General features: G+C 47.6%; 1 protein-coding gene and 1 non-coding gene across 2 annotated transcripts; both read right to left on the bottom strand.

Annotated features, from left to right (window-relative positions):
• Positions 1-27,550: 27,550 nt before the first annotated feature.
• Positions 27,551-29,026, bottom strand: LOC119400562 (uncharacterized). The gene has a single exon (XM_037667623.1). It carries the CDS (start codon positions 29,024-29,026, stop codon positions 27,551-27,553), a length of 1,476 nt encoding a protein of 491 aa, XP_037523551.1.
• A 16,965-nt stretch (positions 29,027-45,991) lies between these two features.
• Positions 45,992-55,092, bottom strand: LOC119400561 (uncharacterized). Its single transcript, XR_007416859.1, has 3 exons — positions 54,709-55,092; positions 53,713-54,450; positions 45,992-46,001 (listed from the first exon to the last, which is right to left on the bottom strand). It is a non-coding gene; the product is annotated as an uncharacterized LOC119400561 (transcript).
• Positions 55,093-72,089: the final 16,997 nt, after the last annotated feature.

Genomic DNA, 72,089 nt, shown 5'->3' with positions numbered 1-72,089 from the left:
TTTGTATTTTGAGTTCATCATCTAACACTCATGACACGTCTTGACATAACTGGCAACATCTGCTTTCATGTTGTTCCATGTAAATCTCTGGGTGAGCTTGTGGTAGGTCTTTGAGAATCCATCGTGATCTCCTGAATGTGGACTGCTGCGATATAACTTCAGGACTTGGGGCACTTTTCTTTCTGGGACGTACAAATTTCCATTTGGCAATTCCATTTCTTGGATACCCTCCCAAAGCTTCATCAAGTTAATGCTTTCTTCAGGAATTTCTTGCGGCACGGGGAGACGTGATAGTGCGTCAGCGTCCTGGCGCTTCTGACCTGTTCTACGCATTATATCGAAACTAAATTGCTGAACTTCGCTCACCTATCGAGCTATTCTGCCTTTTGGCTGTGTAAGTTGCAATAGGTACGTGAATGCCTGGTTATCAGTGAATAGGTTGAAATGTTTACCTGCCAGGTAACTCCTGACGTACCTGAGTGATATTATGACGGCTAAAGCTTACTTTTCTGTCGTCGTGTAGTTTTCCTGCGTTTTCGTGAACATACAGGAAGAGTAGCCGATGACATTAAGCTCTCTCCCAGGTTGCTCGTTTTCGTCCCGTAGATAAACGATGGCACCTGCGCATAGTCAGATGCGTCGGTGTATAGTTCGAAGGGTAAATCAAAGTCAGGCAGCGTCAATAGAGGGTCGCATGAGATGACTCTGACAAGTTCCAGGTAGCTCTTCACACATTCGTCGGACCAGTCGAATGGAGTTCCTTTCTGGGTCACTTTGGCCAAATATTTTTTCCTTGCATAGTGTTCTATGAACGCGCGGTAGTGACCTGCGAGTCCAAGAAACACTCCTTAAGAATGTATGTCATGGGGCTTTGTCAGCTTCATGATACGCTGCACGCTTTCCTCTTTTGTACCCTTCGTTCGGCCGTCGAACGTTCTTCCCAGAAAGACTACTTTCCCGCTAGAGAACTCTTTCTTCTTTAGGTTGATTTTTAATCTAGCAGCGCTAAATACCCAAAGGACTTTCTCTAGGTGTTCTCCGTGATCTTCCCGTGTTCTTGAGTATGCGATGATATTATCCACATACACATTACATAATATACCAACGAAGTTCTTGGGTACTCCATTCATCATCTTCTGAAACCGTGCTCCAGAGTTATTCCATCCGAAGGGCAGTCTGTTGTACTCATAGATATCGAAAGGAGTGACAAATGCAGTAAACTTTTTCGTATCTTCTTTTAGTGGCACCTGCCAATACCCTTTACACAAGTCAATGCGGGAAAACCAGTGAAATCCCCCAGTCTCGCCAATGATGTCATCAATCCTTGGCATTGGATAGGAGAAAAGATCAGCTTGTTTATTTATTAGTCTGTAATCCGTGCATAGACGAAATGACTCATCTTCTTTTGGGACAGTTGTAATGGGCGAAGTAAAGGTGAAGTTCAAGGTCTGATGATTCCCGCTTCCAGCATCCCTTGGAGTTTGTGCTTCAACCACACTTTCTTGTCGTGACTGAGGCTATATGGCTTTCTCTTGACGATAGTGCTGTCACGTAATAAGAAGGGTACCTCAATGACCGTCGTGGCTTCCGGGTGGGAACCAATGCACAGAAGCTCTACAAACATCAATGGTACATCTTCTCCGGAAGATGGCTTACGATCAGCAATATGGATTCTCACCAACTAGCCAGCCAACGCATTCTGTTGCAATTAGGATCAGCCCTTTCAGCGATATCAAGTTTACCTCACTCTGTTCTTATCGTCACCACATCGTTCCAGAGGATATTAACCTTCATCCGTGTCATATCAGGCCTTGATAAGATAAAGTCAAAGTTGACTTTGGGAACTACCATAGCTTACATCTTTAATTTCTCGCCTTCATTCTCTAAGTAAACTTCTGACCATCTAAAATATTATCTAGAAGAACCGTCGTAGCCGCACACACGAATAGACTTTCAATACACAATTTTGCTGGCATTGACTATGCTCTCGTTGATTAAACTGACAGAAGCGCAAGTATCAATCAAAACTGATAGAATTCGGCCATTGGCTAACATCGGGACACTCAATAGTCCAGTCTTCGGGAGAAATACTGTTTCTCCAATAGTGCATCTTTCTCGAGCTAAGTCTTGACACCGTTCAAGTAATTCCATACTGGAATGCTGGCTACATTGAGCGACGTTATCAGCTGCCTCCCATGACGATGTGTTCTTGCCACGGTAATCGGCTCTGCTGATATTTGTCGCCTTATCAGGTGTAGGGCTGTTGTACACTCCACGTTTAAAAAATGCACATATATACCCCATAAAGTGGACGGGGGGATAGCCACCGCGGTAGCTCAGTTGGTAGAGCATCGGACGCGTTATTCGAAGGTCGCAGGTTCGGTCCCTGCCCGCGGCAAGTTATCTTTTCTTTCACTTTTCTTTTTTCACTTTTACATTGCAGTTACTACTAATAACATCCCCTATACTGTCCCTGGCAATATTGTCTGTTAGTTCTCATTAATATTGCCAAGATTAGCTAGTCCATAGGGGCGATCCACCTTGCTTGCATCTGACCATAAAACGGCAGGAAGGAGAAGATGGAAGCTTAACAATCTGTGAACAGGGGGTGGGTGCTCGAGCTGACGTTTAGGCAAATGGACTTGTCTTCTTCCAGGGTGGAACTGATTTCGTTGGCGCCATCATCGCTAACGAAATCAGTTCCAGCTTTGAAGAAGACAAGTCCACTTGTCGAAACGTCGGCTCGAGCACCCACCCCCTGTTTACGGATTTTTACACCTTGTCATACCACGCATGACAAGAGCAACGATTGGCGAGTCCGCCTATGTTGGGTCAGCTATACGAAGTGAGTGCCACTTTTCTAAAACATACTCCCTCATATTAGTGCATCTCTGTCTGTAGATAAGTGCACTATTCCAAACCTCTACAGGTTTCGTCTCGAAAGCCCTCGCAGATCTTTTCCTCCATGCTGCCCAAGAAGTGCTTGCATGAGATGTTATTCGCAAGTAAAACCATTTCCGTGCGTTTCTGCAGAGAAAAAACCTCATCCTGAGTATGCGGTCTTCATCGCTTGTCCACTGGTTTTTAGTACACGCATATTCGTAAAACTCCAGCGATACAGTGGCGCTTGACCAATTGCCGTCTAACATGTCTGGTCTGACATAAACGTCCTCCTTATCTCCCGTATTTGCAGCTTCAACAAGAAGTCCTAAAAGCTGCTCCTGCTGTGTCATACATAGCTTCTGCATTTCTAGTAATGCGTTAGATGACACCTGAAGTGTTGCAATTAGTGCCACTTTTGGCCTTCGTATTTGATACGCCGGCGGAGCATTTAACAAGTGGATGATTCCACGAGAGATCGAACATGCCTCTCCGGTCGATAGTTTTGTTTTGCTTGGGTTTTTTATACGTTATGTGGGCACAATTAAAGTGCGCGGAACCGAAAATGTTATTTCCATGAAGCGCTCCCAGCACGCCAAGATCACATTAAAAGGTGGACTTGTGGGCATACTGTTTTAGCTCGCTGCAATATTTTCGGCATTCACGGCCGAATCTAACGTGAACTATAAACGTTGTGTCCAAAATTTGCTTTGCTGGTTTTAACACGCATCACTGTCAAATACATACAAGCTTTTTTATGCGCCTTAAAAAGGAAACAAATGCGAAAAAAATGGCAAACACGGCCAAAATAAAGTTTCCCACGTTTGAGGCGCCTTGGCGCCTTTCCTATTTCACACGGAAACGTCAAAACAGTGTCAAATATACAAAGGTGTCTGCGCAACATTTCTGCGGATGTTCCTTTTTCTACAGGCTGTACAAAAGAAGAAAAAAGATGGTTGATCCCTCTGTCATAGGAATCAGTATAACACGAAATGGAAACGTGTCGTCAAAGAAGTTGATTGCTTTAGTGCATTGGTCTATCAGAGCTTGTATGATGTCTATTGTTGTTTGGCAGATGTAGCACAGCCTGATGTGGACGCACTCACGTTGACGGCTAGCGGCACATCTCCGCACTGACGACTAACGCCCACGATCATGATTTAACCCTTGCGGTAGCTGAAGTTCTTAACATATACGTGGACACCACATATGGTGAATCCAGCGCAAATATGGCACCTACAAGCCCATAATACACATTGTTACTCGATATGCACTCCTCGAAAGCGTCGTGTGACGCGAAGAGAAACGCTACGCGCGTTGTACCTTCCCTATAGCTTGGCAGTTAATTCTCACAGAGCGAGCGGGGAACGCGGTGCGACAGCCAGGCGAGCGTCGGAGAGCTGTTTTTCGATATGGATGGACGCTATGAGCGAGGCTATAGGGCTGAAGCCACCACCTCGCGGTGTGTTAAATAAAATTACACTTCTACTGGAAACGCGCCGAATGGGACGGTCGCAGCAACGGCGCGTTTTTTTTTTTCGTTTTGTTTTTCGAGCCTGGTGGTACACATGTCACCACCCCGTTATAAAGAGCACGCTCATAGCATCCATCTATCCATCCATGGCAGAGCATTGCGAGAGGACGGTGCGAAAGATAAAAGGCGCGTTCATCTAGCCTGTGTTATGTGTTTGGCGTAGCTCAGTGGGCTCACGCCAGCCAGCCATCGTCGCGGACCGAGAGGTGATGGGTTCGACTCCTGTCAACGGAACTTTTTCTTATAGTTTCTTTTTTCTTTGCCATTTGATGGCATTAATTTTGCTGACGTATTTTCGTGACGGAAATACGTCATGAAAATCTTGGTGGACCCCGGCATAAAACATTTTCGTGTTAAAATAGTTGAAGCGAGGTTTTTCAAAACTGCTCATTTTCAAGATATAAAACTAAAAAAAAATTTCCGATCTCAATTCTGGCGACAATTTTTTATCGAACAGCACTTATGTCAGTGAAAACACGGCCTTAATATCTTATGTCCTCATTTGCTTTGTTCACGAGATATAACGAGCCAAAATGACCCAACCCTTGCTGTGTGTGCTCACTTCAGTGCGGTTGATGGTTATCATCTTGCATTGTGCCTAATCTACAGTTTTAATTATTTTGCTGCAGCAAAACTTTGCTCTAGTGTCTTGCAGTCAAGCCAAATGTATTCTCAGGTTTTATTTGTGTCTAGCGTGTGCGAAAGTGGGGTGCTGGCGCCCTCTAAAGGGCTAACGTGTACACATTCTGCAGCCTACAACCTCGCCTGCAAGCATCAGGGGAAAGGTGGGCGCACCTGTTCAACATATCAATCGCTTCTTCTTCCTGAAGAAATGTCTTGTCTACCTCATCGCCGTTCTCGTAGATGTAAACAGGTTTTCCCTAATTCGCGTAAAGCAATGCTAGCAGACTTCGCAGGTGTCGCGAAGATCCTCAGCCTGTGACAGCAGCTTCTGGAGGTAGGCAACAACAGAAAAGAGCAGGGAAAACAAATTGACGCAACGGAAATATTTTTTCGGCAATCTTCTTTCAACGGCGAAGCTGTTTAGCAAATCATTCCTTGTCCGACGAATAAAAAAAAAGCTATCATCGTCACAACGGGTATGTGCAACAGAAATTGGGTAAATCCCACTATTCACCACGGGTCCACTAAAAATGAAGAAGGCAACAGTTAACCCAACAACAAATGGCTGAGAAGGGACGGCAGCGGTCCGAAGACGCCGAGTACGTACAACGAGAGAATACTAGGTAACTGGGAAAAGGCAACGGCGGCTGCGAGAAGACCCCGAAGCGATGGAAGACCTACGCCAAAAGATGACATGCCCGTAGATCTATGAGAGGTACGAACGCTTACTTTCAGCGCGAGCTTGTCTCTGGAGTTCGGACATTCATGTCGTGTCTGTGACTTTCTTTTGTTTACCTCGAACTTCAGTGCGCTGAGAATCAACGTATAAGCTACCTAGCATCACCTAGCTAAAGCCTAGCAACGCCTTAAAAGCTACCTAGAAACAACCTGCATCACCTAGCTAAGGCCTATAAACAACGCAGAAGCAGCCAGATTAGTATTCGAGTTCGTCCAGTTTCGCTCTTTCAAGCCTTGCGCTGCTTAGTGCAATCTTCGCCATTTTTGTGGGAACGCTTAAATAATGGGCGCAGAATTCTCGGACCTAGCCATGGGCCGCGCGCATCGCGCGTAGTAAACAGCTAGACGAAGTGCAAGCGTTTATACTGAACAGCACCGCGCACATTTTCTCACTTCCGCGCGGCTGTCATGAATGAGTTTCCAGAACTGCCCACGGTTTCACATTTTCACGCGCGCGTCGCAGAGCTATTTTTGGCTTGATTAGCGTGATGCTATGAGCGAGGCCGACGCTTTTACGACGCTTGGGTTAAGGTCGCCACCTCGCAGTGTTAAGGCATTGACAAAATTGCACTTCTATTGAAAACTCGCCCAATGGGACGAACGTGTAACGCGTTAAAGGTACTAATCGCGGAGGTCACAGTAATGATGAAAAACATTATTGTGCCGCTCCCAGAGGGCAACACCACCCCGCCGACCGGGAGAGTGGTAGATATAAAAGGAGCGTTTGTAACGCCTCTAGAGTCTGTGACCGTGGCGCAGTGGATTGCGCGCCCGGCATCTGTCGTGGCGGAACGAGCGGGCGTGGGTTCGATGCCCGTTGGCAGAACTTCTTTTCTTTGCTATCTGATTCTGACGTTTTTTCGGCGTCATTTCCGTGACGGAAATACGTCGCTGAAGTCTTGGTGGACCCCGGCATAAAACACTTTCGTGTTACAAAAAACCCGCGCCACAAAACAACACGCACAAGAGTGCGCTACACGGAGACTCAACGAAGAAGACGAGGGACTGGACCTACGTCCACCCTGCTATTCGTCAGACAGTCATGTTATGCCATACCAAATTTGGTATATGATAGAATAAAAGCAGGACACCGACCATGAAATAAAATGCGGAAAAAGACGTTTCGGCTCCCCTGACGGGAGCCTTGTTCACAATGAAAGCGACGACGAGTGAAGCGATGCTTATGAGGGCTTTAAAATATGAAGTAAGCAGCGGCTGTAGATAAGAGGGAGCGTTCCGTCATTTCGGTTCAAAGTATGATCCGTCGTTTGAATCACGATGGATTCTAAATGGTGTCTTGCGGACAGTTTTTTCTCCTTTTCCAAGATCGTGGCGTTATCGAAATCAATGTGGTGGCTCAAGTTTTCAACGTGCTCGGCCAAGGCATTCGAAGAAACTTTTTTTTTTTGACGTCATTGGCATGCTGTTTGATCCGCTGTTCAAAATTTCCTGTCTCGCCGATATATACACTGTCACAGTCCTTACATGGGATCCGATAAACTACGCCAGGAAACTTTTCTTTTTGAAGCTTGTCTTTCACATTCACCAGCCGATGACGCAATTTCTGTGTAGGAACATGGGCTACTTGGACGTCGTAATGGCGTAGAACGCGGGCGAGACCCTCGCTCACACCAGGCACGTAAGGTATAGCGGCGCGTTTTTTTGGCAACACACACCGTGTGTTGCCAAAAAAAAAGAAAAAAAAACGGAAACGTCTTTTTCCGCATTTTATTTCATGGTCGGTGTCCTGCTTTTATTCTATCATGTTACTTCCCGACCAGACGGGTTTCCGTCAAAACCTCGACTTCAAATTTGGTATACATCCCATTAACGAAACGGCCAGGAGAGCACACAGTCGTGGGCGGCTAGATAGATAGATAGATAGATAGATAGATAGATAGATAGATAGATAGATAGATAGATAGATAGATAGATAGATAGATAGATAGATAGATAGATAGATAGATAGATAGATAGATAGATAGATAGATAGATACTACGGTCTAACTCACAGAAGCTCGCTGAGAAATGCTTCGCATTTAATAAATGCCGACAGCCGAGCCAGCGCCTCCTCTATTTTTCAGTGCCTGGGCGAACGCTCTCCTCGGGCTGTCGAGCGCCCACTCCGCGTCCGCTCGCCGCTGCCGCGTGGTGGCGCTGTGCAAGTAGACTACGGAAAGCTGGCGCTGAACGGCCGCGCGTATCACGAAGCTCGCGAATTCGCGTATGCATACGAGTTTAATTGCATTTGTGTTTCTTGCGGGCTTTCGCAGGTACAGGGGGATGGAAAGAAACGCGAACATAGCGGCGCGCTCTTTTCATCGCGCTTTAACCGTGGTGGCAATGAAAAGATGCTAGATGGTCTTTTATTGTGTCATGGATGACGTCGGGTTCTCATCAATCCCACAGGCTATACTACCTGAAAATAGATGCGAAACAGCAATGAATGCAGATGCCGCATGTTCGCGTGTCTTTCCATCCCCGCTGTAAGTATTCCGCAGGCAGACTGTCAGGCCGTGCTGCCGGTTCGATACTTGCACTCGAGTTTGATAGTATTCGCGTTTTATTTTCTATGTCAGTCTATTGCAACCACCCCAATTCCTCAGTATGGCATACTGCTGTGTTCCACTCTGCAAATGGAACTGAAAGAAATCACGATTGTCCTTTTTTATTTCCCTTTATTGATAAATAAAAAAAATCTCACAGGGTCCCTTATGCATTCATCTAAGACGACTGAAAGGCGAAAGCCATCTTCTTTTCTTCCAGTCAATGTATTGAACATTCCCTGCCTCCCTCCAAGATATTTCTGCGCCTAACGTGGTTCTCTTACAGCCTCAAGGATCGGAGGCAGTGCAAGCTTTCTGCACATCAGCGGAGGCATGCACTGCCTCCGTGATCGGCCCATTTTGACCAAGCGAAGATGTAATATGACGACGTCACGTTATGTGACGTCACGACGATGTCACAAAATTTTACGATCTGTGACGCTATATGACGACGTCATCACGTAATTATTTTTTGCATCACTCGTGCTGACGCCATCGACGGTCAATTTTCGCGTTTGATAAGGCATCTAAGGCTTTCGCCTTAATGTGAAACATGTGAAACTACATTAGACTTGTTCTTGACTAACTTTGATGTGTCTTCTGTAAAACCTGGTGTTTTAGTACGCGCAATTAGTGACCACTTACCTGTGTTTATATTCATTGCTACCGCAGTTGAAAAACAAAAACAAGTACATCAAGCGTTCTCTTATCGGCTCGTAAATACTAACACCTTGAATGCATTCCGAGAGCGTCTCGCAAGTGCCACATGGGATGATGTGTATAGAGAAAAAAATGCAGATGCAGCTTGTGATAAGTTTATGCAATTATTTATGGAAATATACTACGCATGTTTCCCGGTAAAAACTTTAAAGCAGACAAAGAAATGTCGCAAACCGTGGATAGGTAAGCACCTGCTTAAGCTTATAAATAAGAGAGACAGGTTGTACGGCTCATTTATAGAAACTAAATCACCGGAAGCATTAAAAGCATTTAAAGAATATAGGAACTACGTCACAAAAGAATTAAGGGTTGCTAAGAAGCACTATTACTTTAATATCTTCAACTCACCTGCAGGACGCCCTGATAAAATTTGGAGGACACTAGCTTCAATAACTGGGACTGCGCTTGAAAAAACTACCACAGTCATAAAAGACGGCAATGAACTAAAAGGGGTTGATCTTGCTAATGCTTTTAACGATTTTTTTTGTCCCTTGGTCAGGCATGTGATAGTATCGACCTTTCATAGATGAATTCACCTCATAAGCAGTCATTATTCCTAAGGGGTGTTACAACGCAAGAAGTTATTTCTTCGTTCTTGTCACTACGTAACAGCAGAGCCACTGATGCATTTGGTATTCAAACAGCGCCGGTAAAATTCGTCATAGACATAATTGCATCTTGCCTAGAGTATATTTTTAATCTGTGTTTGTGAACAGGCGTTTTTCCTCGTAGCATGCAGACGGCAAAGGTGACAGTAATATTTAAAAAAGGCGACAAGAATAATCTTTCAAATTACCGCCCTGTATCAGTGTTGCCTGTTTTTTCGAAAGGTTTAGAGAAGGTGATTTTAGCGCGGTTTTGTTCGTTGACTGACCACTTCGGTATCGTAAGTCCTGCACAGTTCGGTTTTCGTAAAAACAGTTCAACTGAATTAGCCCTAATGACCCAAAATGAGTTTGTATTGCAAAAATTTGAGGAAAAGAAAATGGTGCTTGGAATTTTTCTCGGTTTTTCTAAGGCCTTTGACCTTATCAGTCATGATGTTTTGCTTAAAAAACTTGATCGCTACGGTATTCGCGGCCTAGCTCATTCTCTTATTACGTCGTACCTTCAGCACAGATCACAGTTCGTAGCTATAGCCGGGGACCAATCGGAGTTGAAATCTGTAAGAACAGGCGTCCCACAGGGGAGCATATTGGGTCCGTATCTCTTCATATTGTACATCAATGACATAGTCAATGTTGATCCATCTGCTAAGTGCGTAATTTACGCAGACAATACAAGTCTGTTTTTTGATGGTGACTTAGGTTCTGAAATGTCAAATCGAGCCAATAAGACGCTTGCAAGTATACAAAAGTGGGCGACAAGTAATTGTCTTAAGATTAATGTAGAAAAAACAAAGGCGGTGATGTTTCATCCACGTAACAAACAATTTCAACTAACCCCCATTAAATTAAATAATACTGAAATAGAAATACTATCGTCTTTCAAATCGCTTGGCGTATATTTCTCGGAAACTATGTCGTGGGATTGCCAAGTGAATCACTTAGTTAGTAAATTATCTAGAGCAATAGGTACTATGCGTCGCCATTGTAACTATCTTCCTACATCCATTAATATGATGTTATATAATTCAATGTTTCTTTCCCTAGTTCAATACGGAATTCTAGTCTGGGGGACGACTTCAGCTGAGAACATTCACAAGCTGATGGTATTACAAAAAAGAGCAATACGCCTTGTCTCCAGGGTGCCATATCTTTGGCATACTGCTCCTTTGTTTACAAGGCTTAGAATTATAAAAAATTGAATCTTTGTACACATATAGGCTTTGCCGCATGTATAGAATGGAAAAAGTAAGAATGATAACGCTTTAACAAAATTGGCATCCTTACAGCAACATAATTCTTTTTATAAATTTCGTCATTTAGAACCTTGGATCGTTAACAGAAACAGAACTAAATACGGTGACCAAATGCTACAGTTTTGTTTACCTACTGTTCTAAATCAATTATGCAAAGAGAATGGTGTCAGTGTATCAACTCTGTCGTTAAAAAGGCTACGCGATGTATTTATGTGATTGCTTGTGCTGCCATTGGTCCATTTGTTTGTCTTTTTATATGTCTTTAACACTTCGCCTAATTTCTTCCCCTTGTTTTCATATGTTTCCACAATAACCCTGTTTATTTATTCCGACCGTGGATGTTTACTGTTTTCTTGTTTTTTTTAGTTAGTCCATTCATTATGTATATCGTGTGTTCGACCGCTGTGAACCGCCCAGTGTATGAGGTGGCCAGGTTCCCCTCAAGCTGCTCAATGCAGCTTTTTTTGCCTGGTCATCCTCGCAACCTTGTTGTGAATAAACACAATTCAATTCAATTCAATACACTGTTCGGCTGTCGTTCCATGAAATTCCAGTTGCCGTTGGTGTTCGGTAGAGGCGGCTTGCAGTAATTAGGCGGGATAATTGGTCTCCTAATACATCTTCAAACTAAACTAGAATATGCAGCCGTCGCACACGACGCGAAGATTTCATAGAATATAAGAAGCGGCGGCTTACGAAGGATGCAGTAGCGTCACTCTTTGCAGACTACCCTTCACGTTTGCAACGCAAGGTAACAACTGAACCAAGCATGACAAGTATCCCTAAACGTCACCGTGTTGCGTCCGAACAGTCAATGAATGCATGTAGTACCAGTATAGCAAGGCTGCCTCGCGATCGCCGCCATGTGCATGCCGCGCTGACATTAGGTCCCGAAGCTGAAGAATTGGAGCCCATGGACACTACATGCGCTACCGGCGAAACAACCGACAATCATTATGTACATTGTCACTGGAAGCAGTTTAGTGACATTTCATGCTATTTAGCGCATGAACTCATGGCTTGCGTATAGTGTGCTACAGCGCATGAACTCATGGCTTACGTATAGTGTGCTACAAGACGGTAGCACGCATCGGGGAACTTTAAGTGCCCAATCTTTCAGTATTAGCTCTTGGCAAATGCTGCTTTCGAAAATCGACTTTCAGACAGTCAATAACCGACTCTCAGTCAAGCGAACGTAACGGTGACAAAACAATTTTCCGCGCATCACTGGCATGCGCTCTCTGGAATCGGGCTAGTAGACGACGCGCGAGCGTCTCGATCAAATAGCCGCAAAAGACACATGCCTTCGAAATGGGCTGGTTGCCCAGAACGACAAGTGCTTCATGATTCCAGTTTGCAAGTTTTCAATATACTTTAAACAACGCGAATACAGCCGAAAACTGAACCATATAGCAGCTTCGAATGCAGCCACGGCATTCGTTTCCGCGAGCGACGACGCGTCGGCGGGTCTACTACGGTGGCGGCGCCCGGCGGCTAAAAGCCGCACTAACGTCGACGGTCGGTTGGGTCGGTTCCCATTGCTCTCCGCTCCTTCGCCCAGGCACAGAAAAATAGAGGAGGCGCTGGCCGAGCGCGTAAATGCCGCGCAGTTCGCATTTCTTTGTCGCGTTAATACGCGTGCGTGCGCGTGTAGCCAACTGAAAACTGCCGCTATTTCTTTCCTAATCAGCTAGAGCACAACGGTATGCTTCATTCGGGGCTGCAAAAGCGCACGCAATTTGTAAAACAGGCGTTACTCCGCGTGAAATCAACACCGCTCCGCCGCAGCTTCGGCCGCGCTGGACCAAATATGGCGGCGAGCAGGACGGTCGCGGTACTCTTCCCCTTCCAGTGACTTACGCTGGCCTAGAGTAGAGTGACCTAGAATAGGGGGAGTGTCCAAAGCGCCGCGCGCATAGACTCTAGAGGAAAAGCTCCCCATAGGGCCCATGCATTGGAACCTATAACCGCATGGGTTCCGCCATGATGGAACAAAACGATCGTTGCCAGGGTTGCCAGACCCTGAGACGCTCGCTATATTTGACGGTGGTAATCAGTTTTAATCTACCAACCTAAGCCAGCTACGCGCTGTTCAGAGAACATCAGCTGTGTTTTGATGCGTGAAGCCGTGTGTTTGTGTACGGTTGTCTGTGCAGCTGGTCCGGTTGATAACAGTTAAAATTTCCACCTGTTTGTGCATGGTTTTTACTAGGCACTCCCTACCAAAGTTTCTCCGTTCGATGGCACAAAGGTCACTCGACAGATTCGCAGCTCGAAGCAAAGTCCGTAGGCCGTGGTCGCGCGCTGATTCGACTTGCAATGGCGAGACACCTGTATCAACGTTCTTTTTCAGCTCATTGCTGCCGTACTTCAGCGCAGAGAGCCGTAAAGCAGAACAATGTCGATTGCAACATGCAGCGGCGAATGTGAGTGAGACATCTCCCGAAAGCTTCAATCGAAACTAAAGTTACACGGCCCACAAAGCTTTATCGCCGTTAAAAAGTATTTAAAAAATCGGTTGCGACTAGTTCGTACATTCAGGGCTTGTCTCATCTCTTCTTTGCCGTCCGTCCTGGTTTGCACTGATGCACTGAAGTTTCCAGCTCGAAAGAAAAAAAGGGCTGTCACATCAAGTCGAGTGGTATGCGGCGACAGAAGACGCACACAACGGGACACTATGACAACTACGAGATACACGTCGCGAACGAAGTTTCAGGGGCTTTAACACGACGCGCAAACCGGCGCAATCGGCCGCAAGCACACACTCGCGTACTCGCGAGTGTTGATATGGTGGTGCCATCTAGTTAACCCGCCTGCAAACGCTCCTTTCCGCGCGCAGTAAATTTCATAAATAGCCGTCGTATTCTTTCGTAGAAGTATTCAAAATAAACACAAAACAATATCCGCAAGTTTTTAATTGTGCAGGTGCTTCTTTAGGATTGATATGTGATGGCAAAAATGACAACGTTCCAAGATGTCAGCGTTCTTGTGGTTATAGGTCTCGCGGCCCAGCTTTTCCTCTAGAGTCAGTATATTAACTCTATGGCCGCGCGAATACATGGGAGGAGCGAGGGCCTTTTGCGGTGAACTTCCGCGCCGCGGCGCTGCCGTGCCGGACCCGTGGGCTTTCTCCGCGGCGGAAGCCGCGTCAAAGCGGCGAGCGTCTGCTACGCGCGTGACATTTTGGCCGCTATTAGCTAAAATTGCGGAGATTTGGGCAATATTTAATACTGCGTCACTGCAACATAATAGTGCAGCGACTCATCACACAGAGTATGTGTTTGTTAGTTTGTGTGTTGTGAAACGGGGATTTTGTATATATCCTTTCAGCTGGTTTGTCACCGCATTGGTCCACACTTGCGTGGCTGTTTGAGGAACGCATCCTGCGCGCACTTCATCGTGAGAAAAGGCGCCTAACTTACTTTCGTGTCGAATGACGAACGTAAACTTGCTGCTGGAGAGAATAAACTGGAGATAACCAGGAGAACGTAGCACATATATGCACGTAGTAACTATAGCTCATGCATGCTAACGCGTTTGCACCCTTCATATCCAATCTTTGATTTCGTGCATTCGATTTGTTTTACAAGGCTGCCTCCGGCGCTCTGCTGTTTCAAGCCATTTCATGCGAAGCCGAATGTGTCAGTCGGCGTGGCCGCGGTACCAAAAGTAAAAAATTACTCGCGTAACTCGCGTCCCGTTCACTTGGTATACACGAAAATTGGCACGGAGGGGCACGAATGTACGTATGCCCAACACGACCGATAGGTCATGGCATCACTAACCTGACATGCTCGCCGTTTGCGTAACGATCGACTAACAATAATAATATGGTGTGTGGCGCGCAAACCCGCTTTCTGTAGCCAGAAATAATTCTGACGATGTACGTGTGGTCTGACGATCTGATTCTGTCAGGTTATAAAAACGCTGTGGTCCCCAATATCGATCTCAACATGTAAGACTTACCCATACATTTTGAAGAACTGACCGCATAGGTAAAATGTATGCGAAAAAATTACATAAAAAAAGACCCTTACGCTTTACATTGCCTCCGTGATCGCCACCGATCACGGAGGCAATGCAAAGCGACCATGTCACGTGGTGGTGCCATCATATGACGTCACGTTGAATGACGTCATATAGACGTCACAAGTTCTGTCGACGTCATCGCGTGATGATTTTGTGCATCACTCGTGTTGGCTACGCGGGATGCCGACGGTCAATTTTCGTATTTGATGAGGCAGCTAAGGCTTTAGCCTTATGGAAAAAGACAAACCAAAGAAAATGAAACGATAACAGTGCAACATCGTGTATGCCTCACTTCATGTTACGAGCGATCGCCCGAAAACAAACGTGATTCTCAGTTCAGAGCAGCTGATTGCACGCGTCTGCGAGACAAAAGAGGCTTGCTTTACCTGTCTGGTCATCTCCTTATATTTATTCAAGAGATGAGCAGACTCGCTATTTAAGTACTCCGGAGCTTCAGCACGAAATTGTCGTGGACGCTATATTGAGGTCATCAGGAAAAAGCGGGAAATTGCGGTCGGGTGCCCTGTTGGCGCGCACTCAACTGCCGCGGAAACAATTGTATTTTTTATAACTACTCGTCCACATCTTTTTGTAAAGTCTCTGAACCGGGCGAACGCTAACCTCCGAGAAGCGTGAAAAGATCTGAAGTTGAGAATGAGTTGTCTGAAACTGTTTTCATTTCGTATGGTGAAGGCTTGAAGCAATGCATGCATCTCGCACGAACGTTCCATACTAACGTTCAGCGATCCAATGCATTATATATATATATATATATATATATATATATATATATATTATCACATGTTGCATTTTTCAGGCTAGGTACATAAGGGATCTCTGCATTTGAACAATTTTCTGAAGTGATTGATATATTACACTTATTCTATTTGTCAATTTCTTACCGTATTTTCGTTCAGGCAGCCTGTACAGCAAGAATGGGGGCATTTGTAACTTTGTTTCATGATATCTGGATATTTGTATAGCATTTTATATATTACGCCTTTTATGCAAAAACTTGTGTAATAAGGTTAGTTTACCTGGCATTGCTTTTCTTTCAAATGTTTGCGCACGGTGAGCCTTGTTCACGGTGAGCCTTGTTGTAGGCCTCAGAAGCAAAAACATAAGCGGTCGTATGGCTGTCTCTACTCTTTTTTTTTTCTTTTTTTCCCCTTGCGTCTTCCCGGTGTGCACCGCCAATAATAAAGAGCTAGTGGAGGCTGATGAATTGTTTAATAAAGCGGTGTGCATATGGCTAGCAAACCAGTGGTGACTATGAGTAAAAAGCTCGTACTGTGAAGCGGTCACTGCGCGCAAGTATTTCAGCCGAGTGCGCGTGCAATTACTCCTAATTCGTGCATGCGTGATGCTATTGCCCGATTACTCGTGCGAATAAGGTTTTTTTTCGTTTTTTGCTGGTGCGTGTCCGTTTTGCGCGTTTTTACACACGCACCAACGTTCTCGAACTTTGTGACCTGAACTAGACCACGCTGATGCCGCTTGACAGATGATTTTTTGCATTCTGTTGTAGCCCCAGCACTAACACAACGCTTAAATATGGATAAGCTCCATTCCGCACCGCATTATGAAAGTTAAGTAGACTTCAAGTGCCCTGTGTGGAACCGCGGCGCAAAAAACTACAGCGCATAGCAGACGCTCCTGGCTTTCCGCGCGCTTCCCGAGCGCAGAAAGCCCACGGGTCCGGCGCAGCAGCGGCGCGCCGCGGGAGTTCACGGCAAAAGGCCCACGCGGGAGCCGGCGCTTTGGACACTCCCCCTATTCTAGGCCACTCTACCTAGAGTAGACATGTGCGCCGGACCCAAAATCACCGGAGGCGGCGCGCCGGTGTTTCCGCCTCCGGCGGCGGCGCGGCGCGAAGGGGGGGGGGGGGAGGCCGAAGCAATGAATGCGATAAGTACACGCCGTAATGTTACATGAACGAGGATATTCGCTCGCTGGATTTCAAGCAAGACGGACGTGCGGGCCGCGATGTCCTGGATTTCTCCTCGTACCTCTCGCTGATCGGCGCCCCGTGACGGTCGCCTCGCCCGCTATGCCGTGCGCCGCTCATCGACGGGGCTTACGCCGCTTCGTCAATGTTGTGCACCGTGCCTCTGGCTGTGTTTCGTGGTCCCGTCCTTGAACTCCCGTGACCGTCTCCCCCATCTTTCCTGTCCTCTTCTCTCTTCGTTGGATGGATGTCCCCCTATCACTTCTTTTTCTATTTCTTCCTACTTTTCTTTTATTCCCTCCTTGCCCCCACCCCTACAAGGCACTGCGCCGTGTCGCCTCAAGGCAGACAGAAATTAGGTGCCTCTTTCCCTTCCTCAAGAACCACTACCACCACCACCACGAGAGCTAGCAGCTAACTCTTTTTGCTCCGATCTCACTTAACTCTACAAAACGCTGGTAGACCCTTCTCGTAAAAGGGCGCCCCAAGCGCCCTTCACGCGAACTACTCCACGCCGCCATATTTACGGTGCCGCAGCAGACGACACTGCCTGCGATTAGGGTGGCCACCTATACTGCGATTTCCACTGCGCGACGTTTCGCTAGCGGGGCAGCCAGCCCGCGCGTTGTGAATTGTGCCGGAAACGTGTTGCTAAAGATGGTTGGAAGGTGCGGTGTTCCGTTGTGCCACCAACGAGGCTACCGCGATGAGAACGGAGAGGTATGCGCGACATATCGATGAGACCGAAACAAACACAGGTGTCCCATATCTGCGCACAGTGCATGTGTCAATGTCATTACGCTCGTGGAAGCGCTAGGCCCTGTAGGCATGCTGTCGATTTGTATGTAAAATGCTCGTCCGCGCGATGGATGACGCGGTATCGGCCATCGTCAGCGCGTTGCTGTGGCTTCCGTACTCGACGCTGAAGACATGGAATTTCGAAATCGCCAGCTTTGCGGGAAAATGGGAAGTACGTTGCTGGCAGCGCGGTTCAGGGCCACGAAGCGTGCAGAATGAAACTCGCAGTTTGTTGATGTAGCCAGTGGAGTCAGGACATGGTAGCGAGGGCCGCGATGACGACAAGCCACCGAAGTAAGTAGATATAGTGTACTTTGTCAAACAGAAAGCCGCTGCTGGCAGCCAAGTTGTTGTCATGCCTCGGCGGACCTTCCTACACTTAGTTTCACACATCAAGCGCACCGCCGTTGAAGGTGTGCAAGAAGTTCGGTCAGCGAAATGTATAAATCCACGTGTCTGCTTTCTTTGGTTTTCGCGGTTGTGAATGCTCGTGTGAGCCGAGCGCGAGCCTGCACATGAGGCGTGGCGACCAGCTACAAGTGAAATACTGAAACAACGAAACATCAGGTGATGTGAAAGAGTGCATTAAAAGCCGTATAACGGAGTTTATTTTTGTATTACTCAACCTGAAAAAAACGAAATCACAGTCTGGCGGTAAAAATATTGAACTATTTGTTAGTGCAAATGCATTATTTTCTGTCTCGCTAACCTCTACAGCGTTGCACCTCTTGTATAGAACAGAGTACGCGAAAGCGCTCGGCACTGGCCGCTCGAGACTTCCAGTCTCGCGCGTCCACCTCGTTTCGCAGGCCGGCCACCGTTGTGTTCTTCATAGGTGATGCTGCTACAGTTACGTGGACGTAACTTACCGCCAGCAGCTTTTAGCTCAGATGAGCGATATTCTTCGTTACCGGCTGCTGAATGCATGCTTCCATATTGCTAGCGAACACGCACAAAGGACCACATAGAAAGAGACAGGACAACCGCTAGCTTTCTATGTCGTCCTTTGTGTGTGTTCGCTAGCAGTATGGAAGCATACAATCAATACCAAATAGCCCAGCTTAATGCATTAACGGCTACTGAAGTTGGAGGGGTTATGCGTCTGCCTCGGCGCGGCAGCCGCGTCAAATCGTTCGTCCACCCGGTCGACGGGGTACTCCTTACGTTGCCGAAGTCGGTGGCACTACCTTTGCGAGGCAAGACATGTGTGCATTCAATCGCAGTTATTTCGGAGGCCATGAGAAAGCCGCAGGGACACATTACACGGGCGCACGAACGGATAGTCACGCCCCCTTTCCCTACACATGGCGAATTCAATCCGAGAATGTTTTGCAAAATCAAAACTGACGAAAAGCCCACCGTCAGGTGACGTACTTATGAAAAGGGTCTATACGGCCGCTCCCGGGAGAAAAGCGGTCTTCGGTCAGTTTGTCGTATCAGTGGTCCGAGCGCGAAGCAGTGATATCACAGCGCTCACAGCGCGTAGAAGGTATACGAGCCGTTCGCTGGGGTATGTCTGCCGAAATAGCGCGCGTGCCAGCGCTCTCGACCTCGCCCTTATAGTCAAAGTTCACAGTTGCTGCTCGAGTTACGCAGTCCCTCTCCCCAGACATTCCTTCCAGCTCCTTCGCCCAGCAAATGACGGGCGGGGCGTTTCTTTCTGCTTGAGGAGCAATCGACGGCAGGCCTCGAACGCGGTTTGATGTTATTCCGTGTGACGGAGATGGCCAGCTTGTTTCATCTCTGCTTTAGCCATGTTCCTTGCCAACGCTCGCGAGCTTTTAGTCGCGGGTAGAACATACAATGCGCGGAACGATGTTATCGATTTAAAGTTTATACGGAACATGACGGCGACGGTGAGAACCTGTCCTGAGTGTCCATACAATTGCTAACACAATAAAAAAACATACCAGAAACCATCGAAGCGGGCTCGCCTTTTTCCTGCAAAGCTGCATCGTATCTGCTGTAAAGAGTGCGTCCGGTGGAAGAATCATATAATACGGCGCCTTTTCCATTGGTTTCGTTCTCGCCTTCAATACCCTTCTTACAGGGGACATCTCATCGCCACTTATTTCTTCATAATGCACGCGTACAATTTCAGCACTAAGCGTTAAACCTATCATGATTTCGCGCTTGTCGGCTACAGTCTGCTATCTCTGCATGCGCGGTCGCAAACGCACATAATGGAGCGAAATCAGTCAATCGCGCTCGATAGTCGTGCGAGAGAAGCAAGAACGGGTGGGCGTCTTCATAGCAAAGCAGTGTGGGAGACAATTCACAACTGTTATTTCTCGTATATGGACCAGTCGAGAGTATGTACCCTGATGATGTCACGTGAATCACTGTTCTGGCATCACGAAGTGCATCAAAAGACAAGAAATTCCAAGAGATAATAACCCGCTCGTTGTTTTAGATGCGAAGTATCTCTTGCTCGGGGGTATGTAACGCGGCGGGGTCATACGCACACAGCGTTGTGGTCCGCACTCACATTACGCATGCGTGACTCTCCTCCTTCCCTTTCTCCAACAGCTGCGCGTTACTCTCTCCACTTCTCTACCAGCACCTGCTTGCGCTCCTCCCGCGTTCTCGCTTCTGCTCTCACGGCGCATACACTACTCTCGTCCTCTAGTCTCCTCTCCTTCAAATGGCACAGCGCCGCGCGCGTTCAGTCCAGCGCTGGCCTCGGTTGGCTCCTCTGAAATGCGGGCTCGACATGCCGAAATTCTCTCCTGGGCAGCGCCGCGATGAGGCCCAGCGCATGCACGTCCCCTCCCCCTTTCTCTCCTCTCCTACGCTGCCTCTGTCTCGCGCACCTGTCGACGTTCCCCGCACACCCTGTGAGAATTAACGGCCAGGCTAGAGGCAAGACACGACGCGCGTAGTGTTCCTCTTCGCGTTCCACGACGCGAGGTCGGTAGCATGCCCAGCGAACGCCAACGGAACGCGATCGCGCAATTGATCCGGCTTCGCATCGACTCATGGTCCCCTTTAGCGGGAGATGGTGTCATTTTTTATTTGTTTTATTTGTGTTTTCAGAGGCTGTTAGGGGCCCTTTATAAAAACAGGGCGTGCAAACACTGAGACAGGAGAGTAGTCAAGGCACCAGAAACGCCGCTAACAACCGAAAAATCACACAGCGGCGGAACCGAAGGTAGACATAAATATTTATCAGCATATTCCCACGTAAGAGGCCATACCTATCAATCAAGTGGGAGTAGTGGTCTACGTGAGAGATAGCTGTTCACTCTCTCGACTTTTCTCTCATGTCGTATTTCCACGTCATGTCTTCTTGACATGAATACCTACCAACTAGCTGAGCTATATTCTAATTTGCAATTCTCTTTACTTCTGTATTTATTTATCGATTTACTCGAGTATACGAATGAAAGGAAAAAATGTACTAACGCACCGAGATATATAATACTTATATATTTTATTTATTTAAGCACAGTGTACTAGATCCAAGACTCCAAGAATATGCTATCCAGCGAGTTGGGTCGTCGCCCTTTAAGGCTGAAGGACGAGGCAGGGTTAAGGTCAGACAATACTCGTGATATTTCTGGAGAAGAAAAAGATACTACAACTTCTGGGGAGCTATTCTCGATGCGGTCATCTAAAAGAGATGTCCACAGTCCATTTCGGCAGAGCGCATTCAGTGATTCGAAATAGCGGTGAGCCGTGATGTCATCTCGCTCTTGACCACGTCGCCGCACCGAACCCGCCAGCACATTCCTAGCGTAAAAAGAGAGTGGACGAAATGCACAGAAAGAGGAACTTTTCAAGTCTGAATTTGCATATGAATGTGTCCCAGATGTTTGAAAACGATGCAGGGAATGCTTCGTTGGACGAGCGGCCGCGTTAAACCTAAATCGATCGCCAACACGATCTAAAGTTATGTGCACCGAAAATCGGATCTCTGAGGGCTGCGTTCGTTGCATTGAAGCGCATTCCATCCCTATCATTTGTGCCGAGTGTATTTGAAAGCTTCGTGATGTCATGATGGCGCTGCGGAACAAGAACCGGAAACAGGGGCCGCGCTTCTCGCCGAGGTCCCGCTATTCAGCGGCAGCTGAAATGGACAGTTCATTACATGGACACATCAAGAAGAGCCCCTCCAGCGAAGTGCTGTACTTTATTTCCAGACTCCCCATTCGAAATAAAAGACTAACGGCGGCGCGCCGCAATTATTGCGCGGCGGCGGCGGCGTGATCTCTCTTGGAACTTCGGCGGCGGCGCGAGCGGCGTGACCAAAAAGAGGCGGCGGCGGCGGCGCGGCGCGGCGGCGCGGCGCGGCGGCGCACACCTCTAGTAGAGTGACCTAGAATCTCTAGCCTAGAGTGCCTCGATGCGCGCGCCCCCGCTTAGAGTGGTGTCAGCCTTTGAAAGGGCAGATGCCGCCTCCTCGGCCTTGGCGGCAGCGTCGCCGCCATTATGAATCCTCCGCCTGGTCACTTGTGCGTTTCGCGCGTGCTGTTGTTAGGCCAGTGCTCGTTTCCCTTCTGTTTTATGCGCTCGCTACCGTTACCATGGCCGGTTGTTGCTAACCGCAGTGCACCAATCATTCAGGAACGCTGGAAGCTGTATCGTTTTCTAAGAGACCCGAGAAGGTTTCTTTGGACAGTAAAAATCAAATGCGACAAATGGCATTCGACGAATATCATCCATTTGCAGCGTATAAGCTTCCGGCTAGTATTTCGAATTGTCATGCAAGCAAAACTTGTGCCGGCGTCAACCTTGCGTAAGAAATTGACACACCGATATCAGCTGTATGCTTAAGGTGGCGGTTCCACTACCACCATCTTGCCAATAGTTCGAAAAAAATCACAGCATATCCACGGAGTGAATGATGATGAGTGGGCGAAGCTGCGGAGGTTCATCGGTAAACCGTGAATCTTCCGTGAATTCTGCGCAGTACATCATCACCGACGTGAGATCGGGCGCGTTTATACTAAAGGTTCGATGAGTTATGGCGACTTGCAGCTCACTTTAATTTTACATGTACGCTGTGAATTTTCATTGTTTAGAAAACCATTGCTTTAGAAAACATCTGGCGTCTTTCGTTAAGGAGCTGGCGTCTTTTCGTTTTGCTTTAGAAACATCTGGCGTTCTGCCGTTTTGCTTTTACAAAACATCTGGCGTCTTTCGTTGGTTTATTTCATCAATCAACGGCGTTTTGAACAAAATTTTTATTGTTTAATCACGCACAGGAGAAATCTCACCAGGCACTACCTTGGAGGTAAAGAATGGCTGCTAATGGGAATGAGAGACAGAAGAAGTCGGCTTTTAGCTACCGCTGCGAATTTTTTATTGTTCAACAACGCACAGGAAAAATCTCCCACCGGCACCACCTTGGAGGTCAAAGCGTAAGACTGGTTACGCACTACGACTACGACTACGAGGGACGAACGGGTGCCGCCTTAAGGAGCTTCGCCCCTAAAACGACAACAGACGACGCCACTCATCCACGTTTGCAGAAAGCGAGAAAATTGCGCGCGCAAGTATGGTCAGCGTCGCCTCGCGCGTGTTTTATATGTTATATGTCGCGCTAGGTGACGGAAATCGGCCGACAAAAAGAAGGACGGCGTCTTTCACCTACAATCGGGGTCAACTGTTGGCGTCGTTTCAACGACATGACGATAAGTGCCCCAGTGACAGCTGGCAGACTGAAACCGGCGTCGTTTCGCTCAAGTGTTTTCGCAAATACACAAACGATCTTGTCTCTCTCACTTACGTCCATGGAATAACGATTGAACATAACATGAACCAAACGCTTCGAAGCGTATGAATGCACTGGCACGGCCGCTGGATAAAAGCAAGGGCGTGCACTGGCACTGGCATGGCCGCTAACCTTCTTTTTGATGTGGCGACTATAGTTTTCTATAGTCGGGTACAACTTTAGAAAAAAGCGGCATTTGCACCTCAAAGGCGGATGCACACGCGCTTCCACCAATGGGCGCGCGCTCTAGACTGACGTCACGAGCCGGACGGCCGGTGACTCCGCTCAAGGAGAAGATGGCCGCCCGCGCTTCGAACTCGGCCGAGTCGCGTCAGCTGTGAGCATGCCTCGTCAGAGTGAATTCCTAAGCTGTTTTTGGTGGCCTGTCATGCCGGAAATATTATTGCGAGCTTACGATGCACCATTTGTACTGCGTGTGTTTGTTCTGAGCCATTATCCGGCGAAGGAAGACTGCACCGAGCATCGGTGACGCTGCGCTTCGCTTCGTCTGAAAAATGGGACGCGGCGGCGACACACCGCTGCAAGCAAACATAGTGTGTGTTCGTTCCATGGTGTTTTGTTTTGCTCCGAAGTGAAGTTATGACGAGGGAAGTTTGCCAATGTGCGCTGTGTGGTGCCTACTGTGAGCGGTGGGTGTGCTCGTGTACCGTGTCGCTGTGTTTTCCGTCGGACGTGGTGAGGTGATCGAGCAGAAGCATTCTCAGGAGAAATGAGAAACGTGTACGCGGATGGAACAAACCTACGAGTTCATCAACGGAATACATTTGTGGAAGCGACCTCCCACGCAAAAATTCGTTTCTGCCAGCTCAGCGCGAACGATTGTTAGCAGCAGTGTTATAAGGTAGCCGAGGGTATGGCTGCGTTGTTCCTGTGTTGTGTAGCAACGTCGATTGATTGCTCTCCTAACACGCGCTGCTTGAGGGAATGTGGTTGAATTAGCAACGGTCAGATGTTTGTTCGCCCCAGACCAAGTCGAACCAATTATGACCGTTAAACCGCTGCCTTCAAAAGGGAACTTGGCGTAAATTCGCATCGTTCTGTGGTTCTCATTGCTCACCGCGCGCCAGCTGTAGAATGCCAGCTGTGACACAATCACGTATAAGGTGTGCTGCCAGAGCTCGCTATGCTTTCCCATGACAAAGCTCTGAGCTGCTTTTCCATTCTCGTGATATGTTGCCACTAAAATTTCCTATGACCGCTCAGGCAACGGTGCAAGAAACGAAAAAAAAAAAAAACAAACATTTGACAACGTGGACATATATCAGCTTGTGAACCGACTCATGATACCTCTACGCACGCCTGTCTGTAAATGTGTGTGCGTTTTTTTCTGGCGTTTGTTTATATTTTTCATCTCCCCCATTCCTTTATATTTGAGATTTTCTTAGTTCTCGCGCTTACGTTTGTGCGCATGTGTAAATATGTGCGTGCTTCTGTGCGTGCTTGTGTTCATTCCTTTTTCTGTCTTTTTATTTTATGTTAGCGTTTGTTTTTGTAAATTGTCTTTCAGCTGCGTCTTTTTTTTTCAGAATTTCCTAAACTCATAGTCATCTCATTCAAAGCACCAAGTCCTCTGAATAGCGCGACTGACCTCTTCGACTTCACTAAAGCCTTTCTCTCTCGTCCACCTTGTCTTCTTAGTCTGCCTATTTGCTTTGTTTTCTCCTATTTTTCTGTCCTTGCTTCTTGTGTTGTTGCCACAATGTGACTAACCAACTTCCAAAAAAAGATAGGTCTATCAGCTGTGACAACAAAGAAGCTTACAGAGCTACATTATCTTAAAATAATCCCGTGGATTGCCCACTAATTTAACTTCTTACCCTTGTTCATGTGTTTATGCATCAGTGCATGCGGCAGCTCTTCAGAAGTGCACATGAAAGGGTGCCATATTGTGAAACGGCACTTTGCTATGTTGTTGCATTTTTCATGCTTCCAGTCTTCGTAAACAGGTTTAACTGCCCATCACATATGGTGGTACACATTTTCAATACGAATAACATTGTGCAGTGGGCTGTCATTTCCTGTCTGACGCTATCATCGTTATAAAGGCATTTTTCAGTGAATGGAGCACAGTAAAGTAGTGTACCGAGAGCTTTTGCAACTTTCACCATTTATTACTTCACCAATTTCATTGTCTGAATCTGACTGTCACTTTGCCTAGGGCTTGTTCGACGGCCAAAGTACCTCAGTAAAACATCTAACTTTACTCGGCATTTTTCAGTACCAAAAAAAAGCAGAAAATGCTAGCAGAGTTATTCAGGGTTAATAATTGTGCTTGTGTTTGCATTACTTGTCCAGTCAGATAAACAAATTAAACAATGGCTACTACATTTATATGATTTGAAGTGCAGAATGCTAACAGTGCCTTTCAAGCGTACGCCCAATTACTGCAATTAAGTACCATGGGGCCCGTAAAGATCAACTGTGCCTGCTGAAATGAGTATTATGGACGTCACTAAGCAAATTATGTTTTATAATTGTTCTTATTTTCATTACTTGCCTCAGCCAGATAACCAAAATAAACAGTGCAACCACATGACTGTGCTTTGGCATGCGAGCTGCTAACAGTTGCTCTCAATTTGGAGTTGACTGCTGCTATTTTACCAACAATGGCTATGACGTGACTGTGATATGTAGTGCAAGACTGCTAACGGTGCTTTTCAAGCGTGCCCTGACTATCGTTATTTGACCACTCGGCCCCTCAAGCTCGACGGTGGCTGCTGCCTCAATGATTACCTTGGGCCTTCTCACATTGGCATTATTCATCTCAACAGGCTGTCAACAACAATAGGAGCGGTACAACTACCTGGAAACGGGCAACAGGAGCACTCCACTGGGCTTGCATTGCTATTATGTGTTAAAGTGGCTTAATGAAATTAACAGTGACTGTGCTGTAGAGTAAACTGAGCGAACGGTGTGTTCCTGTTATTGCTTGGCTGCATTTATTGGCCTTTAGGGGCATGTAAAGCTTGTCGATGGCTCCAACATGACTGCCTCGGCAGACCTGAAGCTTACAATTGCTTCTCGCAGGGCTTGCATTGGCATTATTGATCTGAACAGGCTATAAAGAACACTAAGGGTGGCACAACTACCTGGAAATGGGCAACGGGCACGGCACTGGGCTTGCTTTGATATTATTTTTTGAAGTGGCTTAGTGAAATTAACAGTGACTGTGCTGTAGAGTAAACTGAGCGGACGGTGTGTTCCTGTTATTGCTTGGCTGCATTTATTGGCTTTAGGGGCATGTAAAGCTTGTCGATGGCTCCAACATGACTGCCTCGGCAGACCTGAAGCTTACAATTGCTTCTAGCAGTGCTTGCATTGGCATTATTCATCTGAACAGGCTATAAAGAACACTAAGGGTGGCACAACTACCTGGAAATGGGCAACAGGGGCACGGCACTGGGCTTGCTTTGATATTATTTTTTGAAGCGGCTTAGTGAAATTAACAGTGACTATGCTATTGAGTAAACTGGGCCGACGGTGTGTCCCTGTTATTGCTTGGTTGCATTGATTGGCCTTTAGGGGCATGTAAAGCTTCTCGGTGGTTCCAACGTAGCCACTTTTGTTTTCGTTTCAACATACACCCTGCCAACATTGGCAGTCAACTTCGCCTCGGCTGCTGCTACTGCACCATAGGGCGCCACAACATGGCAATGGCTGCACGAATGAGCCGTTTGGGCTTCACTAAAGTAATGATGTTTTATAATTGTTCCTTACTTGCATGAGCTACGTACCCAAACAATGAAACCACATTAATGTGCTGTGGCATGCAAGCTGTTAACAGTGGCTGTCAATTTCGCGTTGACTGCAGCTATCTCATCAACGGGCCTTTCAAGCTGGACAGTGGCTGCCTGGATGAGGATCTTGGGCGCCACATGGTTTTTCAGGGTTAATAATTACGTTTGCATTTCGATTTGCCAGCATTTCAGCATGTTTCCATGCCAGTAGTTAAATTGAGCAAAATGTGTGCAGGACGTTGCTCTTTCAGAATTGAACTTCCATTAAAAGGAATACGCCATCAAATGAACTGCCTACTTATTTGAGGGGTCACGGGGTGGATGACTGAACACAACATCCCCACCGGCAACATTTAGGTAGCCCTGATAAGGGCTGTTATTTAATTAATAGGTAGCCGTCAAGCTTCCTCGAGGGGCTCAATGCCGGACAGCTCGCAGTCAGAGTCGTTTTCTTCAGTGTCATCTTCCCCCAGTTGGATGACGATGGGCTGGACATGGTCACTTCCAGACGTGTCAACTCGGAACTTAGCCTCCAGTTCCATCACATGCCGGATGTTCTTCCTCCAGTCTTCCGCCGTTACGTTCTTGATTTTTTCCCTCAAGATGTCTTCAACAGTGCACAGCTTAAAGTCTCGGTTGTTCGCAGCGATACCATTTTTCACCTTTGCGCACACGAGCTCAATGGGATTGAATTCGCAGTGGTACGGCGGGAGCCTGAGCACAACGCAACCGGCCCTTGCAGCTGCGTTGTCTATGATGTAGCTGAGAAAGCGTGGCTTCACAGATGCCACCAACTCAAGCAGCTGCCTCTTGACTAACGTCGCGCTGTAGGCGATGTCCTTGCTATTCAGCCACTCTTGTATGTTTTCCTTCTTCCAGGACGTCGTCGGCAATTTCTCTTCTCGCCGGGAGTGGTAAGGTGCATTGTCCAAAACAATGACACTACCAGCTGGCAACTTCTGCAGCACGTCGCCGAACCATCCCTCGAAGCGATTGCCGTCCATTTCTTTGTGGTAATCGCCTGTTTTTCGCCCTCGGAATACATCCAAGCAGCCGTCTACGAACCCATCTTCACTGCCGATGTGCGTGACGATCAGGCGCTGGCCTTTCCCAGAGGGTTGTTTCAGACCCGTTGAAAGGCCATTTGCGCGAGCGTACAGGCGTCCGCGCTTCTGCACCACGGTGTCTGTCCATACGATCAACTGAGTGTGTCCCGCCGTCACCCATGTCTCGTCCAGGAAGAAGCTCTTTCGGCCTTCCGCCCGGTAGCGCTCCACGTCACGAAGGTAGCGATTCCGCCACTCGACGATGTCGTCGCAGTCGATAAGCAGCGAGTTGCGGCACCTCTTCTCGTACTTGAAGCCGATCTCGGCAAGCAGGTGCCGCACAGTACAGCGCTTCAGTGACGGGAGATCCATATGGTTCGAGAACTCGTTGGTTATCTTCTCGACCGTCGGTATCTCGTTGCGGCGAAAGAAATCGTGCACACATGACCTCAGCGCGCACAACGTGAAGCTGTCATATTTCGTGCTGCGTCTTCTCTTCTCCGCATTTCGTGGGCGCTTTCGCGAGGGCGTCGAGATATTGCCGCCCGAAGAAGACGAAGCCTTGGCCTCTCTCCTCACCTTGAAGACTGTGCTTTCGCTGACACCGAGCATCTCGGCGACAAACTTGCTCGTGTCCTCCACGCTGCGTTCGGGCTCCCTGTTGCGCCAGTACGTGTAGCAGTGGAAGATCATGTTCCGTGAATCGCTGTTGAGGATGTGGCCGCTCTTGTTCTTGCCGACGCTCCTTGGTGGTGTGGACATCGAGGCAACACAAGGCTCGTTCGGCAACAAAGAATCGCTTTCCGATGTCACCTCGCTGGGCTCCATGGCGGAAAACTCGCGCTGAACGCCGTGCGAAATCTCGTGAGATCGCAGGTTTGCAAAAAGACAAAAAAAAAAAAACGTGAAAGAAAAAGAAAATAAGATGCATCACATTCTTGAAAATAAGTTTGTGAAAGCATAAATTTTAAAAAAAGCAGAAAGATTTTGCTATTTAAAACCAGGAGACAAGCATCCATGTATTTATTTAAAACGATGAACGAAGCTTTCTTTTACCTTTCCTGCCTCGGTCGTCTTCTCGCCCCAGGTTTGTAATGGTTTCGATAAGTGCCTTGTGCTTTTAAGTATTTGGTAAACAGCAACTGGTTAATTTTAGGCTCGGGAAACGAGTAGTAAATTATCCGTGTACATGTAAACGAGCGCAAAAACCATGCAGCGCTGCCCTTTCTACTTTTGTCCCTTGCAACGAATGTAGAGAGCAGACGACGCGCAGCGTTGTAGAAGGCACGGGGTTATTTTTCTCTCGCGATCCGGCATGTGCTGTTGCATTCCCATCACGACAGCTCTATCAAACCAGTCATCAAGGTACGAAAGTATTATACGTACCGGGAATTACGCGATTTAGAACCACAATTTTTTTAAAGCGGGACTATTTCTTTGCCGCGGAGGCAATCGGCTGCCGCGCTTCGGTCATATGGGCGGGGCCTCTCCTTTTTTCTAAAGTTGTACCCGACTATATTTCCCTATAGTGGCGTTACAGGTACGAAATTGTAAACAGTACGTTATCTAGGTTACCGAAAAGGTAACACGTTACCGGTAACGGCGTTACTGCCAACACTGAAGTACGGTTAGTGACGCCTCGCGCGTCTCCTGCGTGCCGCGCGAGGCAGCGGGAATCGAGCGATGAAAAGCAAGGAGCATAAACGCGGACGGCGTCTTTCACCCACAATCGGCCGAGGGTTGGCGTCGTTTGAAGGACACGACCAAAGACAATTGACAGTTGGCGGACTTTTTTTTTTGTTTTGAAGGATAGCCTTGCCAGGCACTCGAAAACTTGTTACGGGCACCAGTATTTCGCGAAAAAAACGAAACAACACTTCCCTAAACAGCCGAATGTAATGTGGACGTAAGTGCGAAAGCTAGGGCGTGGAAAAGCAAAAAAAATCACAGCATATCCACGGAGTGAATGATGATGAGTGGGCGAAGCTGCGGAGGTTCATCGGTAAACCGTGAATCTTCCGTGAATTCTGCCCAGTACATCATCACCGACGTGAGATCGGGCGCGTTTATACTAAAGGTTCGATGAGTTATGACGACTTGCAGCGCACTTTAATTTTACATGTACGCTGTGAATTTTCATTGTTTAGAAAACCATTGCTTAGAAAACATCTGGCGTCTTTCGTTAAGCAGCTGGCGTCTTTTCGTTTTGCTTTAGAAATATCTGGCGTTCTTTCGTTTTGCTTTTACAAAACATCTGGCGTCTTTTGTTGGTTTATTTCATCAATCAACGGCGTTTTGAACAAAATTTTTATTGTTTAATCACGCACAGGAGAAATCTCACCAGGCACTACCTTGGAGGTAAAGAATGGCTGCTAATGGGAATGAGAGACAGAAGAAGTCGGCTTTTAGCTAACGCTGCGAATTTTTTATTGTTCAACAACGCACAGGAAAAATCTCCCACCGGCACCACCTTGCAGGTGAAAGCGTAAGACTGGTTACATACTACGCTACGAGGGACGAACGGGTGCCGCTATAAGGAGCTTCGCCCCTAAAAGGCTGCATGATTCTGTCCTAAATGTCACTCGCTCCATGCATGCCCCCTCCCTTTCAATCATTCTTTTTCGTACTGATCTTTTGACGTCACAGCCACGTGTACACGGACGATGGGCTGATACTGAATTCATGTTTGGCGGCATCCTTTTTTTTTTTTTGGCTTGTCATTGTTACGGTTTGATGGAAAGCAGTGAATGAGACAATGAAAAACGCAAGCCATAAAGCAGTATGAGAAGCACTTCAAGATTACTTTATTCATTTCGCCGATGTTTTCGTGCGGGCGTTATCTTATCAAACCCTTTGTTGAAAAATGGAAAAGCTCTTGCTTTGACGGACACATCGAGCAAATAAATGGTATACACACACACACACAATAATTTTTCCATGTGAGGCATGATTTTTTTTCTCTTGGGAACAGTAATAAACCAAGATGGTTTGTGCGTTGGAGGGCAAGACACCTCGTTATTTTCGTCTCTTTGTTCTTATTTGTAACCTTTCGCGACGCTGTGCAGGCGCGTTCGTGGTCGTCTCGCACGAGCGTTTACAACGATGAAAGCCAGGCGCAAGACGCGCGTAGTCACACATACTGCTGACTGAACTTCTTGTATAGCTTCCACAGCGTTGCATATATTGTATGAAACTGAGTATAGGTACATCGGCCAGCGTAGGCGTGCACACGAGAGGGCTGGGCGCCCCCCCCCCCCCTTGGGAGGGAGAGAATACATTTATTGGTAGAAATAAGTCGCTATTGGGGGTGGGCCTCCTAGTCCGGAAGACCATTGGCTCTTGCCGCCGCCCGGGCACGACGGTCGACCAGGGCTTGTTGCTGCACTGGGTCAGAGCTGGACAGGGTCGCCTTGGGGGCTTACATGACCGGTCATGTAGGCTTTTACAGAATCCAGTTTTTATTTATGCTTGTTCTATAAAAGCATGAATACACTTATTTGTTATGGAAAGCTGTGGTTTTCCTTTATTTTGACTTACAGGCACCATCGACAAGTTTTCCATTTAGGTTGCCGCAAAAGTTTTTCAACAAAATGTTCGTCAGTAGCATATGTATCGGCACTATTTTGTTCATGTGGCCACTCTCACGTGCGTCTAAGTCAGGTTATTCTTCGTTGACCAGACATTGCACTGTCCGCCTTGCACTTTGCTACGAACTAGTTGTTATCCGATCATTAGTAGCAGTTCTGGCTACGCAGCAAGCCGCTTTACGACAAAGTAGCAGTGCGCAACAGCGTTATCACTAGGTAGAGTAGTTCTCCTCAGTCGAACTGTTTCCTGACACCGTAGCGCTCATTAGTGGCAAAGACAGTGATCGTCTTATCCGAAGTGAGTGCGTCTTTTCACAAAGCACAATATAACTTTTCCAGGGTCCCGTACATTGAATATTCTGCCACGTTGACTAGAACGTTCTGCATCTTCAACAAAGTCTCGCTTCTGTCGCATCGTTGCAACTAGGATGTAATTACCTGATTGGGTACAACCAACTTACCACTACTGGTCAGTGGAAGTTGTCGGCACAGTACTCGACAGGCATACTTTGAAAATTCCGGCAATGACAAGCTTTCATACGTTCACCATCGTGTCCCCTTTAAAGCGGCGCTACATACATATCATTCACACGGCATGTCAGCGTCCTTCCTTTCACAATTTCGAACCTCACAGGCACGAAAACACTCAAAGGAACGCGCAAAACACGAGCAGCTGAACCACAAAGAGATGCACATTACTAAAGACGTGCCGGGGAACACTGGTTCTAAGAACGCGTGACGAACGCGCAATCTTCCTGCATACCGAGACCATTTGCCGCTTGATGAGACCGCCCCACCTGCTGACGTGGGGCGAGTGGAAAGGGTTTATCCCTAAGCCCTCCTCCTTTTACGGTTGGTGTTTGTTACGCGCGACGACTAGACTTGGCTAGTGAAGCAAACTATGAGGCCTGGAGATATAATTCATGCCTGTTCTACCCGTTTTATTATGTTTAATTGCGCCACTTTTGGCGAACGCTTGAACTCGCATAAAGCAACTTGATGTTTCATTTCATAGATGGAGCTACCACCAAAAAACGCCTGTGAGACTTATGATTCATTGAAAATATTTTGTTTGAAGCACTGAGTGGTCAAGTTAGTGAGCACAAGTAGATAAAAGACACAATATGCATCTACTAATGTGCAATACTCTGTGGCAATTAGCGTCTAAAAGAAAAAAAAAGCGAGTTTCTACGGGACTGGTCAGCAGGAAAATTACGTAAATTCACTGCTGTCTTGCAGGTTCCCTAATAAAGATAAAGGAATTTTCTCTTCATAGAATCATAGAAAGGGCCTTGCTTCTTCATTATGTAGAAGTTCACAGTATCAGCTTGTATAGTTTTGTCGCTTCATCGGTAATGCGTGACCAAGTACAGCCATAAACTGCCGCATTGACACAATAATAATTCATCAAGTTTTCGTCAGAACACAAAGCAACTTCGCATGAAAAATAAGTGTAATGTAGTCTACGTAGCCACTAAATATTATTGTTCTGCTTTGAAAAGTAAGAAAGATATTCTCACAAAAACTTTTAATATTTTGCCCATTTTCATTGGAGCGGAAATAAATTACTAATTATTTTATGGCTAATATCTCTTCATTGAAACCTTAAATAGCACTTCTTCTAAAGGCAAGGCAAATTTGGTCTTGTTATGTTGAACAGTTTCGCCGTACTGGCAGTACAACAGAGGCTTGTGCAACGAAAATGCCTTTTGTTGCTCACACTATTTTCATTGCTATTAGGTAACGCTTCCGAACAGGCATTAACACCAGGTGTCATTAGAAAGCGGAGAGCATAAGCTTTCTGAATTATTACAATTAATATTTATTTGTCAAGCGCAGCGAGCACAGTGCGTCCGCAAACAATGCGTAAAATGCGGAGGGGGGTTCGCCGGAGTGGGACCGCCACCTTAAAAGATTTTGGTTCACGTGTGTATGAATCCTGCTATTTACTCCGTAAACATTCCTTACTGCACTTGGTTGAACCTGTATTTGCCTTTGATATTTGCTTTCACTATTTTTTGTGCTCTCCCCTTTCGCTCTCTGCCCCCCTCTCCCCTTCTCCACTTCCCCTCTCTCCTTTGCCTCTCTCCCCTCCCCTCTCCACTCCCCTTCTGAAACGCGGGCTCTACATGCCGCAACGCTGCTTCGCATCGCATCATGGTCCCCTTTAGCGGGAGATGGTGTGATTTTGGGATGTGAAATTATTCATGGAATATATTATGCGTGTTTGTCTGTAGATGATATCCTTCTGTTTTTCTAATAATAATTATTTGTGGGATTTACGTCCCCAAACCACGATATGATTATGATAGACGTCGTAGTGGAGGGCTCCGGAAATTTAGACCAACGTGCACCTAAATCCAAGTTACGGGCCTCTGGCGTTTTTCCTCCATGGAAATGGGGCCCCTGCGTCCGGGATTCGATCCCGTGACCTTCGGGTCAGCAATAGAGCACCAGAACCACTAGAAAACCACGGCGGGTTATTGTTTTCTATATTGCTTTCCGTGGTTTAAGTACGCCTTCTGTGCTATCTGATGCCCATGTATGTGTGCAGTTAAATCTTTTTTATTCTTCACTGTTTCTGCGTTTCCAGGTTACCTTTTTGTCCTGTCTTAAATCATTACGCAGTTATTGTTTTTTTAACCACTCACGATCACTTGAAGCGACTAGGGGCAGTCCTCAGAAAATTCTGCCATGGAGCACTTTATTTGTGTAATTGCTTCTGTCAGCACATCATCAATGCGCACAAATAAATGACCTGTACACTGGGTATTAATATGGGGTTAATAATGACAGGCACACACACAAATTCAGTATTTAGATTATTTGAGCAAGCATTATTTATTTATTTATTTATTTATTTATTTATTTATTTATTTATTTATTTATTTATTTATTTATAATATATGCCGTGAAGGCGCATACAAACAGCACTAGCGAAGCGTCATTACAAAGAAGACGCATGAAAACAAGAAGACGGCGGTGCAGCATTGTGTACAGTAGACCCGCTGTGTCACTAAAAAAATACAAGAAACAAAGTTAAGTTGTACAATGAGTACCTCATGGAAAACCAGTTGATACTCAGAGGGTCATTTATGCATTCACTTAAGACAACTCAAAGGCGAAAGCCATCTTCTCCTTCTCAGTCGATGTATCAATCCTGTCCCGCCATCCACCGAAAGCTTTGCGCACGTAGCGTGGTTTTGCATTGCCTCCAGGATCGGAGGCACCTCACCTGGTTTTGCACTGCCTCCGCGATCTGCCCACTTTTATTTGACTAAGCTACGACGTCATGTAACGAGAGCATCATGTGACGTCCCGCCAAAATTTGTGACGTTATGATGGCGTCATATGGTGACGTCATCACGTCACGATGATTTTTTGCATCACTTGTCCCCGACGTTGCGGAACGCCAACGCCGACGGTCAAATTTCGCGTCTTTTAAGGCATTTCAGGCTTTCGCCTTAAAAAAACAAAAAACGTCCGCCTCGGTGATATAGTGGTTACGGTAATCGGCTGCTGACCCAAAAATCGCGGGTTCGATCTCGACCGCGGCGGTCGCATTTCGGTGGAGGTGTAATGCTAGAGGCCCGTGTACTGTGCGATGCCAGTGCAGGTTAAAGAACACCAGATCGTCAAAATTCATGGAGCCCTCCACTACGGCGTGCCCCATAATCATATCCTGGTTTTGGCACATAAAACCCCAGATAATATTAATAATGAAAGAAACAAAGAAAGGACGCAGTGGATCTGCCGCGCAGAATGCAAGACAGTATTGGAAACAATATAACATGTGCGTGCGATCGGGCATGCAAAAAAGAAAAGCTGCAGGTACAAAAAAAAAGACAAAACGCACATATACTCGCTTATGCAAGTTTTATGACATACTACACAACGACGCATTCATTGTTTTGATAAGGACTCCGATGCCAATACAAATGCAGCCACAGATTGTGACAAAGTTATGTCAGCTATAATAATGATAAAGAAGCTTTCATTTCACGTAGAAAACAGCGCTACGAGACGGGACAAAGAAAGGGCACAAACACGGCGCTGACTATCAACCAAATGTGCTTTTATTCCACCAGTCCGCATATTTATACATCACCATGACTAACGAAAGCATAACAAAAAACCAGAAAAAACCGTTCAGCCTGCGCAAAGGCAAGAAAATTTTAACTCGACAGAAATGCTATCTCCTTCGGAAGCAGTGAAATCGAGGGGAGGCTAACACATGCCTCGCCGCCTTTACAAATGTGATACGCTTCAGAAACGAGACGCGCACGTTCGTCATAGTACTTTGATAGGAAATTCGTATCTTTAAAAGATGGCTGGCAGCCGCATTCATTGCAATGAATGGATAGTTGACTGTCTTTTGCTTGTTTAGAGACCTTGTTCGCGTGCTCGCGCAAGCGGTCATTAGCACACCGGCCAGTTTGACCAACATAGTAACGCCCGCAGGAAAGAGGAATCTTGTACACAACAGAATCGCAACATTCAACAAACTTTTGCCGGTGCTTCTTACTACATCTTTCCGTCTTGGTTTCTCTGTTTACCTGCTGACACAGGCTACCAAGTTTATTTTTGGCAGAGAATAACAACCTTACCCCAGCCCTACTGACCACCTTTTTAAGATTATGTGCCACCTGGTGCACATACGGGATGACTGCAACTGGTTGATGGGGGTGTGTCGGTGATTGCACAGCTGCTGAGACCCTGTTCTTAAAGCTAGAAAGGAGCCCCGCCACGGTGGTCTAGTGGTTATGGCGCTCGACTGCTGACCCGAAGGTCGCGGGATCGAATCCCGGCCGCGGCGGCTGCATTTTCGATGGAGGCGAAAATGTTTGAGGCCCGTGTACTTAGATTTAGGTGCACGTTAAAGAACCCCAGGTGGTCGAAATTTCCGGAGCCCTCCACTACGGCGTCTCTCATAATCATATCGTGGTTTTGGGACGTTAAACCCCATTCGCTAATAATAATATTATTAATAATTTAATAAATTAATAATAATTAAAAATAATAATTTAAAAATAATAAATTAATAATAATATTATTAATAATTAGCTTTAATAATAATAATAATAAGTCGCTGCTGCTGCCGTCCCCACTCTGGCACCGCAAGCCACGCCTTCACACGTCGTAAGCAGCCCCCAGCGCGAACCTCATCTCTTCGCTGGTCTGCGCGGAGAAGATGTGGAGGACTGGCTGGACGATTTCGAGCGTGTCAGTTCTGCTAATCGGTGGGACGACACGTACAACCTAACTCACGTCTCCTTCTACCTTACCGGTGTGGCGAAGACGTGGTTCTTCAACCACCTGATTGACATCCCCGACTGGGCTACGTTCAAAGAACAGCTGCGCCAAGTCTTTGGCACACCGGCCGTTCGGTCGGCTCTCGCCAAGAAAACCCTCGAGGCTCGGAAACAACATCACGGCGAGTCGTACACGTCCTACATCGAGGATGTTCTTGCGCTCTGCCGACGTGTCAATCCATCAATGTCAGAGTCGGACAGGGTACGCCACATTCTCAAGGGCATTACAACCGTCGCATTCAATGCTCTTGCCATCAAGAATCCGGCTACCGTTGCTGAAGTTGTCACAACGTGTCAACGCCTCGACGAACTCGAGTCTGTTCGCCTCCCACCGGACAGTGACGAAACACGTTCTACAACGGACGCAGACCTACGAGGCATGATAAGGGCACTGATACGTGACGAATTGCGATCCATGGGATTCTCAGTGCCTACACTGTGTCCCAGTCAGCCTTCCGGCACGGCCTTGCGTGATGTCATCAGGGAGGAGCTAGCGTCCTTGACTCACTCGGCGCACATTCAACCCGCTGCGTCTCGCCTCCTACCAACATTCGCGCAAGTTGCTGCCACACCTCTAGGGAACGCCAACTCGACGTTACAGCCATCAACATACGCGTCGGTTGCTGCCGCGCCCCCTGCGAGCTTCCCGTCACCGCCGGCTGAGCCCTCCTCTGCCCATCTGACTGCGCTATCACCCGGTGCCCCAAACCCTGCCTACTACCCGCCTTGGCGATCATCTCGCCCTACGTGCTACTATTGCGGCTATCGCGGCCACATCTCACGCTTTTGCCGCAAGCGCCAGCAAGATGAGCGTCGAGGATACGAAATGTGCGAGCGTGACTTCCCCGGAGGAGCCTTTTACCAAGGCTGCCGTTATTCGTCACCTCCGCGTCGATCACCATCTCCGCCCGCATCGAGTGAAGTGCGCAATAGTTATCGGCCAACCAGACGCCGTTCACCTTCGCCCTTCCGTCGCTCCTCGTCTCCGCTTCGGCCTGCCTCCCTCACCTCTGACCACCGTCCGGAAAACTAAGCGATGCAGTTTTTGGAGGAAAAACTGCATTCACACACAGGACTGAAATTCCTCCAGCACGCCCTTGCAATATGATTTCTGTAATAGTTGAAGGAGTGCACGTCGATGCCTTGGTGGACACTGGTGCTACGTTTTCTGTTCTTCGTGCTGATTTGTGTGCCCGTCTCAGGAAAGTGATGACGCCTTATGATGGACCTACACTGGTTGCAGCCCAGGGGAACACAATTCGCCCTTCCGCTCTGTGTACTGCCCGCGTACTAATCGATGACATTCTTCACCACATAGAGTTCGCTGTGCTGTACCCGTGCTCTCACCAACTCATTTTAGGATGGGATTTTCTGTCGTCTGCTTCCGCGGCTATTTGTTGTGGCCAACGTGTCGTCCACCTTACCGGCACAGACTACTCGCTCGGCGACGACATCTACAAGCCACTTCGCCTCGTCGCTGCTACAGATACCGAGCTGCCACCACGTGAACAGCGAATCGTAACGGTTGTGTCCAACGACGTCGACTCTGGTGACGTGTTGGTCACCCCGTCACCCCGCTGCCTTGGTAAAGGCATAGCTCTTGCATCGGGTGTCGTTCGCTTCCACAATGGTTCAGCTCTCGTCGCCGCCACGAACGCAACATCGGAAAAGATTTTACTTCCGCGGGGCACCACGGTAGCCTGCGTTGCCGATCCGGAGCCTGTATGCGTCGTGCCCCTTACGCCTGTCTGCTCCAAAGGCCACTCTACTGCTGATCGTACTTCTTCCTCCGCCCTTACAGCAGTCATCAGCAGTGACTTGACAGATTCGCAGAAGCAGCAGCTGGTTGCTTTGTTGAACAAGCACGCAACCACGGTAGCCTGCGTTGCCGATCCGGAGCCTGTATGCGTCGTGCCCCTTACGCCTGTCTGCTCCAAAGGCCACTCTACTGCTGATCGTACTTCTTCCTCCGCCCTTACAGCAGTCATCAGCAGTGACTTGACAGATTCGCAGAAGCAGCAGCTGGTTGCTTTGTTGAACAAGCACGCAACCGCGTGCTCCGGTGGTTTTTTTGGCCCGCGTCAGCCAGTTGGCGTGCGTGACGGTGCAAGTTGTAGCGAGAACAGGCCAAGAAACCACCGTCAACTTATCAGCCTACCGCTGCAACGTAGCCGGCGAGTCGTGGCCCGCAGCTGATTTCGTTCTCTCAAACCACGGCTGAGGGCAGCATTCTCGCGGCGGGCGAATGCGCTAGTCACGTGGTTCTTTTTGTATTTCGCGGGCTCTCTTTGCAGCTTGGAAAAAATGGTATACGTGAGACTTTCTTTATCGAAAATTATGGATTTGGGGTTTCTGAAGACGCCCTCGAACTGTGCAAGCCGTATTTCTTGCCTGCAGTCAATATTTAGCAATTCAATTAAATAATCCTAATTAACAAATTAGTTAATTACCAAACAAAAAATTGTCTGTAGTGCGCAAGGTGACTGTTAGTAATTTGCAAGTGATTTCACTCGCCTGTCTCCAATATTGTAGTTTTAAACCCTTGGCTAAAGATAGCTGGGACACCCGGTATAATGAACTAGATGTCATGACATGAATGACTTCATCTGCCTCAAAGATGAACAAGGCGATATATGCAGCTCTTTGCTGGTTGCTTCGAATTAGATTGATTCCCACAATGCGTGGGATCTGTCGGATTGACACAAAATTTACAATTATACAGTCACGTCACGCGCTACCAATCTTGGTGCATATCAAGCCAGTGAACCGCCCGCGAGTACACCATGAGCATGACATGTAAATAATGCCTTCCATGACATGCGTGCCGTTATTTTCATGGTACACACTGTTATTTATGTTCGTCATACAGTCACGTAACGCAATACCAATCTGTAGCAGTCAGTTTTCATGGCGCACTGATCGTTATATGTGAGCCCAAAGGTGTCAATTTTACGCCAAACATAATTAAGAGCTGCCCGGCAATGTTATTGTGCACGAACCTTCTGCGGCAACCACGCGAAACAAGCTGCACTAGTGCAGCGGAGACGCAAACATTACCCGAAACAACATTTGCGAATTTTCAATGAAACGCTTGCCTCACAAAGGCGGGTATCAGTCGTGGGAACAAATTTTTCGCGCCGTATTCTGCGCAGCCACACAGCCCGTCACTTGGCATCCGTTTTCCCGCTGGGAATAGCAAAGATGGCTTTGCCCGTTTCTCGCCGGTTGCTGCACCCAAAAGTGCAGCACCCGGGTCTTCTTCGATGCCATGACAGGCTTGCGATGAAGTGTCAAAAAGATACGGGATGTCGTAATGTTCCTGCACGCTTTTCTGAGGCTATGAAAACAATCGCCCTTCAAAGTGCCGTGTGTCGGCGGCCGGGAGACACCAGCGATGCGAGCGAGCTGGCCCTTTTATGCGGCGAAGCCGCCGCAAGGGCGCGGCGGCGAAGAGAAAACGAACGCGGTACTTTTCCCGTTCAAGTGACTTTAGCGTTTGCAGGTGGGTAACACCATGGAGAAGGAGAGCGCAAATGCTGCTCGACGGCGCAGAAGAGCCGAGTAGCATATGTCATGGGATCCCGAAGTAGTTGCCTGGCAATTAGCGGTTCAGCGTACGAAGAATGAACAGATGAAGGCTAATAATCCTAGACAACCTGGAAAGCTAATAATAATCAGCTGAACCTTCGCCAAATGTTGTTTCGGGCAATGTTTGCGTCTCCGCTGCACTAGTGCAGCTTGTTTCGCGTGGTTGCCGCAGAAGGTCCATACCCTATAATATTGCCGGGCAGCTTTTAATCATGTTTGGCGTAAAATTGACGCCTTTGGGCTCACATACAACGATCAGTGCGCCATGAAAACTGACTGCTACAGATTGGTATTGCGTGACATGACTGTATGACGAACATAAATAACAGTGTGTACCATGAAAATAATGGCACGCATGTCATGTAAGGCACCATTTACATGCCATGCTCGTGGTGCACTCGCGGCCAGTTCGCTGGCTTAATATGCACCAAAATCGGTATTGCGTCACGTGACTGTATGGCGAACATAAATACGAGGTGGAAACATGAAAATAATGGCACACATGTCATGTAAGGCATGATTTACATGCCATGCTCATGATGCACTCGCAGCCGGTTCGCTAGCTTGACAGATAGACCAAGATTGGTAGCGCGTGACGTGACTGTACAATTGTGCCCTTTGTGTCGATCCGGCAGATCCCACTCATTTTCCGAATCAATCTAATGCGAAGGAGCCATCAAGGAGCTGCATATATCACCTCGTTCGTCTTTGAGGCAGATGAAGTCATTCATGTCATGACATCTAGTTCACTATACATCGCATGTTTGTCACGCATGCATGTAGAACGTATATACGACGCATGACCTGCAATTTATGTTCGTCACGCACCCATGTTATGTCATACCAAATTTGGTATACATCCAGTCAACAAAACGGCCGGAAGCGCACAAAGACTGTGTAATGTAGACCATGCCGTACAGGTCATGCATGCCATGATTTTCACGTTACCACCTGTCATTCATGTTCTTCATACAGTCACCTCGCGCTATACCAGCTTTGGTGTATATTAAGCTACCGAACCGGCCGCGAGCGCACCATGAGCGTGCCAAGTAAGTGATGCTGTACATGACATGCAAGTCATGATTTTTATGTTACCACCTGTCACTAACGTTCGTCATACAGAAACATCTGGCCATATCAATTCTGGTATATATGCATTTCATTAAACGATCGCGAGCGCTCCGAGATCATGTCATGTAAATCATGTTTTACATGGTATGCCTGCCATGATTTGCACGTTATGATCAGTAACTTAAGTTCGTCACACACTCTTGTCACGCCATATCAATTTTGGTGTGTATCAACCTAGCGAAGCGGCCGCGAGTGCACCATGAACGTGGCATGTAAATCATGCCGTACATGGCGTACATATCATTATTTTCATGTCACCACCTGTAGTTTGTATTCATCAGACAGTCATGTTATACCATACCAAATTTGGTATACATCCCATTAACGAAACGGCCAGGAGAGCACACAGTCGTGGGCGGATAGATAGATAGATAGATAGATAGATAGATAGATAGATAGATAGATAGATAGATAGATAGATAGATAGATAGATAGATAGATAGATAGATAGATAGATAGATAGATAGAAACGGCCAAAGTGTCTGAGGTTCGTAAGGAATGCTTCGCATTTGATGATCTGGAACGTTCGCAGACATTCTGGCGCGGTTTGCGCAAGGCAGCAGAAACACGTTAAAGGGGGCGGTAACATAAATGTCACAGTTTCACCGCAAGGGCGAAGCAATGGTTGCGATAGCAACAAATTGTAGTGTTACAAGAAGTGAGGCTGGCAGCTAACTGTTTTGTATCCGATCTCGCGTAACTACAAAACGCTGGTGTAAGAGAATACGGCCGCTCCAGGGAGCGATGCTCTCCGTATCGTCACTTCGCGTTGAGAGAGTAGCACGTAGAAGGGTATACGAGCCGCCCGCTGTGATTGCTTTCGTGATAGCGCGCGCGCCAGCGATCGCGACCGCGCCCTTAGATTCAACGTTGCTCCTGGCGCGACGCGACACCCCCCCCCCCGCCCTCGCGTCTTTTAAGGCTCGGTAAAGAAGGCCGGGCGTTTCCTGTCTGCTTCGACGGCAGGCCTCTCCCGAGCGGGGTGATGTTATCGCATGCACCCTCCGAGCGATGGGCCGGCTTGTCTGAACTCTGCTTGGGCCGCGTTCATCTCCCCCGCTCGAGCGCTTTTACCCGGGGTAGAAATCTTATCAATTCAGACTTCATACCGGAAGGACATGACGGCGACGGCAAAAACCCGTCGAGACTGTCCATATAATTCCTATTGCAATAAAACATACAAAGCAAGGAGCGCGTGTGGCAATATAATAGCCGTGGATAGTATAATGCAGCAAGGGGGAAGAAATCAGGGTCAGGAGAGACGTGAGAGTGAGGAGGGACGAACGGATGGTTCCGGCGGGCAGCACTGGGAAACACGCAGCGGGCGAGCACGACGATGATTGCGCGTCGCTGGCAGCAGCGAGCAAAGCAGAGAGGTGCGTTGAAGGTGATGGAAGTGGTGCGAACGCCGTGGTCGCCAACCGTTGCGCGCTGCGGCTTTTTGAGTGGCGAGAGCAGTGCGTCTGTCGACAGCACGATGTATGTTCTCGACGGACCACGAGTCAGCGCACATTCTAAGCTAATCAAGAGAAGTATTTGCTATCACATGCCTCAATTCAGCTTTAATGAAGTCATGTGAGCACTGTGTTGTTACGGGACTTAGTAATAAGATTAACAGGCTGAAAGACGCTCGATTTCCTCCCTCCGTTATGACGGGTGTGTGCGAAAGCCTCTTGCAGAAGTTGAAACGTGGAAGAAAAGTGCAGGAGCCAAAAAAACAAATGAGTACGCACGTAATTCCTTACGTTCACCGGCTCTCGCACAATATAAAGAAGATCGCAGCCAGATATGGTGTGCGCATTGTGTTTTCCGCTCCATGCAAACTGGCCAGGATTTGCCCTTTGATAGCGAATAAGCAGCCGGCTGCTTGCTCCAAGAAGCTTGCCACGCGATACACCGAGTGTGTCAGCAATGTCGTATATAATATACCCTTAAGCAGCTGTAGGCTGTACATCGGCCAAACAGGCCGGCGTTTCAAAGATCGTGCAAGGGAGCACCGCTTTGCGGTCAGCAGCAACATGGGCGAGCACTTGGGAGACCACTGCAAGCGCTGTGGTTGTGCGCCACACTTTAGCCAAGCCACGTTTCTAAGGAGAGCAAGCAGCCGCACTGAAAAGGAGACAATTGAAGCGTTTCTAATAAAAAGGGCCGGTAACCAGTGCGTTAGTGCCCTTTCTTTGTCCCGTCTCGTAGCGCTGTTTTCTACTTGAAGATAAATACGAATTTTTTTAGTTGGCTCAATTCTTTGTGTCAAGGGAGTGAGCACGATCTCAGAAGCAGCACGTCATTGAGTGTACTCTTTGATGTGCGAGACGGCTGTTCTGATAAAAAGATCGCCAGGCCGGCGTTAAACATGCAGCAAGTCAAAGCAAAAGGTAGAAGGGCGGACTTTGTAGAGCCCGTTGTTATTTCTTGGGGAAACTAATACAAGTAAACATGCAACGTACCCACTATATCATAAATCGTCGCAATTTTTCTGAAGTAGCAAAATTCTCACTATGCCATTTTTCTTCATTCTTCGGAGAATCGCGGTACCCGCCACACATCTGTAAGGCATTATCTGCACTTTGTGCTGTGGCTGATAATGAAGAATTATGGCTGAGCACTTTGCAGTGGGTGGGAAGGAGTGTTGCGGAATGGGCGGCTCCATTCGATTCCAAATCCATTCCGGGGAATTAGAACTTGCCGCAATTCCATTCCTTTCAATTCCTCGGAATGATAAAAACTTAGCCCATTGGCACTCAGAAATGGCCTAGCAGTCCGATTCCATTCCTGTCATTCCTCAACGTAGGAATAAAGGCATCTTGACAGTTTTATCGAGTTAAGAATGAACGCCCCTTAAATCTGATGTCATCAAATGCATTAAGAACTGCAAAAGTACGCAAAACACGTTGCCAAGGTCGAGGAATAGTAGCTTGGTGACATATCTCATGCAGTACAACCACCCTACTAATTCCCATAGGGGCACTTCTCCCGCTACCGAAAGTATTTGCGTGGTCAACTTGTTCGAACGGATGGTGGTGTTTCAATATTGTTTAAGCTTAAATCTGTTAATGCTAAAATGACGACATAGCGTATTTTTATGCTGACAAAAGCGCCTTTGCATCGAATACGGAACACTGGGCCGCACCGCCCGTTGTAATCAGCTAACCCATTTTAAAAATACTGCTTTAGTGTTAACTTGCGAGGCTCTGACTTACTAACGTTTGAAGCTTGACAAGCAGCACGTAGACGAAAACGTGCTCTATTTTCGGAAAAAGACGTAATTCCATTCCTCCGAGCGTTGTCCCCATTCCATTCCGGGGTCGCGATTATGTGGAATGATTCCGGAGTCATTCCAATTCAGGAGTGGTAACTCTGCAACTCCGCAACACTGGTGGGAAGCATTAAACCACACAGTCTTTGCGCTATTAGCATTGTGTGATGGCTGGTTGTTATTTTACTCTTCTGCCACGCTATATTACATATGTTAACGCGATTCCTTGCCCGACATGACGCCTGTGTAGAGTATTTTTGCGATGGAGTTATAAGCACCAGCGTGACACTGTGGTGGAAGACCCGACTGCCACGCAGAGGGCGCGGATCCTAGAAATTTGTTTATCACTTAATTTTTTCTTATACCACGCGATAGCGGTCACGTACACCGGCGGCTGCGGAAAACTATGGAGCCAAAATCGGCTGTTGTGAAATCATAACAGCTTTCGCTGTAACAAACTTCAGCGCCGACAATGCCCTCTCCCCTTTGGCCTGCTTGACAGGCGCGCAAAAGTCCACTTGCGTTAATATAAACATCTCTGGTTGCCACTGTTCTCGTTTTTCGCACAATTTCAACATATCTTTGCTTTGGATTTCCTGTCTGAGGTACGCGCTCACATTGCATGAGCTCAGTTGTTCCGGATTGCGAAATTTTCTCGTGAACCGAAAAACGAATGAAAAAAATTCGGTTTCACTCCGGAACGAAATAATAAATAACGTTTCGGTTACGTTTTCGTTCCGGTCCAAAATATCGTTTTTTTTTTCGTTTTTCGTTTTCGGTTTTCGTTCCGTTCCGACACTCTGGTTACTAGGCGTGCGCGCTCCCTCCGTTGCGTCAAGAGCTTGCCCGACGGAGGAGGACGCTATCGTATGTGACTCAGTTTGCGCCTTCGTGCAGTGGCATCACTGGTCGTATTTGGTCAGTCGACGCTGCACAAAAGACGAGAAAACACAGCCGACAGTCGCAGGCTGCAGGCGCAGCCCGACGCAACCACAGCCGAGAGCGTCCATCTCCGTCGGGCAACGTCCATGATGTCACGGAGGAAGCCTTGAAACTAGTCTAGGCGGGGGTGCACTGCGTCATAAACAATGGTTTCCTTGCCGCCATGGACACCGCGCACGCAGCACGTTTCGAACGCCAGCGCTTGCTTGCCCGTGAACGCGAGCCTTGGTGAAGGCCAGCCGAATCACTGCTCTGCACTTCCTGCACCTTTCACGTTCAGTGCAAAAGGATAAATTCTTTTAATCTTTGCTTCCATGATCATATTTCACTCATCGACAACGCCACCGACGCCGGCAGCGCATTTTCTGACACAGAGGCTCCTTCACGCTATCGCGTTATTCATGTCATAACCTGAGAATCATGTTACTGATACACGGACGTCCCCGAATGACAATTTCTTTATACGTATACCAAAGTTACTCTTTTAGGGGCGAAGCACCTTAGGGTCTCGGCGTATTGGCGTGCATCGTCGTCTGCTGTCGTGACGGTCCATTTGCTTGAGCAAGCGAGGGCGCGACCGCCTCAGCGCTCGCCTCAGCGCTCGAGAGCGAACGGCGCGCGTTGACTGTGGAAACGCCCGTTCAGCGATGAACGCTGAACTACCAGCTCGCAAGGAACGAGAACGCGCCCTCGCCTGCGAGAGACAACGACGACGCAGGCAGCGTCTGCTAGCGAGTTTCTTGACTGCAAAAAAATATGGTTGATCCCTCCGTCATAGGAATCGGAATAACACGAAAGTAAAGCGTGCCCTTACAGAAGTAACTGAATGTTTACTGTACATTGATATAAGAGAGTTGGCACAATGTATATTGATATCTTGCAGCTAATGGCACCGTTTAACGTGTATGCCCCCACTTTGATCATTCGTGGTACATCTCCATCCCGACGACTGACGTCCATGGTTAACAAACCCTTGCGGTAGCTGTAGTAGTCAACGGTGAAAGCGTAATCAAAGAACGAGGTGTGATAGCCAGAAGAGCGTCGAAGATTGGACGCAGAACTTGGTCACCATCACGCAGCATGTTAAGATGTGATTGAACACCACGGCCGGACTAGAAGGAAACGCAAAGTGCGTCGTGTAGCCCTGGTAGCCCGGCCTCGACTTTTCTCGGGGCGAGCGCGTGAGCGGGGAACGCGGTGTTACAGCCAAGTGTGGCAGGCGCGCGTCGCAGAGCTATTTTTGGTTTGAATTAGCATGATGCTATGAGCGAGGCCGATGCTTTTACAATGCTTGGGCCAATGTCGCCACCTCGCGGTGTGTTAAGGCATTGAGAAAATTGAACTCCCATTGAAAACGCGCCCAATGGGACGGACGTGTAACGCGTTGCAGGTGCTAATCGCGGACGCCATAGTAATGACGAATTACTTTGCCTTACCGCTCCCAGAGGGCGAAACCACCCCGGTGACCGGTAGAGTGGTAGATATAAAAGGCGCGTTTGTAAAGATTCTACAGTCTGTGACCGTGGCGCAGTGGATAGCGAGCCCGGCATCTGTTGTTGTGGACCGAGGGGTCGTGGGTTCGATGCCCAGTGACGGAACCATAGAGTTAATATACTGACTCTAGAGGAAAAGCTCCCCATAGGGCCCCTGCATTGAAACCTATAACCGCATGGGTTCCGCCATGATGGAACAAAACGATCGTTGCCAGCGTTGCCAGACCCTGAGACGCTCGCTATATTTGACGGTAGTAATCAGTTCTTATCTACCAACCTAAGCCAGCTAGCTACGCGCTGTTCAGAGAACATCAGCTGTGTTTTGATGCGTGAAGCCGTGTGTTAGTGTACGGTTGTCTGTGCAGCTGGTCCGGTTGATAACAGTTAAAATTTCCACCTGTTTGTGCATGGTTTTTACAAGGCACTCCCTGCCAAGGTTTCTCCGTTCGCTGGCACAAAGGTCACTCGACAGATTCGCAGCTCGAAGTAAAGTCCGTAGGCCGTGGTCGCGCGCTGATTCGACTTGCAATGGCGAGACACCTGTATCCACATTCTTTTTCAACTCATTGCTGCCGTAGTTCAGCGCAGAGAGCCGTAAAGCAGAAAAATGTCCATTGCAGCATGCAGCGGCGAATGTGAGTGAGACATCTCCCGAAAGCTTCAATCGAAACTAAAGTTACACGGCCCACGAAGCTTTATCGCCGTTAAAAAGTCTAAAAAAATCGCTTGCGACTAGTTCGTACATAACTTTCAGGGCTTGTCTCATCTCTTCTTTGCCGTCCGTCCTGGTTTGCACTGAAGTTTTCAGCTTCAAAGAAAAAAGGGCTGTCACATGAAGTCGAGGGGTATATGCGGCTACAGAAAACGCACACAACGGGACACTATAACAACTACGAGATACACGACGCGAACGAAGTTTCAGGGGCTTTAGCACGACGCGCAAACCGGCGCAATCGGCCGCAAGCACACACTCGCGTACTCGCGAGTGTTGATATGGTGGTGCCATCTAGTTAATCAGCCTGCAAACGCTCCTTTCCGCGCGCAGTAAATTGCATAAATAGCCGTCGTATTCTTTCGTAGAAGTATTCAAAATAAACACAAAACAATATCCGCAAGTTTTTAATTGTGCAGATGCTTCTTTAGGATTGATATGTGATGGCAAGAATGACAACGTTCCAAGATGTCAGCGTTCTTGTGGTTATAGGTCTCGTGGCCCAGCTTTTCCTCTAGAGTCAGTATATTAACTCTATGGACGGAACCTTTTTTTCTTTGCCATCTGATCGTGTGCCTTTTTTCGACGTCATTTCCGTGACGGAATAACGTCATTCATGTCTTGGTGGACCCCCGCATAAAACACTTTCGTGTTAAAATTACACATCATCTCCCCCTACGGGCAACCATGGTGTGATGCGAAAACCATAGAGTATCCTAAAATGAACGACAGGGAACTCTGGCGCTGCGATCGTTCAGCTACCATGGGAATTCAGCTCAGTTCAGTTTATTTTTCTTAAAGGCCCCGTTAGGGGTGTTACATAAGGGGTGGGGTACATCATGTGATGGGTAATTCCAAATAAAAACCAATGAACTTTGTAAAAAGAGGAGGAAAAAAGCAAAATGTTGATACACTGTGCAAACGAAAACGAAAACAAAAACACGCGCTAGGTAATTAATTTGGCGACATTCGGAGAAACAACATAATGTGGCAATTATAACGTAATAATTGGTGGAAATATTGCACAAAAATAACACTGTACACATAAATACAACATAAAAACAATGAACCGTTGTAGAAATAAATATTCGCGTTATGTACAATCAATGGCAACTAATTTGGTAAAACAGAAGACACAGCAGCAATGAACATATGGTTGTTATTTGTAGATACAACATGGTGCGGAAGGGCATTCCACTCTGACACTGTTCGAGAAAAAAATGATGCAGAGAAAGTGGTTGTGTGTGAACGAGGTTTTAAAACCTGTAGCTGGTGACCAGTGCGTTGCGATATTCTTGCTGGTGGGGTGACGTAGGGCATGCGGTTAAGAGAACTGTAGAAAAACTTATGAAAAAGACCAAGGCTGGCTATCGTACGACGGTGTAAGAGTGATTGTAATTTAGATTTTTCTTTTAAGGCTGATGTGCTTACGTCATACGAGTAGGATGAATGAATGTATCTTGCTGCGCGATTTTGAAGTGACTCAAGTGCGTTGATGAGGTATTTTTGATATGGGTCCCAGATTGGTGAAGCATATTCAACTTTAGGCCTGATTAGTTATATGTACGCTAGTAGTCTCACGTCGCGTGGGGCATGACGTAAGTGGCGCCTCAAAAAGCCTAGTGATTGGTTCGCCGATGATAGAATGCTGTTGATATGTGTGCCCCAGTTAACATCAGTTGAAATTAAGACTCCTAAGTACTTGAATGATGGGACTGTTTCGATGAGGCTATTGGCTATTGTGTAAGAAGAAGGAATGGGGCTGCGACTACGGGTAAATGACATATGTTTACATTTTCTTGGATTAAGAGTCATTAGCCACTGGGTACACCAAGTCTGTACATGGTTAAGGTTTTGCTGCAATGTATCTGCGTCTGTAATATTGTTAATGGTATGATAAATCACGCAGTAATCTGCGAACATACGGATTTTACAAGTTACATGGAGGGGTAAGTCATTGATATATATCAAAAAAAAGAGCCAAGAAGCCCTGGGAGACACCTGAAGTAACCGGAAGTGGGACGGAGGACTGATCACTCACGCTGACCAATTGCGAGCGGTTGACTAAGAATGCTTCAAGCCATTTTAGTACGTCGGAGTTTAAGTTTAAGAAGGAAAGTTTATGTAACAAGTGTCGGTGACAAACCTTGTCAAAAGCTTTTTGATAGTCGAGAAAGATAGCGTCAGTTTGTTTGTTACAGTCAAGATTCGTATGAAGGTCGTGAATGAAAAGAGCTAGCTGTGTTTCGCAAGAAAGGGCCTTACGAAATCCATGCTGTGCAGGATGAAAGAATTGATTGGCATCTAAATGGTCCATAATGAGTAAGTAAATGACGTGCTCCATGATTTTACTTGGCAAACTCGTGAGGGAGATGGGGCGATAATTTAGCGGGTGAAGCCGGTTACCTGCTTTGTAGATGAGAATGACTTTCCCCACTTTCCAGTCGTGAGGGATGCAACCTACTGAAAGTGACTGAGCAAACAACAGACACAAAAATGCCGAGGATATATCCTTAGTGTTTTTTAACAGTTCTGAGTTAATACCGTCGATACCGGCACAGGACGAAAGTTTTAGGTTATCAATCACATTTGAAATACCATCTACGCTGAACGCAATGGCCGGCATTCTAGATGCTATGTTGCTAGACAGTAATGGCAGAGGAGCACTAGTATCCTTAGTAAAAACTGAGACGAAGGCATTGTTGAAAGTTGTGGCGCAGTCAGTATCAGACATAATGTTCCCCGAATCATCAGCAAGTGTTATGGCGCGAACATGACTTGGGTTTATTACCTGCCAAATTTCTTTGGGTTTTCTCTAAGAATTTTGGGTAAGTCGTTGTTAAAATATCATGCTTGGCACCACGAACAGCAGATAGGTACATTTTTTCGGCAGAATAATATTTTTCCCAAGCGTTGGCATTCGTACTCTGTTTAGCAGCTCGGAAAAGTCTTCTTTTTATTTTCTAAACGCTTCAAGTGATTAGTGAACCACGGATTCTGCCGATTCTCACGGAAGGTAATTTTCGGTATGTGTTTGTCTGCTAATTGAATCATTTTACTTTTAAAGAGCACCCAATTATCAATAGATCGTTCGTGAAATCGAGACTCAAAGTGAAATAGAAAGGCGGTTAACTCGCCGTTAATGGCTCGGAAGTTTCCTCTATCGTATACACCAGAGCAGGCCTCTCTCGCACCCAGGCTGCTGGCGAGCCGAGCGGATACTCTCGCACCCAGACGCCGGGCTTACTGGACTGCCAAGGCGCGAGCGGGTTGCACCATGTAAACTGGGCAAGCTGAAGTTCTGTGGCTTTAAAGTGCGAAAGAGTACCCGTTCACGCCGCTTCAGCGTATAAGAGCTCGTCTGGGCACTACTGCGTCGTCTTTGGATGCCAAGACAAGCAGTGCAACAGGAGGATATTAGCGTTGTCTGCGACGATCACGACGCGCCACGGGAATGGTACCGGTGCGATGTTTTCAGCTTCGCCCCGAGTGGATAACGGTGTTTCGAGCAGAAAAACTAGAAGCCGAGTGAAAATGCGCGAGTAAGTACACTAACTGCGTGTATCCTGCAGTGTGATGCCCACCTATTTTATTTTACGAACCTAATTTGCGTGACACGCAGCTGGGTTGAAGGCAGCCGCGAGCTTTGTGTGGGGGTGCACTTCATACCTTTGAGCGTTTCCTTTGACGAAAATGTAGTGCAAGACAGTGCTTTCAAGCACAAGCAATCAGCATGCTTTGCCACTTGCAACGTAGTATTAAGCTTTAGTGCTTTTGATGGCATCCACGCCTTCAAGATCTCGTCCTCAAAAGGTAATAAATGGTACGGTGTTCAACAGCTGGCCAGAATCTCGTGCTTTCATTTCAGTGTTTGATGTCCCCAGATTTATTTGGACACGAGGCATCCAGCTGCACATAATACATATAATGGCACGTAAGTAAACAGTACTCGCGCCAGTGTCCTTTACGTCGCAGGCGTAGCGCTAGCTCGAGCAGCTAAATTTTTAGCATATTTAAACAGCACACATTTAACAGAAGACAACTGGATTCCGCCCACTTCAATATCGGCTTAACTAATAGCACAGTTTCGCTTGTAAAGCATCATCGTTACAAGTATAAATTCGCGCAGATACCTTCCAAAAGGGATCGATGAACGATACTGCAAGTGATACTCCCTGATAGCACGCTTTGTGAGCAAGACGCATTATTGTAAGAGCGCTCTAAAACAAAAATTACGTTCGGCGAAACTACCCGCAAAGCGTACTCTAATTATTACGCGTTGCATCTTGAAATGATGAGCTTTCACAAAGCTTTGTGCACAACTTGTAATATGGGGCAACAAAACATCGTTTCACTCACTCTTTTGCGAGCTGCACTGCAATTACGGTTCACGCGTACTACAGCGAGGACGTTTTTTTTTTTTTTTACAAATGTAACAGCGTACGTAGCTGACGAGGTTGGTTCCGCAGCCTGCTCAGCACGTACTGTATACATTGTAGACTTGCATGATCAAGGTGTTATTGATGTTCCAATAAAAACAGCGAAAATGTCCAGGCTAGAAAAGACGCCAAACACGCTCTCCGACGGGCTGAGTTTCGGGAGTTTCACGTTTGCTCTGTGTAGCGTCTGCTGGCGTGGCAGCCTGCGCATGTTGTTTCGTCGTGTGTGCGATAGATGTTTCGGCGTGTGCGCGCGGTGTAAATATGGCGATGCGCATGGAATTCGCTGTGTTCTGGTCTATAGGCTGATTGTTTTGCTACATGTTGCACGTGGTGGTGCGGAAAGTAAAAATGTGGCATGAAGTACTTTGTGGTCACTGATAGGAGGAAGAAAGGTTAAAGATGATAAGCTGTCTGGATGATTAGTTAGTATAAGGTCTAAGACGTTCGCACAGTCACCCTAAACACGTGTTGGTTCAGTAACAAGCTGTGAAAGATTAAAATTTAAACAGACGTCGATGAAATCTCTAGCTTCAGCGTTAGTTGACGCTCCGGAAGATAGATTACGCCAGTTAATACCAGGGAAGTTAAAGTCGCCGAATAAAAGAATATGAGCATTAGGATGCGCAGCTGTAACCTGGCACAAAACGCTGTTTAACTTTGCAGGAAAATCGGGGCTGTTAACAGGGGGTCGATAACAGACACACAGCAGGACAGCCTGCGGGAATGAGCGGAGAAGTAGCCATGCTATCTCGAGGCCAGCAGGAGGTGTAATTGTTGTGCAAGGTAATTGCTTGCTGAATGCTATAAAAACTCCCCCACCTCGTGTTCCTAGGCGGTCATGACGATGAACTTCGAAGTTTGGCAAGTCTGATAATACCTCGTTGTCACTGATGGCGCCCGTGAGCCACGTTTCTGTTATGATTAGTAAATTGCTGCTAGATGAAGAAACAAGACTTGATATCTCTTCACGCTTTGGAAGAAAACTATAGAAAGCTTATTCCTTGTGGCAATAGGGCGAGGGTTTCGTGAGCCTGTGTTGCGCTTTGATTGCCAATGACTCTGTTTAACGGTATTGGATGATTCATCATATTAATAGCGTTTCGATCCTATGACAAGTGTCTTGAAACGTAGTTTGATGGGCGTTCCTTTACTTTTGCCGAAAGCAGTAAGATGCTTGCGGGCATGTCGAACGGCTGGTAAAAAATCTTCGCCAATTGCGCAATTAGTCCCCTTTAACTTGCGACCGCCAGCCAGGACTAATTCTTTAGTTTTGTAGAGCGCAAATTTCACTGTGATGGGGCGGTTACGGCCAGGTGAGTACCGTCCCAGCCGGTGGGCACGCTCAATTTCCTTGTCATCAAGGCTTATGTGCATGTGCTCACGAATGTTATCAATGAATAATTTTTCGGACTGCGTAAACGTTTTAGAAGGGTTGGAATCAGGAATGCCATACAATATTAAGTTATTTCTACGAGACCGGTTGTCAGCGTCGTCTATGCGGCTCTCGAGGTTACACACCAGGCGACCAGTTTCGCCAGTAGCAGCATGCACTGCTTCTAATTCGTTTCGTAAGGGCATGAGTGCCTGGTAGTGTTGCTCAAGTTCCGTCATTCGCTTACTTAGATCCGTCAGTGTTTTATCGGTGCTCATAACTTGATTCTTTAGGCTTTGCACCTCAGTGATTAGTCTGCTTTGCCCGGCTGTCAGCTTCTGTAGCTCAGCGAGAACATCGTTCATACTAGGCCCTGGATTGGTTTCCACATCCCCTGACAAATATTGCAGATCAGTTCTGCGGAATCCCGCAAGGTGGTGGAAGGGTTAAGAAAGGGAAAATAGACAGCCACCCGTTTTGTAGCACGAAACCACAAGGAAATCCATACGGATTTTTCAGAAATAAAGCCTCTTAGTTGCCGAAAATTCGTCCCCGGACCAGGACGACTTTTTCGGCAACTAAGAGGCTTTATTTCTGAAAAATCCGTATGGATTTCCTTGTGGCTTCGTGCTACAAAACGGGTGGTTGTCTATTTTCCCTTTCTTATCCCCTGACAGCAACAGCAAAGACTGCATGACATGCACACATTCACCAAACAGAGCAAGGCAGCACTGGGGGCTCGGGAGCTGCACCAAACAATAATCGCTAGATTTCTTATTAAAAAGGCTGTATTTAGCACTAACCTGCACGGCGAAAACAAGCGTGTTAGAAGTCAGCGTTGTGGCGCAGCCACCGAGCCCACAAAGCGGTCGCGATGGTCGCTGCTCCTTTATAGTTGGCGGACTTGACAGTGTCCCTTTCGATGCGGAATCCCACGATGGCTGGAGCATCCAGTAGTCGGGTGTCGTTGTGCGTTCCTCCGGCAATGTTAAGACAAGCGGAACGGCAATCTGATTTGGGTAGTGGTAGAACGATGGCGCATGCTCCATTGGTGCCACGGTGCATACCGTCTGCAGTAGAGGCAGCAACACGTGGCAAACAGCGGCGGTGATCATCTGCACGGCGGAAAGCAGCGTGTTAGAAGTCAGCGTTGTGGCTGCGCCACAACGCTGACTTCGTGCTTGCGGCATCACACGTACTTGTGGCTTTGTTTATTGCTATGTTTTGGTTTTCTTTCGGATAAAAGAATGGATCGTTGTGAACTTCGTGACGAGATTTGAATTGCTGAGCCTAAAGAAGTTAAAGTGGCGAAGTGAAACTGCCGACTTTTGCTGAACTTTTTTTTCGACAAAGCGGATGCAGCGGACGCGGATCCAAACGGAGCCGAAAGTACGAAGTTTAGACAAATTTGTGTACTACCCATTATTCGCATGCTGGCGGAAGCGTCATGCGTTGCAGCTCCCATAGACACTAGCACCAGAGTTCCCTTTAGTAAGTATTGTAGGAAACTCTATGGCGAAAGCATCGCTGGGGGTGCGCATCGAGCTTCCGTTTCTCTTATGTGACTTATGAGACGGTGGTTGTCGAGGTATTTGAATTACCTCTGACGTTTACGTTGGGCTTCCCGAGCCTTCACTACTCCGCGGCGGTGGCGCTGCCGCTCCAACTAGCGCCGACGTTGAAGTTATTCATGGTGTTTCGCACACCGTTGCACAGATAGAGAATGACGGAAGCACAGGGAACGCGCGCTTTCGCAGCCTCGCAGCTTTGACATTCGCTTGCCGGCGTTGCCATTTACGTTCAGCTTCGCGAGCGTCCAGAGCACCGTTGCGAAGGGGAGTGCAACGCTTGCCGGCGTTGCGATTTACGTTCAGCTTCGCGAGATCGGGCTACAGGTGGCAGCACCGTCCCGCTCTAGTGTGGATAGGCGGTTGCCGGCGCGTATACAAACGAACACAACAGCGCTTCGTTGTGAGCGATTTGACACGATTTCCGGGAAACAAAATGCCTTGACTGCAGGTTTCTGGTAATTGTGCGCTCTTCATTTCCGAATTAATGCACGAAGCGCGCCGAACGTTACTATTACTTCTGAGAGAAGCGCATTCTGCCGACGAACGGGTTGCTCGCCTTCGGCAACAGTCGGCGTTTTCGCAATGGACGATATTTTCGTGTTGATTTATTTGTACATGATTAGCTTGTGTTCCACTTACTACGCACTGCTGTAGTGCGACTGAATTAAGTATTTACTTCTTGTTCATCTGGATAACCCCCAAGAAAAAGAAAGCCCGTATTCTTGCACGATGAGTTCAAACAGCACTATGTGCACTGCGTGCTCAAATATTCAGTTCTCCATGAAATGTAGGACAGTTGATAGGTTTACTGAGGAAAGCTACGTGGCTGAATGCGCGTTAGTGCTACTGAGACGTTTAACACGCACACGCTTGTTTTTATTCCAGTAACAGTACACAAAGGTAACTCAGCACGGAACATTCTTCGATTGATTACTTGCACGACAGTAATGGAACAAAGGCCCGGTTATTTCACGGGACCGAAGTACGTTTTTTCATGCGAATAATGTCCGCTGCCTTCCGTCAATCTACTATAACAACGCAACACAAACGCTAAGGTAATGCAAAGAAAAAAAGATGTGGCTTCACGTCAAATTACTGCGACATAATTGTAAAGTACGCCGTTTGGGTTAATTTTGACCATCAGGGCTCTTTAACGCGTACCTTAATCTAAGTACACGGGTGTTGTATACATTTCGCCACAAGTTATAGTTGCGCAAGGAAACTCAGTTTTGTGATTTCCGTGTCATTCCATTTTCTGCTGTGTTTAGGAGACAATTTAAGTACCGGAGTGTCATTCGTCACTTGAGAGAAATATTTCTCGGTAGTGGGACCAGGACCGTACACAACTAAAGCTCGTCGCGTAACCTATAAACGACAGTCCCGAAGTTATACACCTAACCACAAAGCGCAAGTGCATGAGAGCATTCTTTTACCACCGAGCCTCTAAAAGGCTATATTCACATGAGATTTAATACTTCTCATCTTTAGGACAACGCCAAGTGCACTTTGCAATGAGCTTGAGCCACAGAGCGGCACCTACACTGATATGACTCTCGTGAACGCAGGGTACAAGGACCACACACAGCACTCTCGACAAGTGCACTCGCTGATCTTACTACAGTACATATACAGCCGATCAAGGCCAAATGCTCCTTTACAATGTATTAGACATACCTACGAGCGGTTAAAGTTGCGCTAACGCAATGGAACAAACCGCCTTTTGAGGACCTGCATGACGTACGTGCGCATACAAACACAACGTGGCTAGCAGACGACGCATGGAGCAATCCACACTCACGGCGGCCGTGCCACACTAGGCGCGGTTCAGCCAGAGGCCGCCAGGCGGCGACTCCGCTCGATCTCGGGGCCAACTGGCGGCGAGATCGACCTATTCGCAATGCCCATAGACTGTCGCGCCGCCAAGCGGAATTCAGGAGCGTCCTCTCGAGGAGGGTTAGTAGACGACAAAATGGCAGCACTACGCAGTCGCTCCCTTGTTCGGCTGTGCTAACCTCAGTGTTAACGCGTTGACAAGGAAGGAACACTACGACTTGGCATGTTCCCTGCATCAGTGAACAAACCCGGCCCTCCGTGACACGAGAAATCTGATTCGTTCTTGCGAGGCGCGAAGTTTTCGTGAAAATACGTGGCGACTCGCGCTTTCAATGCTAGCCCACAGCGTACGCATACTATCAGCTTCGCGAGGCTTTCTGTAGCCACGTAGGTTAGTTGAATGTTATCGTCTGACATATTCAGTTGAGGCTAACTACTTGTATATAGCATTGGTCAGTGTTTCTTGTAGTGCATGAATCCCATAACACTGTACGCGGGAGGTCGCGCCGGCTCACGATTTGCTCTCGTAAAACTGAGCGATCTCAAGTTGTCGATGCATTAAAATATGCCTCTATCCTTTGTCAGCAAAGCGCTGTTACTAATCGTGCGAGCGACGTTTCAATCATTCGAGGACGCGTCCGCTCCACGCCTTTCGTGGAGCGAACGCTTTCCACGCCGTTGTGTTGGTTTCATAGCCAGCGCTGCGCCGCTTGTTTTTGTACGTTTGTTGATAGGTGGCAGCACACTAAGCGATTTGCTCGTTGACCGATCTGAGAGCGAAATGTTCTCCGCGCCCAGACGTCTCTGTAATTGTAAACGTGGTGGCGCGGAGTGGTCGAAGTTGTTCGGCGGAGGAAATTCTTCAGATTGCTTTCAGCAGTGATGTTGAAAGAAACCATCTTGACGTCGAAGATTTTTCATTGGACGTAGAAGACTGTGAAGGCACCGAGAGACACAGCGACGGTGAACGATCAGCTGCTAACTCACGAGAAGCGAGTTGCACTTCACGTCCCCTCGTGCGTTATTGTTCTTTCAAGCTCGTAAGTAACTTTGATTGTATTTAAGGTATAATATCCTTGAGCGAGATCAAAATAAAAGCATAGTTCCTCTTGTGCATTGCATGTATCAATTATTCTGGATATTATGGAGCGCCGCATGCCGCCAACACGCTCGATCTCGACCAGAGAAGCGAAATGGTTAGAGCGTTGGAACGTGCAGTCACAGCCACAATCCGCGCCTCTCGGCTAACTTCTTCGACGTTGCGAAAAGGATACGTGTGCATTCTTTTCGATATTCGTGTTTCGATCGTGCTGATCGAGCCTGCAACATGCGAGTGAAGTGAATTGCACACGGCTAGAGTTTCAGCATGGCTGTGGCACAAGCGCTACTGAATGGGAAGTTAAATGCTTGTGTTCCGTTGAAGACGTAACTCCGCGTTCCCGACTGCACAAGTAATGACGACGGCGTATGCGCAGCAGCGATGGCGCTACTCGCTGGCGGCCTACTACTGCGGCAAATCCGTAAGGCTGGCTCGGTACAACGTATCTATAAACGTTGGCTCGGTACGTACCACCTCGGAGTGCCGTTCTGCTCATACCTCAATTTTAGTTCATGCAATTTTATGTAGCACGCACAGGATTTCGCAAAGCATCTTTATGCACGGTAACGGAGCTGAAATCTAACATTTCACACCACAGCAAATAATTAGGTGGCGAGTACTTAGCACTTTCCATGGTTTGGGAAAGTAGTTTAGTCTCATATCCAATTCAGCACAGCTCATGACTTCATCCGGTGAAAGTGGCACGGGCCGTACGTCCGCACGTACTATCTGTTCCTATGCTAACAAACGGGTTGACCCTCCTCCTGGCGCCATCTTGAAAAGTACGGCGCGCCACCTATAGTTCGTGGGCATTGCGAATAGGTGACAGCACCGTCGCCGCGTCAGTGTGGAGAAGCCGTCGGCGGCGTGTATACAAATACACACATCGGCGCTGCGTTGTGAGCGGTTTGAGCCGATTCTCGGCGAATAAAATGCGTTGATTGCAGCTTACTGGTAATATATACGCTCTTCATTGTTGAATCGATGCACGAACATCATCCAACGTTACTATTACTAGTGAGAGAAGCGCAATCTGCCGATGAAAGGGATGCTTGCCCTGGAGATAGTCTGCGCTTATGCACTTTATGACGCTTTTGGCTGTTTTCTCTGTACGTGTTGGGCTTAAGTGTTTCTTGTTCATTTGTACACCAGCCAGGGGCGTAGACAAAAATTTTCTTCGGGGGGTTCAACCATACTTTATGTGTGTTCGTGCGTGCGTTTGTATTTGTGCGTGTATATATACACATGCAATAATGAAATATTTCGGGGGGGGGTTGAACCCCCAACGACTCCCCCCCCACCGGGCTACGCCCCTGATACCAGCCCATATTCCTCTGCAACGAGAACGAGCACTGCTAGCGCGAATACGCATTTTTTTATTATTGTTCAGTTCTCCATGAAATTTAGGACAGTTGATAAGTTTAGTCAGGAAATGTACGTGATCGACAGCGCTTTAGCGCCACGGAGACATTCAACGCGTACGCCCTTGTTCTTGAACTAGTAACAGAATAAAAAGGTAAGAGTTTAGCACAGAGCTTTCATCGATTGATTACATGCACGACAGTGATGCAACAAAGATCCGGTTATTTTATGGAACAAGTGTCTTTTTTTTTTCAACAAATAATGTCCGCTGCCTTCCATGAATTTATAATACCTCCACGCAAGCGCTCAAGATAATGTAAAAAAAAGAAGAGGTTTTGCGTGAAATTATACGATAGAAATGTAAGGCACGCCGTCAGGAATAATCTTGAACATCTGGGTTCTTCAAAGCGTACCTAAATCTAAGCACACACGGGTGGTTCTGCAGTGATAAAACTCCGTTTTATCACTGCCGTGTCATTCCATTGTCTGTTTTTTTTTAGGGGACAGTTTGAGTACCAAAGCGTCAGACTTCACTTGATAGAAATATTTCGATGTAGCGGGATCACGCCCTTACAATAAAAGGTCAGCTTAAGCACAACTACAGCCCATCGCATAACCGATGAACTACAGTGCCGCAGTCATACACCTTACAACAACGCGAAAGTGCATGGCCTAGAGCCTAGCTTTTGTTCACCAACGAGTCGCTAAAACGCTACCTTCACACACTATTTAATGCTCCTGATGATTGGGACTATGCAAAGCGCACTTTAGGATGCGCTTGAACCGGAAAGCGGCACCAACACTGAAATGATTCTGGCGAACGAAGAGTACGACACGAATAGACAGCCTTCTCGAAAGTCGCACTCACTGATCTTATTACAATGCGTATGCAGCGAGCAAGCCCATTTGCTTCTGGACACCATGTCAGGTATACCTACGAGCAGTTAAACTCGCGCTAACACAACAGAACAAACCGCCCTTTGAGAACGTGCATGACGTACGCGCACATGCAAACACGACGTGGCTAGCAGACGACGCAGGGAGCAATCCACACTAGGCGCACTTCAGCCAGTAGCCGCCAGGCGGCGACTCCGCTCGATCTCGCGGCCAATGGCGCCGTTGCGAAGGCGAGTGCAACGGGAGCGAGCGCGCGCCGCATTGTATCCAAGCGCACAGCTGTGGCGGAGCGAGAGAAACGGGAGAGGAGAAACGAAGTGGGGGCAGCGCTCATGCCACCTCCTCCCACTCACGCGAGGAGAGGGGGGGGGGTTCGCGCATGCGCAGTATGGGTGCAGACGCCGCAGAGCGGACACTGCCCCAAGCATAAGATGCTTTCGCATCTAAAAACTGACTGCTCGCGCTGCACAACCGTTCACCGGCCACCCCCTATATATAGGCATTGGATCTTGACCTGCAATGTAATGCCGGTGGAAAATTTCTCTTGTGCCTAGTTGAACAATAAAGATTCGCAGCCTGCGCGTTAACTACAAGCAGACAGTGGGTCTCTGTGTGAACGGAGCCCCCAGTTTCAGGGCCGAAGCCCCTTAGGGTTTCGGCAAGTCGGCGTGTCTCGTCTGCTGTAGTGACGGTCCATCTGCTTGATTAAAAATGGTTCAGTGCTAGAGAGGGCGCCACCGCCTCAACCCTCGCCGTGTGGCGAGAGAGAGCGAACGGCGCGCGTTTTGCTGTGGGAAACACCGGGCACAATGCATGTTTCGCCCCTACCCAGGTTTCACGTTAGTGGAACTGAACACCTTTGCCTACATGCCCCTTCGCCACAAATTTTTGAGAAGCTGCTCTAACCAGGGGCGTAGCCAGCAATTTTTTTCGGGGGGGGGGGGGGTGGGGGGTTCAACCATACTTTATGTATGTTCGTGCGTGTGTTTGTATATGCGCGTGTGTATATACGCAAGCAAAACTGAAAAATTTTGGGGGGGTTTGAACCCCCCCCCTGACTACGCCCCTGGCTCTAACAGCAGCGATAGATGACTGGTGTTGCACGCGCCAGCGCACACAGCATTCTGCACGTTGTGGACAATGGCTGCATGCGGCAAAGCACAAACAGATTGCTAATAGTTAGTCACAGGTGACACAGAGGATGAAGACGTACGGACATGGAAAATACATCATCATCATCATCATCAGCCTGTCTACGCCCATTGCAGGGCAAAGGCCTCTCCCATGTTCCGCCAATCAACCCGGTCCTGTGCTTTCTGCTGCCACGTTATACCTACAAACTTCTTAATCTCATCTACCCACCTAATTTTCTGTCTCCCCCTCACGCGTTTACCATCTCTTTGAATCCAGTCAGTTACCCTTAACGACCACCGGTTATCCTGCCGACGTGCTACGCGCCCGGCCCATATCCATTTCTTCTTCTTGATTTCAACTATGATGTCCTTAACCCCCGTTTGTTCCCTGACCCACTCTGTTCTCTTCCTGTCTCTTCAGGTTACACCTATCATTTTCCTTTCCATCGCTCGCTGCGTCGTCCTCAATTTAAGTTGAACCCCCTTTGTAAGTCTCCAGGTTTCTGCTCCGTAGGTAAGTACCGGTAAGATGCAGCTGTTATATACCTTTCTCTTAAGGGATAGTGGTAGATTACCATTCATGATTTGAGAATGCTTGCCGAATGAGCCCCATCCCATCCTTATTCTTTTAGTTATTTCACTCTCATGGTTCGGCTCCGCGGTTACTACCTGTCCTAAGTAGACGTACTCCTTTACAACTTCCAGTGTCTCTCTACCTATCGCAAAGCGCTGGTCTCTGCCAAGATTGTTCCACATTACTTTAGTTTTATGCATATTAATTTTCAGACCTACTCTTCTACTTTCCGTATCCAGTTCAGTAATCATGAGCTGTAATTCGTCTCCCGCGTTACTCATCAATGCAATGTCATCAGCGAATCGCAGGTTACTGAGATACTCTCCATTAACTCTTATCCCTAGTTCTTCCCAATCTAGGGCCCTGAAAACCTCCTGTAAACACGCGGTGAATAACATTGGAGAGATCGTGTCTCCCTGCCGTACGCCCTTCTTTATTGGGATTCTCTCACTTTCTTTATGGAGGACTATAGTGGCCGTGGAGCCGCTGTAGATTTCTTCCATTATGTTTATGTAGGCTTCGTCGATGCCCTGATTCCGCAGTGCCTGCATGACTGCTGATGTCTCCACCGAGTCAAATGCCTTCTCGTAATCTATGAAGGCTATCTATAGGGGTTGGTTGTATTCCGCGCATTTCTCTATCACCTGATTGATAGTATGAATATGGTCTATTGTTGAGAAGCCTGTACGAAATCCTGCCTGGTCCCTTGGTTGATTGAACTCTAATGTCGTATTAATTCTGTTAGCAATTACTTTTGTAAATAGCTTGTAGACAACGGACAGTAAGCTTATGGGCCTGTAATTTTTCAGGTCCTTGACGTCCCCTTTGTTATGGATCAAGATAATGTTGGCATTCTTCCAAGATTCTGGTATCCTCCCCGTCGAGAGACACTTCGTATACAGGGTGGCCAGTTTTTCTAACATAATCTCTCCACCGTCTTTCAACAGGTCTGATGTTACCTGATCCTCACCAGCTGCTTTGCCTCTTTGCATTCCCTTTAGGGCTTTCTTTACTTCTCCTGTCAATACTGGTGGGATGTCAGATTCCTCTGCGCTGATACTGCTTCTTACGTTATCATCCTGACTGTCTCGGCTGCTGTACAGATCTCTGTAGAACTCTTCCGCTACCTCAACTATTCTATCCATATTGTTTGTGACATTGCCTTCCTTGTCCCTTAATGCATACATCTGATTTTTGCCTATGCACAGTTTTGTCTTCATAGCTTTGAGGCTTCTTCCGTTCTTTAGAGCATGCTCAATTCTCTCCATATTATACTTTCTTATGTCGGCTACTTTACGCCTATTGATTAGCTTCGAAAGCTCCGCCAGCTCTATTTTGTCTGTTGCACTTGAGGCTTTCATAGCTTGACGTTTCTTAATGAGGTTTTTCGTCTCTTGGGATAGCTTACCAGTGTTCTGTCTGACGACTGTACCCCCGACTTCCACTGCACACTCCTTAATGATACTAGTCAGATTATCATTTATTGCGTCAACACTAAGGGCGGTTTCCTCGGTTAAGCCGCATACCTATTCTGAAGTGAAACTCTGAATTCCTGTACTTTCCCTCTCAGAGCTAGTTCATTAATTGGCTTCTTGCGTATCAGTTTCTGCCGTGCCTTCCTCACGTCTAGTTGAATTCTAGATCTTACCATTCTATGGTCACTGCATCGGATCTTGTTAACTACTTCCACATCCTGTACAATGCCCGGGTGGCCGCACATTATGAAGTCTATTTCATTTTTAGTTTCGCCATTAGGACTCCTCCACGTCCACTTACGAGTAGCCCGTTTTCTGTAGAAGGTATTCAAGATGCGTAAATTATTGCGTTCTGCAAACTCTACTAGTAACTCCCCCCTGGCGTTTCTAGAACCGATGCCATATTCCCCAACTGCATGATCTCCAGCCTGCTTCTTGCCTACCTTCGCATTAAAGTCGCCCATCAGTACAGTATACTGTGTCTTTACCTTACTCATTGCTGATTCTACGTCTTCGTAGAAGCGTTCAACCAGTTGATCATCATGGCTGGATGTAGGCGCGTAGGCCTGTACCACCTTCATCTTGTACCTCTTATTAAACTTAATTACTATACATATCACCCTCTCATTAATGCTATAGTATTCCTCTATATTACCAGCTATATTTTTATGAATAAGGAATCCCACCCCTAGTTCTCTTCTGTCAGCTAAGCCACGATAGCATAGGACGTGTCCGTTCTTCAGCACTGTATATGCCTCTTGTGGCCTCCTAACCTCACTGAGCCCTATTACCTCCCATTGAACACCCTCTAATACCTCGAATAGTACAGCTAGACTCGCCTCACTAGAAAAAGTTCTAGCGTTATACGTAGCCAAGTTCAGATTCCAATGGCGGCCTCTGCGGACCCAGAGATTCTTAGCACCCTCCGCTGCGTCGCAGGTCTGGCCGCCGCCTTGGTCAGTTGCTTCGCAGCCGCTGGGGACTGAGGGCCGAGGGTTCATTGGTGTATTCATGTGGGAGGTAGTGGCCAAGTACTACACCAGGATGGCCAATCCTGCTCTGGTGAGGGAGTGCATTGTTGGCTGTGGTCGCGAGTGAGGCTGCACCCCAGGCCTTTTTACACAATTCCATCATCACGCGGATTTTTTTTTTTAATCCGGTTGGGAATTGTCCGGCACCGGGATTCGAACCACGGACCTCTTGCACGCGAAGCTGATGCTCTACCACTACGCCATCGCTGTACGACTGCCATCGCTGTACGCCATACGATTTTGGTATGTGCCCCTTAACGCATTACTGCATGGTTGGGGTTCGGCTTTGATTTTGCACCTTTCTCCGTATTTAATATTTTTTTTAAGTTGCTGGGAATTTCTACCGTCATCAGTTCATGATAACAGGTGCGTATTGGGAGAATGGCCATTTAATGAGGATGTCTTTTTCTGATAATGAAATTGTAAATGCTCTAATGTAACATCTAATTAATGCTAGTGTCGTTAATAATTGTATATAAAGTTTTGGTGTCGCTTCAATATTCCCATCCAAAACTGTTAAAGGGGCCCCTGCAACACTTTTCCGTTTGCATTGTGCAGCACTGGAATGCGTGTAGTGCTCAATACTGAGAGGAATGCAAAAAGGATCACCGAAATTGGTGCACGCTAACAGAAGCAAAATCCCAGCAGTTCCCTTTTGCATTTCACTCTCCCACTGACTTCAATGGCCGTTTCCAATCGCCATGCGCCTCTCGCGGAGACATACCGGACGACTCGTGGCCGTAGTCCTAGTGCCATTTGGCAATTGTTTTCAAATTTTCATATTTAAAAACTAATCATTTTGTATCTGAGGAAGTACAAAGAGTGCCGTTATAATTAAAGCCCACAATAGTCTGGCCTATCTGAGACCATATGAATATTACGTGCGTCAAACTAATCAAAATGCCCGGCCAACGTTGTCACTCCCACGTGATGAAGCGTCACTTCCGATCCCAAAAATAGTCGTTGTGCGTTGCTCTAGTCTGAAAACAATGTGGTTTCTATAACAGCTTTGCTTTTGGTGTGGCCACTCGCACAACGATGTCGGTGAATTCCACAGTTGGAGAAGAAGCGAGAATTAGACGCTTAATCTGTGTCGCAAGACCCCTTTAAGTGGCACCCCACCGCAGGTGCCACAAGATCACGTGCGCAAATTTTGGCGCCGTTGGGAGTGTGCTTTTTGAATCTGAGCATCACGTGTGGGAACAACATGGCTGGCATGCGACACCTTTGCAAATTTCCACCTCCCATAACCAGCACTTGACGCTTTTGAAAAGAACAAATGCAAACGTCAGAGGAGAGACACTGGTCTAGCTGGGGCCCCGCACCCGCAGACTCTGTGACCACTGGTGTCACAAGGTTGTTCCAGGCTACATTCACCGCTCATTCTTCTCGGTCCAAGCAGAAGAATGGAACATTTCAAGTTTCATATTGTGGTGTCCTATTTCTAGGATTGCAAATAAAGGTACTGCCGGACTGCAAAGGTATTGTGGAGAAAAACAACTATTTTAAATGTGCTGCTGCAAAAGAAAAGCTCTTTAATGACTGGCTCTAACACTGCAGCAATGCATTCACTTATAGAGTATTGTTTCATAAGTGCATATTAGGATGGGACACGGCGCAAACGCCAAACCTCAGCTGAACATTACTACACAACTAGGATATGTAAAAACATGGTAAGCTTATTCTTTGTTGGCTACCTTGTGTAATTGCTTTCTACAGAAATGTCCAGGATGGTGTCCACACCGTGTCCCAATGGAGTCAAACTATTACAAGATGGCAACGGTGTCTCTAAGCAAAGATGAAATTTTTAATATCTGCACTGATGCCACAGCAAAAAAAAAAAATGCGGGGGGGGGGGGGGGGGAGGGTGCGCCCCTCCTGGCTACACCACTGCTTCGTGCCTTTTTCTACGACTATATAGTCTTTATTCTACCGCTGCGTTAGCCGCGTACCTTCGGAGCTCGTAGTCGCTATCGATGATCGCGTTGATAGCGACCGTGGTTTCGTGCGCGGCGGTTGCGGCAAACGGTAGTTCCGTTTTCAATCCGCCTGTGCTGGCTGCGCACGTGCCTTCAAAACTACGTTCTGCGTCGCCTGTATTGCTATCTATAATCGCATCTGCCGCTGTTTTGTCCGCGGCGTTTGCGGGAAGCAGTGCCACTTGGACAGGGTGGGCGTTGGACGCACGTGCACTTTCGGATTCCCGTCAGTTTCGTCGTCGCCATACATGATAGTGTCAAGAGCGACTGCGGTTTCGCCCACAGCGGTTATGGCAAACGATAACCACAGTTCTGACAGTGTGCGCACTGGCCGCGCGCGTACTTCCGAAGCTAACAGCATTCTGCTCTCGGCCGTCGCTCGACGGATTCCGTACCAAAGTTCGTATCACCCGCCGCGACGCGGGAAAGAGTTCGGAACATCAAAATTTCGGCGCATTCGACACAGTGGAATTCGGCTGGGAAATTTCACGAGTTCGTATCAGCCGGTTACGTTTACATCAACGCCTCCTAAATTGGTTTACTTGGGTTCTCAAAGAGCCTGGATCGGATTGGGTTGCAATTTTTGTCATGTCCAAATACGTCTGAGATGCAGGTAGAGTTGCCACCTGCTCGGTTTTGGACCGGCCGGGCCGGTTTTTTAGACAAGGGGCCGGTCGCCGGTCCGCACCTAAGACCGGCCGTCATTGGCCGGTTTTTCACGAAAGAACTTCCACGAAAGAATGCGGCAGCACAAGAATAACCTCCGTCAATTGAACCGAGAACGGAACGCAGTAGCAGAACACTGCGAGCGGTTTGACCACCATATCCGTCCCGACGACGCAGTGATTCTGGCAAAAGAAAGGAATAATGTCGAAGTCTGGGTCAGTTAGGACATGAGGCTGAGGCAAAAACCAGTCAAAAGGACGCCGGACAAGGGGAAGAAGTGAAACACACGATTCGAAAGAAAGGAACCCTCGCCGGCGGCTCCTCCTCGAATCCTGGCACATTCAGCAGACAACAGGAAACACCAACCGCTCTACGGGGACATTGCCCGTAGAGTTTTTAAGCCGCAAGTACTTCTAAATTGGAGATATAATGTCTTTAGTGTGGCTAAGTAAGTTAATGTTCTAGTGGTGTGCCACTTGATAAGGTTTAATTTTAAGGCGCCAACTGCAACACACCATGGCACTGACACAGGCACCACTGCCGCATCCTCCTCAGTTGAACCACCCCTGGTTGACTCCATAAAAACAACAAATGACTGCACATTCCTTCGGTATATTGTCTCATCATATTATGCTTAGTACGTTCACAACTAAAGGTATATTTGCAAACTCTACTGGTAGATCTTAGTTGTGATTGCATTGTGAGAGCAAAGAAAAGTGGGAGTAATGATGATAATTGCTGGGATTTTACGTGCCAAAACCACGATATGATTACGAGGCACGCAGTAGTTGGGGACTCTAGATTACTTTTGATCATGCGGAGTTCTTTAACATGTACATTTGCATTTTGCTGCCACCGAAATGTCTGGGAATCAAACCCGCACCCTCTAGCTTATCAGTGCGACACACTACATGCTAAGTCACCACAGTGGGTTGAAAAGTGCGAGTGTCAGTGGTGATTACGAGTCTTCTGCCTGTGCTGCTAATTCCGGTCAAAAACTTCTTGGGCAACATTGGCAACGTTCTACATTACCTACCAGGCAGCGCTGGCAGCTTTGCAAAGAATGAAATTAAAAAAGAAAATCTGAATGATAATTTCAAGGAGACTGTCCACTACTTTCGAAGGTCACATCGTGATGTCCAAGAACATGAGAGTTCAATAAAAACAGTTGTCACTGCTAAGAAAACATGCAAGGCATGCGAAAATTCTGCAGCCCTCTGTAATGAGTTGGCAGCTTTCAACCACCCACTCGTTACACAATTCACACAGTGTGATGCTTGGTGCGATTATATGCTTATGCCTTGCAGTATTGCATCTGTTAACGTGATGATCGTATAGGGTGTTTTTCCAAAGCAGTTTCAAGCACTGGCGTTGCTCTGGTGGAATACTTGACTGCCACGCAAAATACCTAGGCTCGATTCTGGCTCGAACCCTGATTTTATCTGACTTTCATTACACTCACATGGGTCTTTGTACTGCACACCGCATTTTCCAAGGCCAGCATCCGATGAGGCACTGAGGGCTTTCACCTTATAAAGGCATTCTTGTGGCTGTCACTCTATTTTTTGTTACTCCGCGATCTGAAGCTCAAGTCGTAGTCTTTCCAGCTCCCTTTCTTGACTTGCCGCTTCTGCTTTACGCCTGATGGTCTCTCGCTCTTCGTCTTCTTGTGCCCTTTTTATCCTCTCCTCAATTAGCTCCCAGCACTCGGCAAGCTCCTCTTCATCCGCGCCAGAATCCTTAACTGCCTGTACTAAATGTGGCTTTCTATGTATAGTCGCCACCTCAATCCCCAGCTCCTCGCACAACAGCACTAAATCCGGTTTCCTCAATTTGTTCAAATCCATGGTCACCCCGTGCAGACTTCCGTTGCTCAAACTGCCGTGAAGGCACCTCTAGAAACCCAATCCTTCACAAAGCAGCAACTCATCTACCCCTTTGGATAAACATCACCATCTATCCAAAACACCTGGTAGAATCTCTACGGAAAGTGAGCACTCACCAGCATCGGCACCAGGAAAGAACACGAACGGATCCTGCCGCTGCCAACCAGTTGATGTGACCCATGAGGGGTTAAGCTGCCACCCAGGTTCCGGCGAAGAAGGACTCTTGCGGCGCTTCACACGTAGAAGAAGAAAACCTGTTTAATTTACATATTTACAGGAGGTTGAAGAACCCAGGGCGTAGAGAAGCGTCTTAACAGCACAAGGGCCCAGAGCGAGACGAGAGGGCGAGCGAAGGCCAGTGAGTCCCCTCGCGCACACCCGACGCGCTCCTTTTTATCTCGGTCCATGCACGCGCCTCTCGTCAAGCGTTTTCGCTGGACGCTGGCTGCGTATTGCAGCAACGCCGACGCGCGTTCCCTGCAACGCACATGGAGATCTCTTGCGTTCTTGGGGAACGCGGACCGCGTATGGCAGATGTGCCGATGAGAGTCTCTTGCAGGCCGGTTCTTTGTATTGCCGGTTATATCAACGCGTAGAAGTTTGTGGGCTCCGGATAACCTCGTTGTCCGGGCGTGAGCTGCCCTTTCCGTTGTATCAAGAGGCTGGGGTCCATTCCCGGTGTTAAGGGCAGAAAAGAGGCCTTACCTCCATGGCGTCACACCACCCTGTTCGCTGTTCGCATTTAGCCCTATGGGTGTATGCGGTGCCCGCTTGTAAATACATAGCGTTAAGCGTGTAGGTGTCAGTAGCTGTGGCATTCGTGTTGTTGTTGATCCTGGTACGCAGCTCTAAATGTCACGCAGTGATGTGATAGCTGCGCCAATTGCGCCAAGACGTGAAAGCTGCTACATCCTGCTACATGTCCGCTGTTTTGCGCCAAAACTGCGCCAAACTATAAGCACACTAGCGGAAAAACGCGCGCCGCCGGCGGCAAAACGCGACACTCGAAAGCTGCCGCGCGGCAAAATTTTCGTGCCGCGAGAGGAATGTGTTCGTGCATCATTTTTCTCGGCACGCTGCCCGGCGCTTTTTGGGGACATAACCATAACCGACATAACCCTCTCCAGACTGCTGCAAATTGGCGTGACCCCCCAAAAATGCACCTTGGAAGGAGCGGCTCGCCGCGAGCTGGTGTGACCGCACCGCCGCAGCAACATAGAAGTAAAATTTCAGTTTTTAGTACAGCGATGTCCACGCCTGTCTTATTTTTGCACCCTTTTTTAAGTTCCGCTACTCGAACGAGTGTTATACCCCTGTCACACGGAAAACCTTAACCGTGGTTAAGCTGACTACGGTTACGGCTGACCACGGTTAGGGGTAGCTACACAGCAGAAATAACAGCATGGTTCTGCAGCGATAAAGCGACATGCTACACAAGAGGCACATTGAGGCCACGAAGACGCATCGGAATTCAGCAGGTGTACTGAAAACTGCAAAGACCTGCATATAGGGTTGGCACCTTTTACCGAAAAAAAAAACCGGCCCTTCGACGAGGCGGGGGGGGGGGGTTAACAAGGATTAAAGTAATGTTGAACTATAGACGCTATGTCAATTCTTCGGCATGCAGTGACATTTAATGTAACATTGCTTTTATTGAGCCAAATAAACCCAATGCACAAACAAAAGCAGCACACAGTGGGCAGGAGCCAGCTCTCGTACTCGGGTTGAGATCTGCGTGCACTCTTTCCGGAACGTGCATTGACGTATTTTTCGCTTTTTCAAAGGCGGAGAATCCGTGCTCATGATGCAAGCAAAATACGTGCAAGGTGAAATAAAAACACACGTCTAAATTATGAAAAAATTCGTAAACAGGGGTTGGGTGCTGGAACCGACGTTTCGACAAGTCTTGAAGTCGACCGGCCTTGAAGGAGACAAGTCCACTTGTCGAAACGTCAGCTTGAGCACGCACCCCTTGTTTACGGATTTTTTCGCCGCAAGCTTCCATCTTTCCCTTCCTGCCGTTTTTTAGACGTCTAAATTATGGCATGCAAATAATTTCACGCTGATCTTATACATCTTCAGAGACGCATGTCGAGCCGCTTAGCGCAACAGCTCAAGTGTGGCAGGCGCAGCCATCACGCCGAGGCACCGCCAACCACCGTGCCGCCAACGACTCGTCGAGTGTTCTGTGAGCGGCGTCGTAAAGCTCGAGCAAGCCCGTCATCCGCTGCCGCAGCCATCGAATCTCGAGTAGAAGAGCGAGCGAACGCGGGGCCGCCGCGACGAACGGCGATGCACTGCTTGCGAGCGAGCGTCGAGCAAGCCGACAGTAACGGCGACCAATTTCCATAGAGTTCCGAAGCGCAGCTAAAGTCGGCAAGCGAAAACACCCGCCAACCCAAGCCGGTGCATTTCAAGCGCGCGACATGCTATCGAGCTCGTTGCCGGCGACCGCAATGCATTTTGGGCGAGTCGCAGAACAGCGGTGAGGCCTCTGCCCAATATCGCGAGCTCGCAGCTCATCACCACGGCGAATCGTCGGTGAGCAAG

The sequence above is a fragment of the Rhipicephalus sanguineus genome, chromosome 7 (assembly GCF_013339695.2).
Source record: "Rhipicephalus sanguineus isolate Rsan-2018 chromosome 7, BIME_Rsan_1.4, whole genome shotgun sequence".
Classification (NCBI taxonomy): Eukaryota; Metazoa; Arthropoda; class Arachnida; order Ixodida; family Ixodidae; genus Rhipicephalus; species Rhipicephalus sanguineus.
This window is presented reverse-complemented; position numbering and strand designations above follow the sequence as displayed.

What these genes read in the sequence shown, in the direction of transcription:
- LOC119400562 (XM_037667623.1), bottom strand. Translation starts at nt 29,026, where the DNA reads ATGGAGCCCAGCGAGGTGACATCGGAAAGCGATTCTTTGTTGCCGAAC.